The sequence below is a fragment of the Gymnoscopelus braueri genome (genome assembly GCF_963280865.1).
Source record: "Gymnoscopelus braueri genome assembly, chromosome: 23".
In the NCBI taxonomy this organism is placed as follows: domain Eukaryota; kingdom Metazoa; phylum Chordata; class Actinopteri; order Myctophiformes; family Myctophidae; genus Gymnoscopelus; species Gymnoscopelus braueri.
Genome location: NC_137625.1, coordinates 41891505 through 41963593, shown reverse-complemented (window position 1 = coordinate 41963593; position 72089 = coordinate 41891505). Strand labels below are relative to the sequence as shown.

Below are 72089 nucleotides of genomic sequence, written 5' to 3'. Positions count from 1 at the left end.
AATAACAATACATTACAATATTCAGCATTGTGTTTATAACTTCCACGCCCGGAAAACATTTGATCAAAGTGGGGCAGTGCACTACATATTTGAAAACGGTGGATGTTGCAAAATCTTTCGAGAGACTGCGATTACAGCTGCCACACGCTTTATGACATTATTCTGTCATTAAAAGCTGGAAAGCATCTGTGTCATTTCAGATTTTAGCTACATGAGTGTGTGTAACACGATTTAAAAAAAAATAGCAGATCTACAAGCTCATAGCGCGGCACGAAGTGACGCGCTATGAGCTTGTAGATCTGCTATTTTTTGAAAAATTGGGAAACTTTTTGCAAATCTTTGAATATATAAATATTTTTAAAGCGAACATTTGTAACTCAAATCTTTGCTTCTGGGGGGTCCCTGGAACAACATATTTTGAGATGCGTCAAATACATATAATTATGGGGGTCCTTGACATGAAAGAGTTTGAGCACCGCTGATACAGTAGCAACATACGCTTTTCAGAAAACCGTTAGGACTTTTAAGACATTTTTAGAATCGGCCTCAGGTCTTAATGTGTTGAAAGGGATATATGTGACTACGTGTGACTTTGTTTTAGAACTTGTTTTAATGTTTCTTTCTGGCTGTGGGTACATGAAGGGTCAGTCCCCATCACTGGCTGTCCCGGCGTCCTCTATGGTTATCTCAAATGCTTAATTATGGACAATGTCTCTCACCCTCTCCATGATGAACTGGTCAACAGAAGGAAGCAAGTTCAGTGAGTCATTTATGCCAACATGTACCACTGTGAGCCACATTGGGTCATTCCTACCTGTGGCCATTAAACTTTACAACACTTAGGGGCAGTGGTGGAAAGTAACTAGTACATTTACTTAAGTGCTGTACTTAAGTGCAATTTTCAGGTATTTGTACTTTACTTGAGTATTTCCAATCTCCAATACTTTTACTTCTACTCCACTACATCTCAGAGGCAAATGTTGTACTTTTACTCCACTACAATAATTTGAATACTTTAGTTACTTTGTAGATTTGCATTATTATTACAAAACATACATTAACCACTTCAGCCCTATATACATTTCGGCCATTTGAAAATAGCCGATATACAAGCTCACAATGTGTCGCATCGTGAGCTTGTAGATCTGCTATTTTCAAAAGATTTTTATACATTTGAAAACTTGAAATGGGACATTCTGCATAATGAGTACTTTCTACTTTGGGTACTTTAAGTACATTTTGATAACAATACCTTTGCACTTTTCTTTTTTTGTAAATTTTTAATTCCGGACTTACTTGTAGTATTGAGCATTTCTACGTTGCAGTATACTTTTACTTAAGTAAAACATTTGAGTACTTTTTCCACCACTGCTTAGGGGGCATTTCATCGATTGGATTGACCTAGAACTTTGACAGGTTGTTTTAATTGTTGATTTTACCTTATGTTTTATTACAGTATTTATTGCCGTGGATGTGATTTGCTGATGAGAGCGGCTGTGGTTCTGAATTTATTTAATTTAACTATTTCCTATTGCTGTGTTTCTACCACTGACATATCCACAGATAGCACATCATGAGGCAGGGAGGACAATAATCACATGAACCTATATCGTCCCTATTCTGGCCATGTAGTAATAGGCAACGATAGCAGATCTGCACGGTCACACAGCGTGTTGCAAGCTTGTAGAGTGGGGGGGGGGGGGGGGAGGGGTTTCGGCAAAGATATTTGGCGTAGAGGTTAACAAGTAGGGGGCCAAGTATAGACCCCTGTGGGACACCAGGAACAAAATACAGTATATAGGGTTTAAGCGGTTAACTGAATTTTAAGGATGAAGGTACAAGAAGAATTTTGTGTGGTCCACAAAATAACTTGTGTAGCACTTTCTGTGTGTTTATACTGTTGTGTATTTGTATAGTTTTGTTTACCCTGAGCACACACCAAATCACATTCCAATCAAAATCTCATTGAAATGGTAATACTTAAATGACCTTGAATGATGAATCTATTATGTACAAAGACATATTCAACCGTGTGTGTGTGTGTGTGTGTGTGTGTGTGTGTGTGTGTGTGTGTGTGTGTGTGTGTGTGTGTGTGTGTGTGTGTGTGCGTGCAAATGTGAATGTGAGGGTCCGTGATGGTGAGTATTCATTACTAGGAAAGTGAAAATGTTGGGGTGTTTTATGGAGCCGTGTTGAAAAATGTCACCCATTTCTACGCAATAATTGCCAAAAAAGAAAATCACATTATCTGTGCGTAGGTGAGACATCACCTGATGTTTACATATTGAGGAATTTTATATTCCAAATTGACCCCAACTACACACACACACACACACACACACACACACACACACACACACACACACACACAGTGTACAAAGTAGGTAGATGATATATTGCACTTTTTACCTTAGCGCTAGCCTAGGTATACTCTTAGTTGCTTGTTTTGAGAAGAGAATGCACTTAAGACTTCTGGTGATTAGTAGTTTTCTTGCCTACCTATGTTGAATGCACTTATTGTAAGTCTCTTTGGATAAAAGCATCTGCTAAATGACTGTAATGTAATGTACAAATTCATCAGAATGGTAAATGGTAAATATATATTTTAATATAAAGACGAGAGGAGAGGAGACGAAAGGAGAGGTGTGAAGGGGAGAGAGGAGGGAGCGTCACTTTGGCACTGCTAATTTGCAATCAGACACTCTCTTTGAGGCCTCTCTCTCTCTCTCTCTCTCTCTCTCTCTCTCTCTCTCTCTCTCTCTCTCTCTCTCTCTCTCTCTCTCTCTCTCTCTCTCTCTCTCTCTCTCTCTCTCTCTCTCTCTCTCTCTCTCTCTCTCTCTCTCTCTCTCTCACACTCTCTCACAATCTCTCTCTCTCTCTCCATGCATCCAGACAGCGTGGATGGCAGCTGAGACAAAGCCAGCATTCTCCGCCGGCCCAAGGCCCCTCTTAGTTTGATTTCAGGCGACTGCTCTCAGACACAGGGCATTCTGCACCGAGGGAGCGCCCAGAGATGGCAGCCTACGGAGGAAGAAGGAGCACGGGGGGGTGTGGGGGGGAGCGGGGAAAGGAGAGGAGAAGGGGAGGTGTGGAAAAACAGGGAGGGGAATTGTTGAGGGGTAAAATCCCCCCCCCCCCTTCTGTCCTCATCCTCCGTGCCCCCCCCAACCCATCTTTTCCTTGGTTTGGAAGCCCCCCCCCCCTCTTCCTGTTCAGCCCAAACTTGCTGCACTGCAGTGCCACGCCCCACACCGTGCAGCTACCAGTGGACAAAGTACTCAACTCCAGTATTTGAGTCCTTGAGTCAAAGTATTGATTACTCATGGTAAAATATGACTCAACTATAAGTGAAAGTTGATCAGTCAAAATTGTACTGGAGTTAAAGTACAGAGTACTTGCTTTAAAAAAATGAAATAAACTCCATTATTCAAAAGTACATGCATTTTAAAAAGCTTAGGTTTCTATCTAAGTTTAAAATGTTCGTTGAAATGCAGTGGAGTCAAAAGTACAATATTTGTCTCTGAAATAGTGGAGTGAAAGTATCCAGAAATACAAATACTCAAGTAAAGTACAGCTAAAAAAAAGTGTGTGTGTGCGTGCGTGCATAATTCCTTGAGTCCGCCGCTCTGACAGAACTCAGTTGGAGAATAAAGTACTCTTTATCATTCTGATAGATTAAGTCCTCTGATATATACTTTTTGTTCTTTTTTCTTTTTTTTACAGTACCTGTAAACAATCTTGCCACAGTTGCACATGCACATGTGTGTGCATATGAACATGGTTCCATTATTCTTGGTGTGTGTGCTTGTGTGCATTGAACGTGAAAATCGTGAAAATGTGTGCATCTTTGAATACATATTTTTTTAACTCAAATCTTTGCTTCTGGGGATTCTACAAATGTCTTAATAGTAAAAAAAAAAAAAAAAAACTTATGTCGCTATAATATCAGTGGTTCTCAAGCTTTTTCATGTCAAGAACCCCCAATCTAAAAATATTTTGTTCCAGGGACACCTAGAAGCAGAGATTTGAGTTAAAAATGTATGTATTCAAAGTTATGCACATATTTTCACGATTGTTTTTACAAAAATTGCAGATCTACAAGCTCATAGCGCATCACTCTGTGCCGCGCTATGAGCTTGTAGATCTGCTATTTTTGAATAGCCAAAGAAATCGTAAAATGACACAAGATGCGTTACCGGATTGAATGGGTTAAAGATTAGGTCAGAACCACGTCCCCGTGACAGAGTAGAGAGGACACTGGACTGCAGATTGTCATCTGCAACTATAGGCCTGTGTACTACAGACAGTGGTAAAGTAACTAAGTACATTTACTCTGTACTTGGGTCCAATTTCAAGGTACTTTTACGTTACTTGAGTATTTCCATTTCTTGACACTAGTTTATGTTGCATATCGTCTGTGTCAGGTGGAAGCCTCATATGTCCAAAACAGTTACTTTTCAGGATTCAAATTCAAAAGTAGCAAAAAGTAGCAGATCTACAAGCTCAAAACGCTAAAGTATGTTAGTATGATGAGGTTTCTGCCCGACAACAGCAACGATAAATCATGTCATATTTAGACTATTAATGTCAAGGCTTTTTTTTTGTTATGCATAACTATTCAATGACACCAAAGTAAAGTTGGCCAAATGTTCATTTATGGGAGGGAAAAAGTATAAATATGGAGATACAAGGTTTCTGCCAGACAGGTTTCTATTCAGATGAGGTCTAATATTTCTTTTTCTTTTTTCAAATAATGTTTAAATCATTGTGGAATGAAAGTCAAATTCACTGTTGCCGTGTAATATTGTAAAAGTATTAAAACGGGCAGTTTAAATCTCTGAGAACTTCACAGTTACTTTAAGTCCCTGAGCTCTCACTGTTAATTGTGTAAAGCTAATTTTGTTAAAAAGTTAAAGCTCTATATTCCGTCAGTAATCACTGCTATAGAGTATTTGTTCAGTAACAGGGGTCTCCCCGAGAAGCACACAAAGATCCTTTATCAGCTTCAATTATAGTATTATAATTATATTTTTCCAGTTCCACTTTTGTTTCAACTCTATTCTGGAGAGACGGAGAGACACCTGTTACTGTACAAATACTCTATCTATAGCATTGATTATACTGCTATTATTTTGAATATTGAGTTCTTTAGCACAAAAAATACATATTTTAAATTAACGCTCAATATTTTACGAGGTGGAAATGTAGAGGCAGAAGAAGTCATTCCATCCTTCGTTGGTTTGGACCGATTCCCACAGGTTGCCTCACTTAGTAACTGCCTTCCTGCACTGGCCGAAAACGCACAATCCCCCTCAGTCTCATTCCCAACACAACAATGCCAGGAATGGCTGTGTTTGTGCACTGCCCCCATTAGGCAACATCCGACTGCCTAATTCATTACATTTCTCCCCTCTGCCATGCCAGCACAACTGGCCTGAAAGGGCCCGGCCCAAAATCAAGGGCGAGAGAGAGAGAGTGTGAGAGAGAGAACACTGGGGAAACTCAAACGATGAAACGCAAGCAAGAGAAAGTTTGTCTGTGTCTAAAATTATTTGGGGATGCTAAAAGCAGTGGTTCTCACCCCCGGGGGTCCTCCTAGAGGGGGCTCCGGGTGGTTCGAAGCCAAAATGAGTTAAAATAGCATCAAAATCAGTTGAACTACTTTCACCCTATATGCATCAGCTATTGAAAATAGCTGATCTACACATGCATCGGCTGTAAATGTGCTATTTTCCAAACAATCTTGAAATAAATGTGGTACAAATTTGTATGTTTTTGGCAACATTTTAACAAAACAAATCTTATATGGGGGTCCCTGGGACAAAACATTTTCAAATGGGGGCCCGTGGGCAAATGCATGTTAATTTCGGGTCCTTGTCATGAAAATGTTTGAGAACCACTGGCTAAAAGTACAGGTCAGGACATGGGGGCTAATCGAGGGGCTTTCGGGAGGAACTGCCTCGTCATTGAGGTGACCCCTATCTATCGGTGTGGCCCGGAGCGCTCTGCATGCCCTCGCCCTGACCCCTTGACCTTGAACATGGCCCCGACTCTTATAGTTTGCTCAAAGCAACAGGACCCGGGGGGCTAATCGAGGGTCTTTCGGGAGAACCGCGTCCTTGGGGTGACCCCGTCGGCGCGGTCACCCCCGGAGGGCCTCGAACACGGCACTGACTCTATGTTTAGCAGTGCACACAGTGCAATTACTGTGAAGCATGGCTCTACTTTCCCCCGCTCGATCCGTCCTCCCTCTCGGTACTTTGCTTTCTCTCCGGACGACCACAAACACTCATTGTCACCAGCGGACCGTGAGAACAATCGGGTTCTTATGCTGTATAGCTCGGTCAGGGAGCCGGGGAGGGTAAACTTCAGCAATGACTGACGCTAAGCAAATTATAGCTCCGATGGCCTGTGTGGTTTGGAGAGCCTGCGCTTTGTAAGAGGCACTGCATCGAGAAAAAAAAAAAAACACTACTTCAGCACATTTGTTGCTGCTGCGCACGCTACGGCGTCCAAAGGCGCGGCACCACAGTCCACTTCCTCCAGCCATGTGTCCCTGGCAATAATCTGTGGTTCATGAGCAGATGATGATAAAAGGAAAAAAAGAAAAAAAGACAAAACCGGGAGCTGTGTTTTAAAGCTGCACGTTAACCCCTTTTTTTTAAAGTCTTGCAGCATTTTAGAAACACAGACGCGCTGCTTTGTAAAAAAAATAAAAGAACAGTCACTGGAACTGCAGGGCAATGAAACGATAGGTGGGGGCAGGGGGGGGGGGCTGTCCTCTATCCTTCCCTCCTTCTCTCTCTCTCTCTCTCTCTCTCTCTCTCTCTGTGTGATCAGAGCTCCGCCTGTCCTCTGTCCTCCCGCCTGAAGCTCAGCTCCACCCATCCTGCCCTATCCCCTTTCTGCATGACATCATCTGCACATCTGTCGTCCCAACAGGGTGCTGGGGACACAGGCAGGCCACAACATTACTAGATCACTACTTCCCTCTACAGCCTCTCCCTATCTCTCTCTCTCTCTCTCTCTCTCTCTCTCTCTCTCGACGCATTGTGAGCTTGTAGATCTGCTATTTTCAAAAGATTTTTTATACATTTGAAAACTTGTGAAATGTGACATTCTAATCTACACAATGAGTACTTTCTACTTTGGTACTCTAAGTTCATTTTTGATTTGGTACTTTTACTCAAGTAAATTCTGAATTTATGACTTTTACTTGTAACACAGTATTTCTTCATTGCAGTATTGATACTTTCACTTAAGTAAAAAACGTGAGTACTTTTTCCATCACTGCCCCCGAGGCCTGTAAATCACGTGAATGTATATTACATTAGTACACTTGAAAGACGTAACTCTACGTAAACACGCCTGATTACCATCCAGCATCAAAGTGCACCACACCACATTACCACACTGCTTCATTACTCACTAAGTACCACGTACGTTACACACACGCACGCACACACACACACACACACACACACACACACACACACACGCACACACACACACGCCCACGCACCAAAGTTAAACGAATACACAGGGTTTCACTGTATAGCCTACACAGTATAATGACTGTACAAATTAAACCAAATGGACCCTGGCGGGTCTAGTTGGTACCATAAACCATTTGGGCCGCGTTAGGGTCCATTCTTTACACTCTCTGAGTTAAAGGAATACTCTGGGTTTCACTGTGTACTTTTGTGGCCTACACAGTAAAATGGGGTCCATTTGGTTCCATTTGTACTCTCAGGTTTCCTTAAGGGGGATTCCAAATGGGGGGTTCCAATCCGTAAGGGTCCATTTGTACGCTCTCAGAGTTACGGAGGGTCCTTGAGATTTAAAAAAGTCTGAGAACCACTGCTCTCAGAGTGAAAGTAACACTGTGGGTAGCTCCAGTGTACCACCCTGTACATTAGCGTCTGGTCCGTTCCCAGGCATGTGGCAGCGTGTACATCTGAGACGGCAGGAAACGGCCATTAAAGCAAATGATCCGTGCACTCGACCCCCAGAGCTGACCCGTGTGATTGTGAGCAAACTCAATCAGTCAGGTCAGCACTAACCTGATGCGACCGGTCCCCACTGCACACACTAACTCTCTCTCGCTCGCTCTCTCTCTCTCTCTCGCTCGCTCAGGTCGACAGAAAGTAAGCACATTTACTTGAAAGAATTTGTGACAAAATTTATGACGTGAAAAAGTTTGAGAACCACTGCTGTATAGTATGTACTTTTGAATACTTAAGTAAAGTATTTGGTAAAGCAAGTACTCCAGTACTTTAACACAAGTACAAATTTGACAAAGCAACTTTCACTTGTAGTGGAGTCACATTTGACCAGGAGTAATAATACTTTGACTGAAGTACTTCGGTTGAGTTCTTTGTCCTACAGCGAAGTGTCTCTCTCTCTCCCTCTCCCTCTCCCTCTCCCTCTCTCTCTCTCTCTCTCTCTCTCTCTCGGCGCTATTAGAGCTTGCTAAAACCGGTTAAGCAGTTGTGATTGCTCCTTTGTGTGGTGTTTGTGCAACTGTATACAGTATACATTGCTGTGTGTGTGTGTGTGTGTGTGTGTGTGTGTGTGTGTGTGTGTGTGTGTGTGTGTGTGTGTGTGTGTGTGTGTGTGTGTGTGTGGTTAAACAGGGAGAGAGACACACAGATTCAGTGTTTTCAAGAAAACATCTTCAATTAAAAACAGACAACACAAAGTCATACATGATTGAACAAACTGCTGTCAGATTATCCTTGGTGTAGCAAAGAATGGTAAACAGAAAATTATCTTCATTAAGAGAGAAAATGCTGTGGTTAGCATGCAATGCTGGGGTCTAGTTGTAGGATTAAAGCAGCAAGCCCAGAGAGTAGGGCTGTGCAATATATGGACAAAATTGAATATCCCAGTATTTCTGACAAAAAAAAAACGTGATACTATTGTGGGGATCACTATTAGGGCTTTCACATAATATTTACCAGTGGTGGAAAAAGTCCTCAAATGTTTTACTTAAAGTATAACTACTGCAATGTAGAAATACTCTGTTACAAGTAAAAGAGCGGAATTCAAAATTTACTTGAGTAAAAGTACAAAAGTATTGGTATCAAAATGTACTTAAAGTACCAAAAGTAAAAGTTCTCATTATGCAGAATGTCCCATTTCACATGTTTTCAAATGTATAAATATCTTTTGAAAATATCAGATGTACAAACTCACAATGCGTCGCGATGCGACACATTGTGAGTTTGTAGGTCAGCTATTTTCAAATGGCCTAAATGTATTTAGGGCTGAAGTGGTTAATGTATGCTTTGTAATAATAATCAAAATCTACAAAGTAACTAAGTAACTTAAGTTTTCAAATAATCGTCGTGGAGTAAAAGTATAATATTTGCCTCTGAGATGTACTGAAAACTGAAAATACTCCAGTTAAGTAAAAGTACCTCAAAATTTTACTTAAGTACAGTAATTGAGTAAATGTACTCAGTTACTTTACACCACTGCTATTTACACAATGAGATTTGTGATGATTTTTATGAAATAATCATCAGTAATGCCTACATAATAAGAGGATAAAGGCAAATAATAGAGGAGCTACAACAGTCTGGTGAGATCAGCAAATGTAAGGCAGCCTTAAAAAACAGGAAAAGACAACACTGGTCATATCATCATATTTATGCAAAATCACAGATGATATCTAGTCTCCATATAACAATTGATGTAATTAATTATTATTATTGCTCAGCCCCAGTGTGTGTGTGTGTGTGTGTGTGTGTGTGTGTGTGTGTGTGTGTGTGTGTGTGTGTGTATTTGAAAGTACTTTTGTGTGAAACTCTTGTCTGATGAAGTAAGGCATTAATTTACGGGGGAAAAAAACATAAAAATGTGAAACTTGGACATACGAGGTTTCTGCCCGACAGAAGCAATATAATGTAAACATAATGTAGGTACAGAATTTCATAATATGAAATATATTATATTTCATATATTACATATTTCACATTTGTTTCTTGTCAGTCCTTTTCCTCATTAGTTTTTTTTTATCATTGTAAGAATTATGACACTCTGTTATATATTTTAAAAAACTACTGTATATTTTTCTTGAAATCATTTTCCAATAAAAAAAAGAGTAAAAAATAAATACTGCATATATATATATATATATATATATATATATATATATATATATATATATATATATATATATATATATATATATATTGCAAGTTGGAGTATACATGTACACTATGTTCATAGTGTAGAAGTAATGTCTTCTATTTTATGTGCACTAAGCACAATTCCTAAAAACATTTGAGGATTATGTGGAAACAGTACAGAATCTTATTTTTTGTTCAAACAAAAGATTTGGATAATGGTTTAGGAATCACAAAAAGGGCAATGAACATTGTTCCAATTCCCTACGCCAGACGAGCATCAATTCAGAGATGAAAATATATCATTATTAACATGTTAGGCATGTTGTCTGTTGTACATCAGCGTCTATGACGATAACAAATATTTAGAAGGTATAGGAACCAAGATGGCGGAACCAGGAAAGGGTGCGGAGGGCGAGGGGGATCCTTAGTGTGGGTGTCTGACAGCATGTCATACAATAGAGTAGAGGGACCTCCGGCACTTTGAAACCATTGAAACATGGAGCTGAGGAGCCCTCTTGAGGATGCCAAATGGAACTGACTTTACACAAAGAAAACACAGAGACTATGATTTGACACACTTTTGAACTCAATTGAGAGTTAATGGCGGTGGTGGAAAAAGTACTATATATATTTTACTTAAGTAAAAGTATCAACACTGCAATAATGTAGAAATACTCTGTTACAAGTAAAAGTCAGATATTCAGAATTTACTAGTGTTGGTATCAAAATGTGTAGAATGTCCCATTTCAAAGTTTTCAAATGTATAGCGTGTAAATTGAAAATAGCAGATCTGTAGCCTATATAGGGCTGAAGTGGTTAATGTATGTTTTGTAATAATAATCAAAATCTACAAAGTAATTAGTAAATAAAGTTTTCAAATAATTGTAGTTGAGTAAAAGTATAATATTTGCCTCTGAGAGTGGAGTAGAAGTAAAAGTGCTGCAAATTGTAAATACTCCAGTAAAGTAAGAAATACCTCAAAATTATACTTAAGTACAGTACTTGAGTAAATGTACTTAGTTACTTTACTATGCTTTAAATGCTGAATGTTCCCTCCAGAATAGGGATGCTGAGGTTCAAATGGTTAAATGTCAAGTATGAAGTTATTTTTAATTTGTTCTTATGGAAACTGATTCTCTCAAGTTGTAATCGTGTTATTATGTATCTTAGGGGGAAAGATTTGCATATTTACATCCGTAATATGACATAAATGTAAGGTGCAATAAAGTATCAATGTAATTCCGGGGTGCCATCTGAGAACCACTTATGTATTTGATCCTAACAGTCAATGAAGGGTGATTTCCAGTGGTGTAAAGTAACTGAGTACATTTACTTAAGTACTGTACTTAAGTAATATTGAGGTATTTGTACTTTACTTGAGTATTTCCAATTTCCAATACTTTTACTTCTACTCCACTACATCTCAGAGGCAAATATTGTACGTTTTGCTCCACAACAATTATTTGAAAACTTTAGTTACTAGTTACTTTTCAGATATAAATATATTATATTATAAAACATACATCAACCACTTTAGCCCCATTTTGTACATAGGCGATGCGATGCGTTGTGAGCTTGTAGATCGTCTATTTTCAAACATTTTATTACTTTTACTTTTGGTACTTTAAGTACGTTTTGATGCCAATCCTTAAATTTAAGTTAATCTTTAATTCTAGACTTTTACTTGTAACAGTCAGTACAGGCAGTATTGATACACTTTTTCTTAAGTAAAGAATTTGAGTACTTTTCCCACCACTGGTGAATTCTTAATTCCTCTCAGGTTAAATGTACTGTACGTGTGTGAGAGGAAAAAATAAAAACCTCCAAGTTGAACTGTGTTACGACAGAGACTGCTGAATGTAAATGCTGCACCCTTGTCTGTTCTGGTCAAATACAGCTGCTTTACCATATGAGGTACAATGTTGTATTAGAGAGCTGAAAATTAAAAAAGGTATATGGGTTCAAGTCAGTGCAACTGAAAAGGCCTCTTCTATCAAACACTGACCTCTGGTACTCTGGCGCCCTCTTCAGGAAAAAACAGGTGTTTTGTTCAATTGTGTTAAAAAAAAAAAGAGTGAGAGAGAGAACTCCTGAAAAAAATATCTGACACTTGCTGTTACAAGACAATATATAACAAAGGAATCAGGTTGGTTTCTCAAAAAATGGTGACTCAAGTCCCTGTTTAATGTAATGGTTTTACAAACCATAAACTCCATATAGAGGTCTATGGAATGAAAAATGTGTGTCTTTCCCAAAATGGACAAAATGAAGGCTCTTTGGGACAGACATCTGCAAACGAAACAGGAAATTTCAAAAATACCAAATGATAGGAGAAAAATAAAACCCAAGGAAAAATGTAATAAATAATATAAAATAAAATAAAATAAAGAACAACAACTAAAGCAACCTGTGGTGTGAGTTAAAATAAAAAAGAAACGTTGATGTAAGTCAGATTCGGGAACAAAAGAAACAACATCATCATCATCCTTTATAATCTAAGACACTCGAGCAATTGATTGATTGCTTTTGGCAAACCAGAACCCACTCCGGTTCAAAGGCATTTTCAGCAGTTCAGCCTGGAAGACATGTCGGGCCTCGGCTACATGCGCTAACCATTCTGTAACTTAAAACAACCGACAGACTTCGCACGCAAATGAAAACAGCAATTCTTGCTTTGTCAAACTTCTTTCTTTTACAGCTGTCTTGTCTGGGGGGGGGGGGGGACACCATGCATCTGTTCAGTTGTCCCGGACATCTGCAACGTGTTTACTGACTCCAAAACAGTATCTCAACACCAAAAACATAAATCCTGTTTACATGAAAGGGATAATTCTCGGTGACGTTTATGTGCACTACATTGTTGAAAATATGCTGTTTTTTCCCTTTTTTTCCCCTCTTGTTTCTTTACTCTCTCTGCTTCATCTGCTCTCAAAAAGGTTCAAGATGCTGCGAGGACAATAATTGCTCAAAAGTGGATTTTGCGTTGCCCCCTCTCCACACAACCCCCCCTCACAACCCCCACCAAACATGGAAACAATTTCCTGCTGTCAGCTCGCAGTGTTTCAGGGAAGCTCTGAACGGTGTAAATTAGATTTGATTACAAAGTAGTCGCGCTCGGCTGCGTCATAAACACTCTGTCGCATGTCCAACAACCCCCCCGGGGGGGCGCGAGCTTTGCTTTTCATCTTCAAACTCCATAATCCCATCGGAGGGAGGGAGGGACACACACAGAGGGGCAATATTCATGTCCCCCAACCACACTGAAGATCCCTCATCCAACCTCTATAGCCCATTTTGGTTCTCAAAGTGGGGTCCGAGGACCCCCAGGGGACCTTGGGGGGGGGGGGGCGGGGGTTCCAGGGAGTCCCCCAGCAAAATGTGTTAAAATAGCATCACAATAATTTTAACCATTTTATAACCTTTTATACTTTGGGATCTACAAGCTCATAGCGCAGCACCGAGTGCCGCGCAATGAGCTTGTAGATCTGCTATTTTTGAAAAAGTTTGCAAAACTTTTAATATATTTTCTAAAGACAATATTTGTAACTCAAATCTTTGCTTCTGGGGGTCCCTGCAACAAAATATTTTGAGGTGGGGGTCCGCGGGCCAAATACATATCATTTTGGGGGTCCTTGACATAAAGTTTGAGAACCACTGCTCTACCCTATTTTACACACATATACATGCACCATATGTTTGCCTTGCCATATTATGTGGCCGAACGACATCTGACAGTGTGGTGGAGCATGGAAGCCAACATCCCTGAGAGGCCTCGACTTGCCTGACCTACTGGAATTGAAAGCCATTACACAAGTGGTTCTCAACCAGTGGTCCCGGGGACCACCAGTGGTCCTTGAGGGGGTTCCAGGGGGTCCCCAGCTAAATGATGGAGAGTTGGTAACCAAATGGACCCTTATACTGTAGATCTTTAACTCTTGAGAGCGTAAAATTAAACCAAATGGACCCGTAAGAGTCCATTTGGTTTCATTTTACGCTCTCAAGAGTTATATTATTGTTAAACATCTGCATTACTTAATTAAAGAATTGTTATTTTGATCAACGTTCGCCTGTTATCTCTCCTATGGTACCACATCAATACAGCATGGATGGAATTGTGGACAAAATCGTTTCCAACGATAACAAAATATTCAAAGTTTTGGGTCTGAGGGTCTAAATCTCATCAAATGGTGTTCCGCGGCTCAAATGCTGAATAAATAATGGGCCTTGATATGAAAAGGGTTGAAAACCACTATATTACAGCCAGGAACAGCACAAGGCCGGGAGAAATGGACAAAAGCCAAATATCACCGTATGTTTGACCAAATATCTCGATGTAGATATTGTGACAATAATATATATATTTTCTTCATATATATTAAAATTGCGTGGGCGCAAGTGGGCGTCATAAATGTAACATCCGGATTTGATTGAACAAGCTTCATAAAAATTGCATAATTCATACCAAATGGGGGGTCTGTGGCCTACTGCATATTAAACTGGGGGTCCTTGAAATAAAAAAAAAGAATAAATGAGAATTACTGGTCCAGATCTTACCCTTTGAACCCTCCACTGTCTGGACGAGGGGCCTGAGGTCGCCGCTGACGTCCAGCGTGCATGCTTCTCCTCCGCTGTGTGCCCTCGAAATAAAACAGAAATTGTGTTAAACTAACAAACCAAACCAAAATATACTACACACACGGAACGTTAATGAGGTTAAGTGTGCTGGAATGATCTTATACCATGCATTCTGGGGTGGATTACCCAACGTGCCAACTGGGCCCAAGAGCTCAGAGGCCCCCTAACCCTGACCCTAACCCTAAGCCAGTGCCTTTGCGTGAGTTGCAGAGGTTATCAAATTTACATTTCTTGTAAAAGGGCTTTAGTCTTCCATGTTCATTCGACAGAGCCACAAAGGTCCGACTGAAAACTGAAGCCTAAACATTCACTTTTAACATGACGCAAGAAACAAAGCATCAACAAAGCATACCATTTCATTGAGTGTTTAGTGCAGTAGTTCTCAAACTTTTTAATTTCAAGGACCAAAACAAAAACTATTGAGGAGGCAGACCACTGTACAATGCCAAATAATAGTTTTAATGCCTTCAAACTGCTATTTTGTACAACTTTTGTTATAAGCAAATGAACAAACAGTTGGCTAAAAATCTTAGAGACTTCTCTGTGGTTCTCAGGCAGCAATGATGGTAAGTTTATGAAATCAAGTCAAATAGGGAAGGGGGAGGAGTCACGTCATAATCACTTGATTACAGGCAGGTGTGGTAAGGGTGTGGTCTGTGATAAATACATCAATCAAGATGGAATCCAAAAACTAAATCCAAGACAACTACTGGTCAACAGCCTATACACATGCACACACATATACACATATATATATGCATGTATACATACACATACCTGCAAACATGCACAGCATACACATATACAAGTATATAACATACAAAGAAGACACAAAATTATTTAATTACATAGCACAGTCGAAGCATCAATACAAGGATATGCTGATCAATAACAAAAGATAAGCTAATCGATAAAAACATTGGAAGTCCAAGGACTCGTTTAGAGTAGACCACATGGGGACACTGTATTTAGGTGATAATATTATATCCACCGTACTTCTGCTTGCAGAGTTTTTCGGTCAGAATCTCCTCCACGGGGTTCCACTTTAAAGGGATAGTTCACCCCCCAAATGACTTTTTTTGTATTTTTTGGTTTTTGTCTCATTCCTAAGACAATAATTTGATGACCGGCAGCAGTTCCGGTAGGAGAGTCTCCTTTGAGTCTCCTACCGGCTGGTCATCAAATTATTGGCTTAGGAATGCAACAAAAACAAAAAAAATGTCCATGAATTCAAGTCTCCATGGGGTGACTAATCCATAGAAAAACATTTTTTTAGGTGAACTATCCCTTTTATGATCCAAGGACCGCCGTAACTCTGAGAGTGTACAAATGGAACCAAATGGGCCCATTCCATTTGTTCACTCTCAGAGTTAAAGACCTGTAAGGGTCCATTTGGAACCCCCTCAAGTAACCCCAAGGGTTCCCCAGACCCCACTTTGAAAACCCCTGGTTTGGGGTGTCTTAACCTCACAACCTGTCGCATGCACAGCGCGTTGTAAGCCTGTAGATCAGCTATTTTCGGCGTGTGACGCCGTCGTATGACAGAGTCTACATTAGGCATTAGTTGATATGCTTTTGCAGTTAATTGTGTGCAGTGGTGGAAAGTAACTAAGTACATGTACTCAAGTACTGTACTTAAGTACAATTTGAGGTATGTCTTACTTTACTGGAGTAGTTCCTATTTTCAATACTTTTACTTTTACTTCTACTCCACTACATCTCAGAGGAAAATATTGTACTTTTACTCCACTATAATTATTTAGAAAACTCTAGTTACAAGTTACTTTGCAGATATAAATTATTATATTATGAAACATGAATTAACCACTTTTGCCCCATTTTATACCTAGGCTGTTTGAAAATAGCAGATCTACAAGCTCACAACGTGTAGCACCGCGACGCATTGTGTATTTTCAAACATGTTGTACTTTTACTTTTGGTACTTTAAAGGTAGGGTAAGTGATTTGCATTGGTTAAAATAAGTGTTAAATAGTTCTATATTCTGATAGTACTCATTGCTATAGAGTGTTTGTTCAGTATTAGGAGTCTCCTTGTCTCTCCACCTCTTAATTAAACAGAAAATGCATTTTTGTTTCAGTTTCAGTTTCATTTCCAATTTATCCAACCAGGACAGAGAATAAAATCAGAATATAGATTAAACAAGTGAAATTGGAAGTGATGACACTAAGAAATGAGCAGACAAAATTGGAACTGGAACACTATACAAATTAAGCTTAAAAATGGGTACTTTCTCCTGATTGGCTGAGATTTTGACACCTACCGAAAAATGTATTTTACTGTTTATTAAAGAGCTGGAGAGACAGGGAGACATCTGTTACTGAAAAAACACTCTATAGCAATGATTACTATCAGAATATAGTATTTTAACCTTTTAACAAAATACTTTTTGTTTTAACCAAAAAATATCACTTACCCTACCTTTAAGCACATTTTGATGCGATTGCTTTTGTACTTTTACTCCACCACTGGACAGAGCATATCAGGCATTAGTTAATATGCTTTTGCAGTTAATTGTGTGTGCGATGTTGATTGACTTGGCGCACAGGTAAGTGTAGTTATTGTGCCGTCAGCATACCATAGAGTGTGGGGAGGCCTTTTACATGTCAGTGTACCATAGAGTGTGGGGAGGCCTTTTACAAGTCAGTGTACCATACAGTGTGGGGAGGCCTTTTACATGTCAGCGTACCATAGAGTGTGGGGAGGCCTTTTACATGTCAGCGTACCATTCAGTGTGGGGAGGCCTTTTACAAGTCAGCGTACCATTCAGTGTGGGGAGGCCTTTTACAAGCCCAGGCCCAGGGGCCCATTGTCTCACTGTTCTTCCTATGTCTTGCCGGGTTAGCCTACTTATGATGAATTCATCTATTTTCATTGTTTTGTTGGGTGTGCAGCGTCCTCTAGGCAACCACCCGGGGTCCTTGCTAGGGATTCTGGGCCCAGAGGAAAGAATGTCACGCGATCCACAAGGACCATACTTGGAAAGGATCATTAATGTAGACTTTTATAGGGTTCCTATCCAGCTTGGCAACCCCCACCCCTAATAATTTCCTTGTTTCACCACCATTCTCTCCGCCCCTGCCTCTCTGTGTGATTCCGTCATGTCATATAGCTGTAGCCTCACCCACACATATGACAGTATCTTCTTATCCTATCATATTTTCAGTGAGCCGCCTCAGCGGCAAAAGGCAAACAGGAGTCATGATGCACAATTAATAATCCGTCGTGGTACGACCGTGGCGCGCTCCGAAAGCTGATCTATAAGATCCCGTCGTGTCACAGCAATGCGGTGTGAGCTTGTAGATCAGCTATTTTCGGATTACGACACTGGCGTATTATACAATTTTTTTGGGGGGGTTGTAGTCGTTGCCATCACCGGCCTGACGTATCATTGAAGTGTACAAGAGGAATTCCAGTGGGATAGCGAACTTAAGATGCCTCTCTCGCCCCCGGCCCTCTCTCTGTCTCTCTCTCTCCAGCCTCATCTTCTAGCTGCACGCACAAATATGAGGAGAAACAGATCCGGCGGTGTTACATGCCCAGACTACTGAGTACACACACGGCCTTAAGTGCTATCTTGGCTTTGGAACCGGTGGTCAGGGGTAGGATTATTTGACAGAGAGAGAGGGGTGGGGGGGGGGGGGTGAGGACAGAGACAGATGGATAGAAAAGTAAAGAGAGAGACAAGCAGAGACCGAATGCATAGATACATAGATTGGGGGTGCAGAGACAGACAGACAGACAGACAGACAGACAGACAGACAGACAGACAGACAGACAGACTTTTTTTCCCTGGCCTTTGAACATAGTTAATCCGATACATCACGACCATTGTCTCTACCTAAAATTTGAGTTGAGTTGAGTTGAGTTGAGTTAGACAGACAGACAGACAGACAGACAGACAGACAGACAGACAGACAAAGAGAGACAGGCAGGCAGAGATAATGGAATAGACACACACCATGATCCCTAATTCTCTGTCTGGAGTGTCTCGGCCCATATAGTGTGGATCTTGCGCTGCCAGTCCTCTTCTTCAGTTCTACTGACAGGAGGGGGGGGGGGGATCCATCCACCGTCATCCTGGACCCGGACGGTCCAGCTCGTTGGCAGAGCCGCTCCACACACACGCAGATCCGACCACCAAGGGTAGGGTTACACACTCCATCTGAGTGGGCGTTTAGGGACCCATCCAAATCTGATAGAAAAGAACTGATCAGTGGTGGAAGAAGTAGCCTACTCAGATATTTTCCTTAAAGGACTACTTAATAATACCACAGTATAAACAATCTGTTACAAGTAAAAGGCCTGTGTTCAAAATGTTACTTGAGTAAAAGTACAAAAGTATTGGCATCAAAATATACTTAAAGTACCAAAAGTAAAAGTACATTAAGATGTTTGAAAATAGCAGATCTACAAGCTCACAATTTTCAAATAGCCTATGTATGAAATAGGGCTAAAGTGGTTAATGTATGTTTTATAATATAATAATGTATATCTGCAAAGTAACAAGTAACTCAATCAAGTTTTCAAATAATTGTACTGGAGCAAAAAGTACAATATTTGCCTATGAGATGTAGTGGAGTAGAAGTAAAAGTACTGAACATTGGAAATACTCCAGTAAAGTAAAAAAGTACCTACAAATTTTCCTCAAGTACAGTTCTTGAGTAAATGTACGCAGTTACTTTACACCACTTGGCGTGTAAGGACCGATCCAATCTGATATACAGTAGAAGTGAGAGAGAACTGCAGTATATTTGTCTTCCCCGGTCCAGAACAATGCAAGCCTGTCAAAACTATACTGGTGAGCATCAACAGAACCTGGGGTTGGTCATTTGGTGAACAGTTCAAGCAAAATAAGTCAAAGTGGTGTTTTTTAGTGAACACAATCCAGCGTTCCATAAGGATGTCAGAGGACACGTGACTTCAGTTGATCAAACCCTTTATGGAATAGCCTCTCTAACCACTGACTACACAGTCAAATCCTCAGTGTTCATTTTAACGCCCGCTCCATTCGTAGACGCTCAAGAGTCACAAAAGTATAAATTAACAAGTTTTTACTGTGTAGACAGACAGTGCTCCCCCTCCACGATCTCAATATTCTCTAAAAATGTCAACAACAAGCCAAAGAGACATTGGACTTTGCCCCTCACGTCCCCTGGTCACAGCAGACCTATAAAAGTCCTCATCCTTTGAAGACTCTATGAAATCACAACGGGCCTGTCCCCACCCCTTGTAGCGCTCGACTAGCAGTGAAATTCCACAGCAAAGAGACCGCTGTTTGCAGGGACCGTGTTTAAAAGGGGGGGAGGGGGTTTGGGGGACAGTAAATAGTCCTGTCGTGGTCTCTCCTTAACAAGTGTTCACAGCCTTTTGCAACTCGCTTGGATGTTTGTATTCCCACGTGGTTACGACAACGGGCGACTTCAAAAGACAGTCTTACGAGATGCAACATGTGCTTACAACTATGCTGTCAGGGTTATGTCACGAGACAGAACAGAACTTGATCAAGTGTCTGCTTTGCAGCCAACAACATGCTGCACACACACAGCAGAGATATTATGAAGTGTCACAGTTGTGATGTGATGGGAGATATTCCTCTCTGCGACCACATGAGGGCGTACTGCTGAAGGTGTGTCTGTGCATCTACTTAATGTGCATTCCCCCAGAGTACACACATTTTATAATAGGCTCTATGCACAGCAGCCATAGTGTGAAGAATTTCACAGGTGTTGCCAATGATACTAATGAAGGCTCTGTTCCATTCCGGTCAAACAGTCAGCGTGCTGATATTGTGCATGTTGGCTCACTGGAAACACTCTGCTACACCAGTGGGTTTAAAATTGGGGTCTAGGGACCAGGGGCGTAGCCACGGGTGGGCATAGGTAGGCCTGGGCCCACCCATTTGGTTTTTCTGCCCACCCAAAAAAAACTTTTTTTTCACCCGCAACTCTCTAGGCCCAGCCTCAGCTAGCGTTCTGGCTACGCCACTGCTAGGGACCCTCATGGTTCCTTGAGGGGGTTCCAAATGGCCCCTTGACGGGTGTGTAACTCTGAGATTGTACAAATGGAACCTAAGGGTCCATTTTGTTCCATTTGTACACTCAAAGTTACTCAGAGTTATGGTGGTCGTGGAAATTAAAGTCTGAGAAGCACTGTGCTACACTAAATGGAACAGAACCTTCATTAGTATCATTGGTAACACCTGTGAAGGAAGTGATAATATCGCTGTTGTGCCTATTCACCTGTTTCCTAGGCTTAACACTTCCTGTGTGTTTTCCACTTCCTGTCGATTTGATCCAATGAAATCCAATGAAACTGGTCAGATGACTAATGATATCCAATGAAATCCGACAGGAAGTGGAAAACACACAGCCTGGGAAACAGGTGAATAGACGAATCCACAGACGCGCTGCCTGTAGGCGGCCATTGCTGCGGTGTCGCGGTGCGGAACGTTGACACCGCAGCTATGGCTGCCGACAGGCAGCGCGTCTGTGGATTCGTCTATAGAGCCTATTGGGGAGATGAAGTGTTTAAAGTTGCTATCTGTAAGTTTCGTCTCCACAACTCGGGATTCGAACCTTGGGTCTCCTCTCCCGCACGGGAGACCAAGGCCGAAACAGAATACATGTTGTGACATGGGGGAGATACTGGTGCTTATCAGATTCAGGCAGTACTACATGTCAACCAGTAGGTGTCTATACCCAACATCAGGGTGTACATTTCTCAATGGAAGAGTAGGGAGACCACTCTCTAACCACTGTATATGTACTAGTTACAGTATACTGTATTAACATACTCTACCTGAGTCTACCATATTGGTTCTCAAAGTGGGGTCCTTGGGGGGTCCAGGGGGTCCCCAGCAAAATGTGTCAATATAGCATGACAATAATTTTAACCACTTTAACCGTGTATACTTTGGCTATTCAAAATTAGCAGATATACAAGCTCATAGTGCCGCACTCGCACCTTGTAGATCTGCTATTTTTGAAAAATCGTGAAAATGTCTGCAAATCTTTGAATATATATATTTTTAAAGCGAACATTTGTAATTTTATCCAATCAGGAGAGAGAACTCACACAGGATACAGTACAAACAAGTGAAATTGTAAGTGATGACACAAAGAAATGAGCATACAAAATTGGAACCGGAGCACTTTCCTGATTGGCTGAAATTGGCAAAACGTATTTTCTGTTTACCAAAGAGATGGAGAGAGGGGGAGGACACCGGTAAACCACGATTAGAAATACTCCTGTAAAGTAAAAGTAGCTTTGTGCTTTGTTTTGATCACTTACAGTTCACTTACAAAGTATATGAAATCACCTCAACTTGTAAACTTTTTTGCCAATAGCATTACATTATTAATTCCTATTTTAATTAGCATAACATTCATATATATAAAATGGTGGTGGCCGTGCCGTCCAATGAAATCACAGGAGGCTAAATATATCTCACTCAATCTCAATAACCTGGAAACCCATTGTACATTTTGCAAACCTGTAGAGTTTCAACTGTGTCAGATAAATAATTATATATATATATATATATATATATATATATATATATATATATATATATATATATACGTGTGTGTGTGTGTACATGTACAGCTGGCAAAGAAAAACATATACCTGTGATTTATGATGAGCAATATAGTTGAAAACATTAATCACCCAAAGTAGACCGTGCTCAACGCTTCTCCATAGAAAATCCTTCTACACTTCATCATAAAACAATAAACTGCTGTTTTGTGATCAATTATGTAATGTATGTATTACCGTACTATATAATACAGTTAAATGTAGCCTAAAGTAATGCCTTTATTTACATCAACGCAGAGGGGACAGCGTTTGGTGGACTTGGGGTCACCCAGGTCACTGTGTGTGTGTGTGTGTGTGTGTGTGTGTGTGTGTGTGTGTGTGTGTGTGTGTGTGTGTGTGTGTGTGTGTGTGTGAGAGAGAGAGTAAGTGAGTAAGTGAGTGAGTGAGTGAGAGAGAGAATGAGAGAGAGAGAGAGAGAGAGAGAGAGAGAGAGAGAGAGAGAGAGAGAGAGAGAGATGCAATGCAACTGGTGGAGTTAGTTGTTAGTTGGAGGTTTGGGGTGGGGATGGAGTTTGAGGATGTGTGTGTGTGTGCGTGCGTGCGTGCGTGCGTGTGTGGAGGGGGGGGGGGGGTGCAGACTCATCCATCCATACACACCAGTCCCATCCCGGGGTGGGCTGGCCAGACTGTGATCCCACACTTGTCTCCCACCACCAGCCCCAGCCAATCACAGAACAGCTCTCTCTTTTTTGGGTGAGATGAGAGCCACCAGCACATCATCCCTGACTGACATCCGGAACCAGTCCCCCCCCCCCCCCCACCTCATCAGCCCAGGTGGCGGCGGCGGCGGCGCACGTTGGCCCCCCCCCCCCCACACACACACACACAGGGCCAGTGCAGTGACCGCCTGGCCGGTCAGATCAGTCCTCGGCACATGGACATCAGGGGCGCTCGGAGCTGCTGCTGCCGTTACGCACCGACGCTCCATCAGCAGGGCAGGAGGACAACTTAAGAGCTTCTCCAGGGAACAAGAGGATCGGGAAGAAACAGCGATCATCACGCCGCGTGATATACTCACTCACGGACTTTAAAAAAAACAAATACACAAAAGAAGAAAAGGATATATTTTCTTCACATTTCGTCTGTTTTCCGCTGTGTGTTCAATGTGCCACCATGCTGATCGTGTCGTCTCGCAGTGCGCTGCTGTCCGTCTACTACCCGCAGATCTTCCTCATCCTCACCAGCGGTAGCTACCTGTAGGTTGATCCACGCCTATCATCATCATTATTACATCCTACTGTATCTACTATAGTCTATAGGCCAGGGGGGTCCCGAACCTTTTGAGCTCCAGACCCAAAAGAGAAATTAGATGTTTGCCCCGGGACCCAAACTATATAGTGAAAATAGCAGATCTACAAGGTCGCAATGCCTTGCAATGCCACAAGTTGTGAGCTTGTAGATCAGCTATTTTCCCACTACTTCTTAAAAGTTATTTCTCCAAATGTATGGACTTTTAGATTTTGTGGAATTTTCTTTTGAAATTTCTTAGATTTATTTTTTCTTTTGAAATAATTAAAAAACTAATGTCACTCGCGACCCATAAAAATGTGTCTGCGACCCACAAATAGCCCCCGACCCACTGTTTGAGAAACACTGTACTAGGCTATACTGTATATATAGAATTCAAGTGCTAAAGCAAAATAAAAGTCGAGGTGACCCGACCATTGCACCTGTAAATTGGTGCGTAATCGGGCGGTTGATTTAGTTGGTATAGGCTATACTCTTGCAGAAAGGTGCACACACAGCACAATCCTGTTATTAAATAGTAGCCTATATGCTATCATTTAACTCAAGCAGTGTACTAGTAACTAAATGTAACCACATGGACCCATAACACACATTAAGAGTGTTTTATTTTTTAATTAATAGTCTATTCGGGGTGATTGATTGATTGAATAGTTTATTAACAGTTTGCAGAAAAAAAGCACTGAAAGTACAGTTCAATACAAAAGGATGCTAAAAGGATTAAACCCAAGAAAGCACTATATGGCTCGTTTCCATTGGGGTCCATGTGTATTCAATTCATCGAAATATTTAATGACAAACAATATACAAAAACATCATATAAACGAGTGTTACTCAAGAAGGAAAATATGTACAGTAAACAGTAGTTACTATAGCTGGGGCATAGAATGCTTCCCCAATGTCATTATTAAAAGCGTTGGGAATTAATGTTGTCCTGATGGATTAATTGGGCTTTTTTTCCCTTCTAACCTATTGGTCAGGGTGTTCATAACTTATAGTTTGTATATTATCATTAACCATTTAAACCCCAGCATCTGCATTGTGGTGGAAAGCTTCCGCTGAAAATAACCGATCGACAAGCTTGCAACGCAGCGCGAACTTGTCGATTGACTATTTTCAGCGAAGGCTTTCCCCACAATAACAGAAAATACAGTAGTATTGAGCCCTGAGGGACTCCGGTTACCCATATGGGAGTTAAGTGGTTAAACAGCTTGGTTATGATAATTAAGCAATATAATATTGACCTACTTGCTTGAAATTCGGTTTCAGCTCAACCCAGCTGATTGAGTAGATGGCCATTCATGATCATGATTTCCCCCTATACTATACTATACTATACTATACTATACATGCTACATGCATTGTGGGTGCATTTGATGAGATAACCCGATCTTAGGGATTTGCGCATTACAACATAACCGCTTTGTCACAGGCGCACCTCGTCAGAAAAGAGTTATAATTGGAGCTGCATATGGAAACGAGTAAAAACGAGTCCCCCATTGCATTGGCCTCCTTTCGTGCTATGTCTTATATGAGAACAGGCCTATGTAATGAGCTCTTTTCTTATGACATTAAAAGACCCAGACCCTCTCTGGAGAGAGGGGATGATTGCTGCACCATACATGCATTTCATTCATAATAACAAGGGCAAGGCCCAGGGCCCTAAAATAGCTGTGGTTGGTCATGTTTTCTGTAACAGAGAGAGAGAGAGAGAGAGAGAGAGAGAGAGAGAGAGAGGCACAAGGAGATGGTTTGGAGTGAGTTGGACCCACATCCTATAACTATTGTTTTCTTTCATGTTTTTATTAAAGTCAATTAGATTAGTCCACCCATTGTGTGGTCTGGGGGTGGTTTTAAAGTCCCTCCCCCTGCTCCTCCTATGTTTATTTGATCACATAATGTCTTTACATTTTCAGATCCACAGACTGGCTCTTGTCATGAAGAACAGACAGTGTCCTCTGTAGGTCATGATGACATAACTGTTCTTTACAGAAAAGTATACAGCTTTGAATTCTGACTGAAGAAATCCTTTTTGTCCAGCGGTTGAATTCAACACCACTCACCAAAGCCTGGTAAATTAAATTACACAGTAAAGTCCTCAGTGCTAAATAGGGTACAAATGCAACCAGATGGACCTTTAACGGCCCATGTGGTTACAAGTAGCTGTCACCACATGCACCACAGATAAGCCCATTAGCCAATCGTGATCAGGTTTTTGTCCTAACCTGAGAAAACTGAGATCATGGTAAATGATTGAAAGCGGCTGGCGAATGTCCAGACGCACCGGTCACTGCGGCCGGTGGACAAAATCCTTAGTTTCCCGCTGGTTGGTAAGATTTGTGTTTGGTGACCATGAGTCAAGAGTTCAATCCATGCCGATTACCGTGTCTTTATGTCAAAACTGTCTCTCTATTTCACTCTAAAGGAACCTTTGTGAGACGGTATCAGGTTGTACGCATTCCAAGTTTAATTGCCGTTCTCTCCGTCTCCTCATGTCTCTCCTCCTGGTTTCCAGATAGTATTGTATAGACTCTTATCAAAATTCAAGACAACGGTCTCTTTCTGTGTCTCGCTTTGCGGGGCGGTCACTTATACTACGTCTGATGCCCCAACCGACTCCCTCTATACATCTGAACGCTTTTCAGTCTCTCGTCGTGTGACAGTCAATGAAACTCGTCTTTTGATGTGGCTTTGTTTCTCCTGTTCTCTCTCTCTCTCTCTCTCTCTCCCCCCGCCTGTAGGGCGCTGTCCTCTGTAGTAGCTTTGGGGGCTAACATCATTTGCAACAAGATTCCGGGGCTGGCCCCCCGTCAGAGAGCCCTCTGCCAGACTCGCCCTGACGCCATCATCGTCATCGGCGAAGGGGCCCAGTTGGGCATCAACGAGTGCCAGTACCAGTTCCGCTACGGCCGGTGGAACTGCTCTGCCCTTGGAGAAAGGACCGTCTTTGGACAAGAGCTGAGAGTAGGTCAGTCAGTTTGACACTGGCTGTTGTCGGCAACAAAAAAAGAAAAAAAAGATTTTCCTTTTTATTTTCTTTAACAAAACCTCAAGAGAAGGGGTGTAATTTGACAAGTATGTCTAGAGGGATTGTAGCGAGGAGTTATCTGAACAGTTTTGATTCTCGATGTAACTGTCCAAGGGAAGATTTACACCCGAAAACACTTGATTGCTGTCATTAAAGTAAAACTCACAGGTGAAAATCATAGTCATTATACCACCTTACAAAGCTCTAAAAGGTCCCACTTTAGGACAAATGAGATATGAATGACTTACGAACATGCACCTTGCGTGGAAACGTTAGTCCTTAGTCCTAGTACTAAATAACAGAAGGATTTACCTGTCCTCACTTCTCTGAGAGACCGGCCCAGAGGCTGAAGATATAGGGCGGTAAAACCGCATTCACCATGCTCCTTCCAACGTCAGAATAAAAACCTGCTGTTTTTTTTACAACAATTTGTAGTTATATCACCTACCTTTCTGAAAACTTTGGAAGGAGCATGTATTGCACTTTAATGCACATCCCAGATGTCCTTGAGGGGGTTCCAGGGGGTCCCCAGCTAAATTTGTTGATATAGCATCAAAATCAGTTTAACCACAAGGAAAATAGCAGATCAACAAGCTCACAACGCGGTGCGACGTGACATGTTGTGAGCTTGTAGAGCTGCTATTTTCTAAATATGGAGTCTTTTTGAAACATTTTCACAATACAAATCTTGTAAGGGAGCCCCTGGCACTTTAAACTAAATATCTTTGGCGAAAAAAATAGCCGATCTATAAGCTCACAACGCTTGGTGTTGGGACACATTGTGAACTTTTTTCACCAAAATGTTCCCCCCAGAATAGGGATGCTAGGCATGTGGTTAAGCCCCATTTCAAAAACAGCAGATCTACAAGCTCACAACGTGTCACACCTGTGAGCTTGTAGAGCTGCCACTTATTTTTATTTTTGTTGATAAAAAAGTTGTGGTGTAAAGTTGATACGTCTGAAAAATTCCACTCATTCTGTTCTAGAACGTTTGGTTAAAGGTACAGCTCCACTTCCCTCTGCGTACAGTTCAACTTAGGTTTGACGAAATTGCCTTTCAGATGGGTGGTGAAAACTTTAATTGAAAGCACAGCAGTTCCCCTTCCCACTGGCGATAACCGCAACGAACTGCCTCCACGTGTTACTGACAGGAACGTGCTGAAACTCGAAGCCTTGCTGCCCGTGTCCTGAAGGCGTTTAAATCTATTATCTGCTCCATGTGGCTTCATTGTCACCTCTCATTTGTGACAACCCACTGTCACGGCGGTTCTGGCTTAAAATTCAACGTGAAAAAGCAAAAGCAAAATTGCCCCCAACACGAAAGATGGCAGAAGGCCTATCTGAGCATGCCATCGGCGGAGAGCCTGCCAATCAAAGCCGAGCGATTTGTAAACACCCCCAAACGTACGCGTATACTCTCAACATTCCTCCTCGCCAGATAAGTTTGTCTCACAGAAGCCTTCCGCTCGGCTCCTAACGTGGACCCTCTTATATAAAGTGTCTTTCTGTCAGGCTGACATGTTTTGTTGCGGTCCGCTGTGGGTTTGGAACTGCGTTTAATCCAGCTGCACTGGGAACAATCACTTCCCCCCTTTGACGGGAGTCAGAGACAGACGGCTGGATAACTTAATGCCTTTCTGTCGGAAGAAACGTATCTCGTTCTCCCGCGGTGTGTGTGGAAGGGCTAATAGAGACACTCATCCATGTAGTAGGCTTGACATTGGCATTAAGGGGAACATTCCAGACCAGTAAATCTCATTTCAATCTAGTCTAATAAGTGCTACACGAGCCACTAACAATGTGAAATCACAGTGGTGTTTAACCCATTAAGACCGGGAACGCATCTGTGTCACTTTAGATTTCTTTGGCTATTCAAAAAATAGCAGATCTACAAGCTCGAGCTTGTAGATCTGCTATTTTTGAAAAATCTTTGAATATATATATATATATATATATATATATTTAAAGCGAACATTTGTAACTCAAATCTTTGCTTCTGGGGGTCCCTGGAACAACATATTTTGAGATGGGGTCTACGGCCAAATACATCATTTTGGCGGTCTTTGACATGAAAACGTTTGAGAACCACTGATTAAAAAAATTATGTTTTCAAAAAATAATAATTAGGATTTAGAAGACATTTTGTAGAATCGGCCTCAGGTCTTAATGGCTTAACGTCTCAATCTGTGACCTCAATCTGTCTTGCTTGATGAATCGATGATCAATAATGAGCAACGTTGGCTCCTCTTCTCATTTGTGTCCCTTTCAACAAAACAAAAAAAAGGAAACTTCTGCCCCCCCTCACCCCCCTCACCCCCCTCTCCGTGTCTTTACCGCTTCACTTGATTGACCTGCCGGGCCTGTGAACTCATTAAGTATTGAGAAAGACCAGGGAGATTCATTCTAACCACTAATTGAAGTCAGCTACAGCAGCTGGATGGCAACAATGGAACCCTGCATGCAGCGCTGTACAATCAAAACAAATCATATTGCTGGGAGATGGCTGTCTGGCCATTGCAGAGGGCCCCGATGCCTTGAAAAACGCTCACTATACAATATTTCCGCAATATTTCCAAACGGGCCGCAGATTTAGTCTGTTGAGAGAAGACTTCAGAGTTTGTTAAGAGGAGCACTTCACCCCTGGAAGAAGTTCCAGGGGTGACCACAGGGGGGACCACAGGGGGACCACAGCGTATCACTGCCTATAACTTCAACTCCCAGAATGCTTTGGTGCCTTGTGGCAGGGGAGGTTCCATGTGGGTGTGATCTCCAACAATAACATACAAACAGCATGCCAGTGTCGCCATGTCTGCTTATTATAAGCGGCTTCTTTCTAAAATGTAGTTGATATTTGGGCTTGTTTCCAAATGTTTTGATTGCTGTTTAAACCAGTGGTTCTCAAACATGTTCATGTATTTTTCCACAGACCCCCATCTGAAATTATAATTTGTGTCAGGGAGCCCCTAACAAATATGTGTCAAAAATATTCCACATTTTGAAAAGCAAATAAAAATATTTTGCAAAAAAAAAAAAAAAATCCACATTTTGGACTTTTTCCCCCTCAAGATTTTTTTGTAAATAGCAGATCTACAAGCTCACAATGGGTTGCGAAGCGTTGTGAGCTTGTAGATCAGCAATTTTCAAATATATAATATCCCATGTCTAGGTAAAGTGCTCTTGGCATAGTTATTTTTCTTTTGGGCTTGTTTTCATAGACCTGGCTGCTTATTTCTCTCACAATATCTGGCAACACTGGCTGTCCTCGCAAACGTTCAGCTAGTTACATATATGTCCAAGGATTCGTTAGTGATGTCATATCACTGGGACATCCTCAGTATCTTCATGCAGTTTCACTTCCGTGTCGCATAGTATTGACATCACTGTCACATCCTTGGTATTATGATCCTAGCCTTTCGTGACGGTGTTTGTTTACCAGCGCTGCTACTCCACGCTGTATTTTTTTTTTCAAGCTTGCGCTTATGAAACACTACACAGGATTATTATTTCATGTCAACATTCAAGTACAACTATCAGAAGATAACTCAGGTAAAGTAATGCCTCACTCTGCAAGGGCCGCTGGCCGCAGCTAATGGGAGTGGCCGAGTGGCGAAAGAAGGTTGAACAAAGTGTTACGGACACCCCATTGGGGCTGTCTTTTGAGATGGTCTGACTGAGACACGCCGAGACATGTAGTGCGGAAAGGAATGAGACCAATCTCTCATGATGCAAATAACGTCACGAATATTGCGAACATTACTAGATATCTAAAAACACAGATTATTAAAAAAAAAAACCCAGGATCTTGTTTCTTCACTCCTAAACTTCATTAAAAGACCGAAAACTTCTTCCAGGGGTGAAGTGCTCCTTTAAGAGTAGTATGGATGGGGGGGGGGGGGGGGGGGGCGTGGGGGACTGCGGGTCCAACAGTTTCTCGGGGAGTGAGTTTGTCAGGTTGGAAGGCTGCCATCACAATCGCCTCTACCAGAGACGCCATGCATTAATACTCGGGGGGCCGTCGAGAAGATCGCAGGCCCGGCATTATCTTGATTGGGGACGGAGGATATCCGATTGCGCTGCCCAAAAGCAATGCCAATAATTGCATTTCCTCTCTATGCCATAAATAAGTATATAAATGTGTTTATTTTGAAACCCCAAATGGTGACTTGTGAACCTCACAATGGGGAACATCCCAGTCAAGCCCGGCCACAAATTATTTCAGCATTCAACATAGCAGTATCACTTGCAATAATGACGTTGGACTGTACCAGTCTTGAGCCCTATTTTATACTTCGCCTGTTCCAAAACAGCCGATCTACAAGCTCACAATGACTCGTATCGCAACTTGGTGTGAGCTTGTAGATCGGCTATTTAGAAAATCTTCAACGTGAGGACTTGTGCCAAATCTTTGCCTCAAATAGGGACGTCTGGGTTCAAATTGTTAAAACAGAGTCTGTCAGACACTTGGTCTGCATCAGAGGCTCAACTGTGATGCAGTAGTTCTACTGCTGTGGGAGCAGTATGCAGTAGTGGAAGAAGTACTCAAATGTGTCGCTTAAGTAAAAGTAGCAATAGCATTGATTGATTGAATTGATTGAATACTTTATTAGACAGAAATGCAAACAGCACGAGTGCAGTCATACACTTGGTCTAAAAGGATTTACACAAAAAAGTCCTAGTGGACTGGTTTCCAAATGATAAAAAATACTATATTATACAATAATATAGTACTATAGTCACACTATAAAAATACTTTTACAAGCATTAAAAATAATTGTAGTGGTGTAAAAAATATTTCCTCTCTGAAATGTAGTGGAGTAAAAACTATAAATTAGCAAAAAACATAAATACTCAAGTTAAGTAAAAGTGCCTCAAAATTGTACTTAAAAGTACAGTACTTGAGTAAATGCACTTAGTTACTTTCCACCGCTGGCAGTGTGGATTCACTCAAGACTTCTCTGGTCTACCAGTAGATGTCACTTGTGCTTCCCCACTTGGACTGAAGCTTCTGAGAAATGGAAAGACGTTTTAAATCCTTGCCATAGTCTCTCTTTGCCCGCAAACAGGGAATGCCTGCTGGGTTACATCAAGTATTACCAGCAAGGCACAATAGGCTAAACACATGGCTAAACACTTGTTGAATTGTTTAACTCCTAAAGTCAGCTTGATATTTTTGTATTTTACAAAGATTCCATTGTGGTTTTCCACAGGCTAACCCAGAGCAGTAGCTCTAAACTTTCCCCTTCATGTTGATTTAGAAAGCTTGATTACTTTTAAATTCTCCATTTCTTTCACAATGTTATATTTCTTCAGACAACACGGCAGATCTAATAAGAAGCAAAAAAGTGCCATTGTGGCTGTATAGCAACAATGGGATTTTAAAGCTGCAATCCGGAACTTATTTTAATGAATAAAATGTTGTTTTTACCATGTATGGTAGAGTATGTTAATACAATATAACTAGCACATCTGCAGTGGTTGGAAGTGCTGTCACTACATTGTCACCAGCAGGCTCACAAGCCCTGCCTGAGCTCATAAGCCTTACATATTCGCTGGCCATTCCCTCTTGACCGAGCGGTAGCCGTTTGGTTTCCGGGATATAGAATCCCAGGTGTTCAGGCCTTTGCAGACAGGGTGCGATCTTTCGCACAGAAAAAAACGGACAATATATTTTTTGTAAAAGAACACATGGTTCTCTATGACCTCATGCACACCGGCTGTGGCGGTGCGTCTTAAAAAAAATAATCGAACCCAGTTCGATTCGTGCGTCTTTTCGCATGCGGTTAAAATTGCTGGTTAAATCGTACCCTGTCTGCAAAGGCCTTAATACTTACAATTACCTCGCTTCGTCGGACAAAGGACATGAAACTTTAATAATCCACAACAACACACTAGTCCAAATTAAGTCAAACTTGCAGCTGGAATAATTACAGCAGTCAGTGCTTAGGAAACTACCCTGCATCTATCTTGCAAAAGTTCTGCAAGGTACATTCTAATCTCTATTAACCACTTCCAACCTGGCGTCCCTATTTTAAGCCATATAGGCAAAACATTTTCAAAACTTTTCACAAAAGTTCACAGGTTTCGAATCAAAACCTTTGATTTGCAACGTGTTGTGAGCTTGTAGATCGTCTATTTTCGCTATTTGTCGTACAACAAAGTATACAGGGCTGTCTGTGGTGAACCACCAAGTTCCAAAACCATTCCATGCAACGTTTGACAAAACATTGTCCCTTTGGGAATGTCTGGCAATGATTTCCCAAGAACGCAGTAAAAAAAAGAACTAAAAAGAAACTATGTAGCTGTTGGTAAGAAACCTTGTAATCGCAAAAAAATGCTGATCTAAAAGCTTACGTGAGCTTATAGATGTGTCATTTTCTGGATTTAAACTTTTTGAAAGTGAAAGTGGTTACTTGGGTTTTATAAACTTGAGCTTGTAGATATATATCTGCAATATAGAAATACTCTGTTACAAGTAAAAGTCTGGAATTCGCACTTTACTTGAGTAAAAGTACAAAAGTGTTGGCATCAAAATGTACTTAAAGTACCAAAAGTAGAAAGTACTCATTATGCAGAATGTCCCATTCAAGCTTTCCAAATGTACTTAGTTACTTTACACCACTGCCGACCATAGACATATAAAGGTAGACGCCTCCTCCGGCTCTGAGGCGTCTGTATCGCGGCCGGCATTTTGGAGAAGGCAAGCTTCCTGACTACTGGCCAATCACAGCGCGTCTTTCCCGGGACTTGTCAGAATCTAGTTGTATGAAAATATAACAGTATATTTTTATACAGCTAGATTCCCGGAAAAGACGCGCTGTGATTGGTTAGTAGTCAGGATCAGGAAGCTTGCCTTCTCCAAAATGCCGGCCGCGATACAGGTCGCTCCAATGAACTGCAGAGGCCAATTAGGTATCTAGGTTTCTATATCTATGCTGCCGACAACGACGATATGAATGATCCATGTTCTGTCGCCCCCCTACCCCTCCCCCTCCCCTCTCCTATAGGAAGCAAAGAGGCTGCGTTCACCTATGCCATTACGGCGGCCGGCGTGGCCCATGCGGTGACTGCGGCCTGCAGTCAGGGCAACCTGTCGCAGTGCGGCTGCGACCGCGAGAAGCAGGGCTACCACGACCAGGAGGAGGGCTGGAAGTGGGGCGGCTGCTCCGCCGACGTCAAGTACGGCGTGGACTTCTCCCGCCTCTTTGTGGACGCCCGCGAGATCAAGAAGAACGCCCGGCGCCTGATGAACCTGCACAACAACGAGGCGGGGCGGAAGGTAAAAAACCTTGACCCGTCACCCCATTCGGATGCCATCAATGCATTGAACACGTTTTATCAGACCATTGAATGGGCGAAGTAGGCGACATACTGACCTACCCGCGATTTATCAGACCATTCATCTGGGTGTTATCAAGACATACTGTCCTACCGACGGAGATGACTCAGTTTCGGTTTCGGACCATGACGGAGGCGCGCAGTCTCAAGCGAACGTCGCAACGTTCGGGACGGCAACTCGCTCGCTTTAGCTCGCTCGGTGGTCCCTCACGTGGCTCCAGTTTGCTTGAGCCTAGTACAGCCTAGTACAGCCTACTCAGCGCCGTTAGAGTTATGTACCAATAGGCACAGAATCGTAAATCATGTTGTGGGGACTACTTTGCCTCCGAGTAGGTCAGTAGCTCCTGATTACGCCCAATGAATGGTCTGATAAATCGTGGGTAGGTCAGTATGTCGCCTACTCGCCCATTCAATGGTCTGATAAAACGTGATAATCTCCCATTCAATGCATTGATTCCCTTCCTGGTCTTAATGGGTTAATCGAATAATGGAGAAAAGCTCTCTTTGATAACTCATTTAATTTTATATATATATATATATATATATATATATATATAGGTAAATCAACATGAAACTTCACTAATAACGTTTTTATGACGTGCGAAAATAGATCGGGCAATCGCTGCGTCAAGTGAGTATACTTTATCGTAAGGATTGGTTAAAATGACAGAGTAGTGCTGCCTGAAGTGCAATATCTCCCATGGACAAGTGGCAATTCTATCTTTAAACAGCGGTAGAAAGCAGGTTTGAATCCCGGGTAGGACATAAAACTTAAGGATTGCCGCTTTAAAAGGGATAGTTCACCCAAAAAAAATATATTTTTCGATGGATTAGTCACCCCATGGAGACTTGAATTCATGGATATTTATTTGTTTTTGTCACATTCCTAAGCCAATAATTTGATGACCAGCGGACCGGTAGGCAGCGGTTCCGGTAGGAGACACAAAGGAGACTGTGTCTCCTACCGGAACCGCTGCCGGTCATCAAATTATTGGCTTAGGAATGAGACAAAAAATAAAACATATCCATGAATTCAAGTCTCCATGGGGTGACTAATCCATAGAAAAGAAAGTCATTTTGGGGGTGAACTATCCCTTTAACAACTGTTTGCTATATAAATCAGACAGACTGTTCTGTTGAGTAGCTGTGATAAAACTACAGACCCTGCTGGTCAACACCGAAGGCATTTTTTACACAGCATATTGCTATTAAAGTCATAGAAATATTTTCTGGAATCAATACTATAATAGATGTTGCAACCCTGCGAAGATTGCAAGTGCCTGAATAGATTTTATTCAATTGCAAGACTTACCCGCGCCTGTGTAGGCTAATAGTTGATTTATAGTTGTGCATTGTGTAGTGTACACCGAAAATAACAGATTTGCAAGCTGATAACGCGTTGCAGCATTGTGAGCTTGTAGATCTGCTATTTTTGGTTGGATTGGTATATTTCAAAAACAAACAAGTAAATCTTCTTTACAACTAATTGTTGCATCAACTAGTAGGCTTAATAAATCCATTCTTCATATGTTTAGGCAAGGGAATAAACAGTAATCATGGGTACTTCATACGGACACATAATTTGTTAATAAAATTAAGCCGGTGCAAAGCGGAGGCTTTCAATGTGTGCTCGTGAGGAATGCAAGGTCGGCCAGTCACCGCTGCCAAGTGGGAGTTGTGCCACAGCCCTGCGCTCTATTCATTGAATTACCAAGCATTAAGTCAGGATACGAGATATTATTGCAAGTCTATCTCTCTTCCTCTCTCAGTGGCAGCACCAAAACCTTTGCTTCTGCACCACTGCACACGCTGAACCAACCAAAATCGCGAGCCAATTCCCCCAAACCCGATATCAACGCAGAGGAAGACAGCGCGGATATAGAGTTGCTGATTTGATAATGCCGGTCCCCGCTGTCAGCGCTAGGCTACATCATGTTCTGATTATATACTTGCCCACTCGGCAATCATATTGCCTTTCACATCCCAGATAATGGCAGCGATAATGCATCTACTGTCAAAACTTCTGGCGGTTTCTTATTTCAAGCTCAGTGTGTCACAACTTTAAAATGTGAGCTTGTGTGGCAGTGACCTGTAACTTTTGTCAGCTGGATTTATCTGTGAGGTATCAAAATATAAATCCTGCTCTAACCGCGGTGTAATTTTATACACGTATGGTTGCATTGAAAGCTCGGGTCAGTTTTCCTGTCCATTTCGTGGTCTTAAGAAAGGTAGAGTTAATTATAGGCTACAGTCTTTTGGTTATAAGTTATTTTTTCCCCAAGTTTTTGACACAAAGTTGGCATTGTGATCAACTTTAGGCATGTGAAATGTGTACTACTGATACATGTGGAACTTAGTCCACATGACAGTAGATATCTTGGTGTCCTTAACCACTTACACGCAATATACTTTGTTCTAGCCTATGCCAAATTAGTAGATCTACAAGTTCACAACGTGTCACAACCCACCTTTCTTTTGTCTTTTTTTGTTAAGAAATTGGGGAAAGAAATTGAAAAAGACTTAATCTTTTAGAAAATTGGCCCAAAATAGAGATGCCAGGATTAATGTTTTTTAAAATACCTTGGTGTCCTAGAGCTAAAACCAGAGCACCGAAAAACGAGGGTGCACCCGGCTTGCGTAGGGTTAAAACATTCGGCCGCCACCGCAAAGGTTTCCCTGCAACAGGCTCTCAAACGGGCTCGTGGGTGGGAAGCGAGCAGGGGACGGCGCCACAAGCGACTCCCAGAGGGTTAACTGGAAAGATAACGTCAGCCTCCGCACACAAACTCTCCTGGTGAAAACTCCTCACTGGCAGGTGAAAAGAAGCTGCTGTAGACTCCATGTGTATCAGAGGAGACATGAGATTGTCTACACCCTCCCTGGGCCAGTGGGGAGGGGGGTCGGACCATATGGACCATAGTTCACAATGCAATTGGCAATGAGTAAATTGGGAGAAAATGAGAAAAGCTAAAATGTCAGACGAAAAACAAAGAGAAATAGAAAACAACAATCGCAATGAATGTACTGTGGATGTGTGAGGCCACATTGGTCTATGCTTTGAATACAAAACAAGTAGAGTACGGTACATACGAATGAGGAACGGTTATTTAACCACTTTCAACCTGGCAGCCCCATTTGGTAATGGCATGACATTATGTATGCCCAAATTCCGTCACAGTTTGAGAATATTTAAACAAATAAATTAAAAGAAGCTCACTCCCGTTGCGATTGTGAGCTTGTAGATCTATTTCCGCTAATCGCCACACTGCAAAGTGTACTGTATATAGGGCTTAAGCGGTTAACCATGGTAACCGTGCCTTTACAGATTGTGAGGTTCACAGCCACTAGGTGCACCCACTCCAACCCTCTCTTGTCTCTGTGTGTTCAGATCCTGGAGGAACGCATGATGCTAGAGTGCAAATGCCACGGCGTGTCGGGCTCCTGCACCACCAAGACATGCTGGACCACTCTGCCCACGTTCAGGGAGATCGGCTACCTGCTGAAGGAGCGCTACAGCGACGCCGTGCAGGTGGAGCCGGTGCGGGCCTCGCGGCTCCGCCAGCCCAACTTCCTGCGCCTCAAGGAGGCCCGGGGCTACCAGAAGCCCACGGACACGGACCTGGTGTACCTGGAGCGCTCGCCCAACTACTGCGAGGAGGACGCGGTGACGGGCAGCACGGGGACGCAGGGCAGGCTCTGCAACGGCACCTCCCCGTTCACGGACGGCTGCAACCTGATGTGCTGCGGCCGGGGCCACAACACGCACCAGTACACACGCGTCTGGCAGTGCAACTGCAAGTTCCAGTGGTGCTGCTTCGTCAAGTGCAACACCTGCAGCGAGAAATCGGAGGTGTTCACCTGCAAGTAAAGGAGAGCGAGCGATGGCAGGGGCTCAAGGGGGAGACCAGGGAACAGGGGACTAGAGATAAGGGCAACACCGCAAGGAGGTGGGAGTTGAAGAGAGACAGTCGGAAAGATTGATTCGTCATTTTGCACATTTTGACATTCTATTTGGAGTTATTTTATGAGGAAAGAAAAAGAGAGACAGAAGTGAAATGTCATATGGAGGTCGGAAAGAACGTTTAAGAAAAAGGCAAAGAATGTTTTCTTGTGCGTTGACTGGACAAACTACGATGTGACACCAACATGTTGCAGGGTGCGTATGAAGTGCAAGGATCAGTCGTTGACTCTTTTTTTTTGTCTCCAACCACTTTGGAAGAAAATAACCGCCTAGGCAAAGTAGGCATTGTATTTAGGATGTAGGTTACAGTCTTCAAAAGACATCACTCGTAGAGTAAAAACAAGTTCTTATGCGGATGAGAAGAAGTGTTGAATTCAACACAGGTAACTGGAAACGGTACACAAGTGAAGTGCCTTTTGACTGCCATGAAGAAGGCCCCAACACAAGTGGCTTCCGCTGAGGACTGGAACATGACAGCGGGACAAATTTTACTGTACGCTCACACTGTATTATGTTTGAACACTGAAAATATGAAAATAAATGATTTATTTATGTTAGAATATCTTTCAGACTTAAGTCTTATGGTATGGACGGCAAGTTCAATTGCTGGTTAACATTTTTATCTTTCCTCACAACCTTCGATTGCTACTGATAAGTTTCAAGCTGGGAGTGTCCGATTTTTACAGTAGTGTGGCATCGCCTTTAGAGCCACTGAACTAAATGCTTATTTTTTTTGCAAATCTCTTTTGCTATTTTCATTTTAACATGTACGTTTATCACATTGTCAGTAGCATTTTAAGCTATAGAGTTGTTCTCTGTTGTTTTGCACTTGCATACCTTCCTATTTTCATAAGACATTATGGGTTGTATTGAGTGCTGCACTGACATGTCCCCCTATGGAAGATTAAGCCTGATTTATACTAGGTGTCACACGCCGAAAAATAGCTGATCTGCAAGCTCAGAACACATTGCATCGTGATATGTTGTGAGATTGTAGATCGGCAAATTTTGGTGCACGACACCAATGCGCAACCAAGTACAATGGGCCCACACCCTTTGTTAGGCTAAGAACCATAGAGGCAGAAACATACACACATGCTATTTTAGGCCTCAAACAGGTCAGTTTGAACAGCGCTGCACAGCGTTCACCGTGCTCATCGCTTTGTTTTTCGGAAGAGTGGGGATGGGAGGGGGGGGGGGGGGGCTTGCTCTCTCGACTTCTGAGAAACACATTGGAACTCCACACAGAGGTGGAATCAGGTTCAGATACATCGAACATTCCCACGAACGCCAGAGACACGGAATTCCACATTGCGGGCCCTTGCTTACACAAAGCCTTCCAGCGCGGTTTAGGTCTGCCTGGGTTGATGGCATGTGCCCTAACCACACAGACAAGCAGAAGCGGGGTGGGGGGGTGGGGGGGTGGGGTGGGGGGGTTGTATGAGAGGGTTAAAGGCCACGGACTATTTTTGGGCAGCACCCTTTTATGTATTCAGAGATGTTTATTTAGGCTTTATGTAACTTACAAAACAATTTGAAGAGTATATTTTTATATGCGGTAAATATGGCACTTTATGTCATTTATAGTCGGGAAAGGACGGTCGCTATTTACAATCGTTTATCTTTTTTCTGTCATTGTACTCAGTTTTTGAGAGCCACAAATTATTTTGAATTTCTGTCTCTGATCGAAGTTCCTAAATTGTACATAATCCATGTGTTCTATACAAGTAGCCCTCATTGTCCATCTCGATATGATCCTTAACGGTTCCAGAGTACCGTTGGTGAAACATCAAGTGCGGGAAAGAATTTTGTGACGGTTGTAAATCAAGTAAATAAATGGATGCTATACGGAGATGTCGCAACTGGTGTTTCCACAACTACTAATGTGCAACTTTAGATTGTAAGGGATTCAGTGTTTACAGTTGTCTTATTAGTGCTTGCAGTAACTACAAATAGTAGCTCATTGCTTTCTGAAAGCATAGTCCTAACATGGAAAATGAACTGCAACTCAAAGCTTATTTCATGAATGATTTTTCAAGCTGGATCAGTAGTGCTGAAGTGGTCATATCTTTAGTGACGCAACCAAACTCTGTGCATCGCTTACAACAATTGACAAGTTGTTTTTTTCTTCTTTTTTGTTGCCAATAAAATCTGAGCATCCTTTTTCCGTCTCTGTGGTTTTGTGTGCCATTTGCCATTAACTCTACTGGGTAGCAGTGTGGCTTACTGGTTATAGGGTTACAGAGATTCTGACTGGACAACCTATGTTTAGGGCCTCCAAAACAACATTAATAACCTGCCGTGTGTCTTTGAGTCAGACCACTGAAGCCAACCTGCTCACACATTATGCTTAAAAGCCCTTGAAAGATAAACCCTCATCCTTTATTTAACGAGACAAGAAAAAACACAACAAGACATCTCATATCTCACACAGGAACACTTTATTCAGTGGACTATAAACACCTTCTTACAAAGATGAGGCATGTGTACAGTACAGAAGGTTTACACCTGGTCAAGCTTTCGTTAAAGGGAGATGACAGCGGACTCATGAGGCAACACTCACTTATACAGCGTGGCTGGGGGCCTGTCTGACTGCATCTAGTGGCGGTGAAATGCTGATATGGTAGACAGAAGCACCTATGTTGGACTTGACGTGGGGGTATGATGATGTGCCGGGGGGGGGGGGGGGGGGAGTTGAATAGTCAGCCTCTGCCACCTCATTCAGCCTGGCTGACTCTCGACAGCTTTTTTTTTTTTTTTTTTTTTCCAGCATAGGGGAGGGGTGGGGAGGGGAGGGGGTGTTTGAAAAGCATTGCAGCCAGCTAGCCGAGCGCGAGTAACAGCCTGTTTTGTTAGCTGTCTGAAATCCTCGGGACCGGAACCGCGTAAGCTCAACTCACTATGCCGGCGGATTGAGCCCCCAGAGTCGAGGGCGATTGTTTCAATACATTTTGTCATTAAAAATCGGGTGGCAGTGCAAACAGGGTGGAGAGGGGTGTGGGCTAGGCCCCGCAAAGCACCGTATTGTTGAGGTGTCAGGACCGCTCAGGCTTATCCAGCCACGGGAGGAGGAGGCGGCGGCGGAGGGTGGAGGGTGGGGTTTTTGGGTGGATGTCATTCTGCAAACTAATGCTTCTGGTCTGGTTCACGCTCTCACTCAGCCGCTCATTCACTCATCAGACAGCGGTTAGTCGGTGTGTACGCGTTCCGAACCGTCTGCTGGTACGGGACTCGCCACCGGTGAGCGGCGGATGGAGCACCTGCGCGTGCACGCACCAAAGCGCACGCACACAGGCACCAACACATACACTCAGGAGCTGCCATGCTTTAAGATGCATAGTTTGTTTTGGTTTTTTAAAGATAAGAATGAGCAATCTGCCACTCTCTCCCTAAGTGTTTTTTTGAGGTTTGGTTAGTTTATTGAGACAGACAGTCTCATAATAATAATAATAATAATAATAATAATAATAATAATAACTTATACAGCGCTTTTCTAAGTTACAAAACAGAAGCAAAATGAAAACAACTTTATTAGGAAAAAACAGTAGGAAAATGTATGCCTATTTATCCATTGTACGATGGATTTTTTTCGTACGACTATACGACAATAAACCAGGCCTATACATGGGTCCATAGAACCTAAAACTAGTGAATTTAAACTTCTAATAAGGTCTACTCTTCATTTGATAGTTATACTTTAAATACAGTTTACTTATCTGTAACTACCCTTAAATAACTACCCAAATACACAGGGGGTGCTGGATGATAGAGAAAAAGCGCATACTCATAAACTAAATTTACAGTAATGCGTCTTTCACATCTTCTCAGGTCTGCGCAACGAAGCAACATTTCTCTATTCTTTTATTTCACATTTGTCAGAATGGACTTAGTGACTTCTTGGTAACTGAGGTGGGGGGATACATTACATCTCAGTCTTTTTTAGTATAAAGAGGCATAATCCTCTTAAAAGTAAATAAAGCAAAAGCAAGTGGTGCTATGGTGAAAGGCTCATGTTGCGAACCATGTTTCCGAGTGGAAACACATAGCATAAGTATTCATTACTGCATGGCATCAGTATTGCTTTTAGTCAAAAGTTAAGACCCTGTATATTTCAGAGAGTGATTACTAGAATCACTCGCTACATAGTTTGTTAGCATTGGGTTAGAACTGTGTTTACCTCAACTCATCACAACGCTGACAATAATGGCAACAACATGCAATTATAACTAACTTACAATACGTCACATTTGGTTTGGTCAGTGACTTTTTCACCTCATGTGAGACTAAAGAGGAAGTTTGTGTTGTCCAGCATTGTTTACAAATGAACAATTGCATCAGTGACAGTATCATGTTTAGCGAATGGTTAGGACCCCTTCTATATCAGTAATCACTTACAAAGTAGTTTGAAGCGGACAGTACAGTGGAACCGGACAGTATCGGGTATTCCGCAAGCCGTCATACTCCTGACAATGGCATTCCATTGTGTTCTGGTTTATGTTTAGCAATTGGGGTTGAATGATTACATCATGTTTGGGTCATTCACTGTCGTGTTGGTGACTGCACAGTGCACTAGCTCCCAACATGGAGTCCGGGGACCTCCAGAGTTCCTTGAGGAGGATCCAGGGGGTCCTCAGCTAAATGACTGATAACTCTGTAACTCTGATAGTGCTAAATTAATACTAAGGATTGTACAGTGTAGAATTGGGTGCCAGAGATAACATACAGTGTGTGTGTGTGTGTGTGTGTGTGTGTGTGTGTGTGTGTGTGTGTGTGTGTGTGTGTGTGTGTGTGTCTGAAGATCTAGGATTAAAGGACCTCATCAGTATTCCTGAAGGGTCAAAAGGCAGGAGACTGCGGTGCTCGTTGTTTTGGGATTAGACCACACTTTATCAGCCGTATCAAAAGGTAACAGCGTGGGGCTGGCTTTGTTTTCCATGCTCTTCATTTCCCAGGCTTAGGTCGAGACAAAACCTCAGCTCCTTGTCTCTTGACCCCCTTTTCAAAAGGCAGCTTTTGTATTTGTACCGAGGGGATGACCCTATGTGGGTTTTTACATACCAAACAAACCCCTAGCCCCGTCGTATAAGCGTAGGAGAGCAAGAGAGGTCACTAATGCTCTTGCCTCTGGTCAAGACTTAAGCCCTATTTCAAAAACAGCCATTTCTGAAAATGTCTGAAAATGTTCATGCTCAAAATAGGGACGACAGGTTAGAAGTGGTTAACTGCAAGAGTGATTTTTAACTAGCTTCACAGGCTGCATGACTATCAGTAATTTGTTAGTAAGATTTTTTTTTATAGCTACAGTACATGTGCACATGCACGCACATGCGCTAGCTCTCTCTCACAAACACACACACACACACACACACACACACTAAGAATGTCTAAATAATTTGATGTCGATGCATTATTGTCGTTGCCTTTCCTATCTCCCTGGTTTAAGGTCCTTACACATGAGGGTGTTTTTCTTTTCTTTTGCTAATAATTCTTCCGAAAATATATCTTTTCGAAGGGTTGTTTGTTATTTACATTCACACGGAACACAAATCTTACATGGTGAAAAAGCGAGATTATTATTAACACATTTTATCTAATGTAACTACAGTATGCATATTTTGATGCAAAATATTCGACGACGCATTTTCTGATCGTTTTTTCATCACGCTCCCAGTGTGTAAATAGACTTTACTGACAATGAAGTCACTAACCTAATGCTATCTATAAAGCATTGGTTCTCAAAGTGGGGTCCAAGGACCCCTGGTGGGGGTACCAGGGGGTCCCCAGCAAAATTAGTTAATATAGCGTGACAATAATTTTAACCTTTTATACTTTGTCTATTGAAAAATAGCAGATCTACAAGCTCATAGTGCGGCACCGAGTGCTGCGCTATGAGCTTGCAGATCTGCTAGTTTTGAAAAATCGTGAAAATGTGTGCAAACCATTGAATATATGTTTTTTTTAAGCAGACATTTGTAACTCAAATCTTTGCTTCTGGGGGTCCCTGCAACGAAATATTTGAGAAGGGGGTCCGTGGCCACATACATATCATTTTGGGGGTCCTTGACATGTTTGAGAACCACTGCTATAAAGGAGGGCTCGCAACTCTTCTTGCTTGCTCTGAAGGTTTATTCAACGCACTAAATTGACCTTCTGTATTTGACGGTTGGGCACGGCACCAAAGAAAGGGGGACTATGTGCATAAGGCTAAGCTAACGCTAACCAAGAGAACCTGCTCGGTGTAGCGGCCTGGTCTCTCCTGTTCGCTCCGCCGGACACGGCTTCCTCAGGAGTCTTTTGTCACGGGTTTGAGCAGCAGGGCGCCGTCCCGCTCCTCCACCCGGAAGCCCAGGTCCAGCAGGGCGGAGTAGTCGGCCGTGCCCCGCCGTTCCAGCCCCGACACCAGCTGCTGGTTCTCGGGGTTCTGTTCCAGGAGGTTCCGGATGGCGAATATGGCCCACTGGCTGATGACTGGGGAGGAGGCGTGTGTTAAGAAATAAGGTTTCAAATGTGTTGGCTTTCAAATGATATATATATATATATATATATATATATATATATATTTATTTATTTCAAGATTAATTTTTGGGCTTTTTTATGCCTTTATTGATAGGATAGTAAGTTGACAGGAACTGGAGAGAGAGATGGGGAGTGACATGACATCACGAGATCGGGACTCGAACCCACGACGCGCTGTCAGGGCCTAGGTGCCCGGAACGCTACGCCAGCGGTCCGAGCCCAATGATATTATCTTGAACTGGGTTTTGTGTGTGTGTGGTGGGGGGGGGGGGACTTTTTATTCATTCTATACTTACTCTTCTTCACAAAACAAACAATTTAAGACATTCAAATGTATGTCAAATGCTTGACTCAGCAGCAGTCAAGACGTCTATAAGAGGGTCGGGTCAGTGCGTCTGGAGCTAATTTCACAAAATGCCCGAACGATCAAGCGCCAAATTTCTTGGGAGCTCATAGCTCACAGCGTGGAACTCATATAGGTCGCTTCATTTCGGCACGGAAAACCATCATAGTACTAAGTACAATTCAGAATAACATTCCGATTTTTTATTTGAGCTAAAAAGCATTTTTTTATACTTTGGTTATTCAAAAATAGCAGATCTATAAGCTCGTAGCGCAGCACTCGGTGCATTTTTGAGAAATCGTGAAAATGTGTGCAAATCTTTGAATATATATTGTTTTAAAGCGAACATTTGTAACTCAAATCTTTGCTTCTGGGGGGTCCCTGGAACAAAATATTTTGAGATCCATAGGTCCGTAGGCCAAATACATATCATTTTGCTGTCCTTGACATGAAAAAGTTTGAGAACCACTGACATAGAAACTTAGGATTTAGAAGACATTTGTAGAATGCCTATTTTCTTTTCTATCCTCATTCCCACCTTTTCTCCCAAACAGGAACGGATGCTGACAACTTCCTGAGAGAGACAGAGAGAGAGTGTGTGTGTGTGTGTGTGTGTGTGTGTGTGTGTGTGTGTGTGTGTGTGTGTGTGGTGGGGGGGTCATGGGGACACAGGCAGGCTCAGATTAATGGCTCATCCTCCCTGTGAAAAGACAGGCTGGCACGGTGCCCTCGTCTCAGCTAGCTAATACAGACCGGCAGTTGGATCCCCGGTTAGGGGGCTGGGGTGGAGGGGGGGGGGAGGTTGTGTGTGTGTGTGTGTGTGTGTGTGTGTGTGTGTGTGTGTGTGTGTGTGTGTGTGTGTGTGTGTGTGTGTGTGTGTGTGTGTGTGTGTGTGTTTGGGTGGGTGGGTAGGTTGGGTGGATGGGCCTGAGAGGCACAGCGGAGGGGAGGGGGCTAATCTAGAATGGTCGTTGTGCCAATACAGTATGCGAGCGATCCTTTAACCACTTAAAGGGATAGTTCACCCAAAATAAATATTTTTTTCTATCGATTAGTCACCCCATGGAGACTTGAATTCATGGATATTTTTTTTGTTTTTGTCGCATTCCTAAGCCAATAAACTTGATGACCAGCGGACAGGTAGGCAGCGGTTCCGGTAGGAGACACAAAGGAGACTCTTTGTGTCTCCTACCGGAACCGCTGCCGGTCATCAAATTATTGGCTTAGGAATGCGACAAAAACTAAAAAATATCCATGAATTCAAGTCTCCATGGGGTGACTAATCGATTGGAAAAAGTCATTTTGGGGTTGAACTATCCCTTTAAGCCCTATTTTATTATTTTTTCCCCTATCCACAAGTTTCCTAGGGTGTGTGGGCATCACTTCCTGTCGATTCCATTGGATATCATTGGATTTCAATGGATTTCATTGGATCAAATCGACAGGAAGTGATGCCCACACACCCTAGGAAACTTGTGGATAATGACATGGCCAAAATAGGGACACCAGGATGAATGTGGTTAAAGGACTATACCGATGTCAAAACATGCTACTGTATAACAGCGTCAGTCATATATTGTACATAAACATACAAACAACAAATAAACAACTTAGTTTCATAGATTTCATGCATGTTTACAGTTGTCTGGAACCATCTATAAATCTCCATATATGTCCGCCTGTCTGTATGTCTCTTGTATGCCCATATATGGAAATCTCTATGTCTGTCTGTCTGTCTAGTGTCACTTGTATGCCCATATATGGAGATCCCTGTTGTCATCAACATGAGGTCATAGTACTGACGTCATAGACTGGCCTCCAAGTACTATAATAATGGGTACTGCACAAAGTACTCACAACAAGTACATGTTGCTATTTCAGTCGTTCTTGACAACTTGTCAAGGACCCCCATAATAATGATATGCATTTGGCAGCGGACCCCCATCTCAAAATATTTAGTTCCAGCCCAGGGACCCCCAGAAGCAAAGATTTTAGTTACAAATGTTCGGTTTAAAAAAATATATATATATATATATATATATATATATATATATATATATATATTCAAAGATTTTCGCGATTTTTCCAAAAATAGCAGATCTACAAGAGCTTGTAGATCTGCTATTTTTCAATAGCCAAAGAAATCTACAAGTGACACAGATGCGTTCCCGGTCTTAATGGGTTAAACAAGTTTCAAGTCTCTGCAAGTTGATCTTTGCACCAAGATGAAAGGAATCCAAAGGCTTCCTTGTAAAATCCTTTGGGAAATATCTGTTTGTCAAATGAAAAGTTCTTCACATGAGCAGACTCTCGTGTTAGAGCGCCACCCCCAGGCTCAGTGAACAAAAAAGGATACAGGGATTATTGCTGTCTATGCTGCAGTTGTCCAGGATGAGTGCTATCCCTTCCAGCTCTCTCACCTGAGGACAAAAAAAAACACACAAAGAAAACACATCATGAGTTTTGACATCTCTACATAGACTGCCTAATAAGCCATAATCTACCCTGAAGCTGGGTATTGTTTTAATGCACTTTGGATAGTAAGACCATCCTCCCGTCAAAGTGTGCCTTACCTTGTACACATGGATTAAAGCTAAATAAAATCTCACCACTGAAAAATAAAGTTGTTGATGCGCTCAAGTCGACCATACCCAAAAAAAGGATAGTTATATTGTATTTTAAAACAAATGCCAGACACCAGAGGGTTAACCTTTGCTTTTATGAAATATCTGAGGATTTTCTTGAAGATTGAACATGTATTCTATTGCTAGTTTGACCACTTCAAATACTCTTTAATCTTAAAATAACGAATAACCGAAAATAGGCAGATCTACAAGCTTAGATAATCTACAAGCTTGTAGATCTGCCTATTTTCGGTGCATGTCACGGTGCAATGTTCCATAGAACATTGGTTCTCAAAGTGGGGTCCGGGGACCCCCAGGGGTCCATGGAAGGGTTCCAGGGGGTCCCCAGCAAAATGTGTTACCCTGGTTATTTAAAAATAGCAGATCTACAAGCTCACAGTGCGTCACTTCGTGCCCTCGCTGCGAGCTTGTACATCTGCTATTTCTGAAAATGTTTGAAAATGTTTTGTGTCACAATTTTAAACACAAATCTTCTCTTCTGGGGGTCCTTGGCACAAAACGTTTTCAGACGGGGGTCCGCGGCCAAATATGTATCAATTTGGGGGTCCTTGGCACGGAAAGGTTTGAGAACTACTGCCATAGAAGACATGCTGACTTGGAATCCAAATGACTGAAACCAGTGGTGGTGGCTGAGAACTTTAATCCATGTGTACACTCCCAGTTAACCCCATTAAGGCCTGAGTCCAATTCTTAAAACTAGATGATGCGGCCCTCACATCTAGGCCCGATCCGAGGTTGGTCCAGACAGAGTCCAAAACTCATCCTCTTCCCAAAACATTTCGTGTCATCCCTTCTAAATAGTCAATTTCCTCCTCATCCTTCAATGGTGTGGTTTGAAGATTAATAGTTTTCTTTTCCGTGACATGGCTCTGTAAGAGATATTTATGAACCAGGGTGGCGACCTTTGCTGGCCTAGTCACTCTGCACACACGTCATGCAAAGTCCGGCCCCTCTGGCCTCTCCTCTCTGCTTTGCGGCCCTAACCTCTAGTCCCAACCTCCCAACCTCCCAACCTCGGTCATGTGATAAAGAGGTCAGACTTCCTGTATCTGGTTGCTATGGCAACCTGCCAGATCAGGCTGAGGGTCTGATAGGCAAATCAGAGAATCAATCAAGCCGAGAGTCCGATCACTGATCGAGGTGGGGTAAGATGCCTAAATAATAGCCATAGCTCTGATCAACAGTTTGTGGCGGGTCTTGGAGACATGTGGAGTGATCCTGGGCTTGCGAATCCCGGACGAACTTTCTGAGCTTTTGTCAATTATAGTAGTAAGATGTTTTCTAAATCTTAACAGTTTTCTTTAAAAAAAAATTTTTTAATCACGATTTAAAAAAAATAGCAGATCTACAAGCTCATAGCGTGGCACTCGGTGCCGCGCTATGAGCTTGTAGAGCTGCTATTTTTGAATAGCCAAAGAAATCTAAAGTGACACAAATGCGTTTGAGGTCTTAATGCTTAAACGTTTAATTTCAATACCACTGCACTAGACCATTGGTTCTCAAGGTGGGGTCCAGGGACCCCCAGGGGTCTTTGGGGGGGGTACCAGGGGGTCCCCGGCAAAATTAGTTAATATAGCGTCACAATAATTTTAACCTTTAATACTTTGGCTATTCAAAAATAGTAGATCTACAAGCTCAGAGCTTGTAGATCTGCCATTTTTGAAAAATCTTGAACATTTGTGCAAAACTTTTAATATATATTGTCTAAAGCCAATATTTGTAACTCAAATCTTTGCTTCTGGGGGGGGGTCCCTGGAACAAAATATTTGAGAAGGGGGTCAAAAACATATCATTTTGGGGGTCCTTGACATGAAAGTTTGAGGATCACCGCCCTGGACAACCCTCTCACCCCACATGCCCCCAAATCCTTCAGCAACATTTTCAACTCCTACCTGCTCACTCATGGGTGAATCACGCTGAATAATGCCGTCCACTAAATGCTTCAATGTAAATACAGTTTAACAGCCTTATGTAACCTAAATCCATAAGGAACGGGGTGGTCATTACGCTGCTTGCGGACACTCTTAGCATTCACTCTCTCAGCTGGCCAAAACCACCAGAACTGCCCACTCACGGCACCCTAAGACCACAAGGCCTGAATATGATCCAGTGGTGAAATGGGGGGGTACTTTAAACTATACGACATGCCTTTACAACCAGGGACCGTGCAACGCTATGTCAACCACATCACACGTACGTTGTGAGACTGAGAACATGAAATTATGCTGGAGGAGGTAGGTGGGTTTGTAGATCCAGGGGAACTCAGTGGGGGAATATATACTCAACCACTTAAAAGAGCCTAAATTATACTTTGAAAACATTTCAAAAGGTAGCAAATCTTCAAGCTCACAACACATAGACTCGTTGTGAGCTTGCAGATTTGCTATTTTTGCTATATGATGGTTTTATTTTGACATTTTTGAACATTTGTGAGCATTTTCAGGCATTCGCCAAATTAACAGTGGTGTGAAGTAACTAAGTACATTAACTCAAGTACTGTACAGTACAATTTTGAGGTATTTTTACTTTACTGGAATATTTCCAATTTTCAGTACTTTTACTTCTACTCCACTACATCTCAGAGGAAAATATTGTACTTTTACTCCACTACAATTATTTGAAAACTTTAGTTACTAGTTACTTTGTAGATTTGTATTATTATTACAAAACATACATTAACCACTTCAGCCGTATATACATTTCGGCCATTTGAAAATAGCAGATCTACAAGCTCACAATGCGTTGCGATGAGCTTGTAGATCTGCTATTTTCTGGTGCAGATTTTTATACATTTGAAAACATTTTGATACCAATACTTTTTTAATTTTACTCAAGAAAATGTTTACATTGCAGTGATTGACTTTTACTTAAGTAAAACATTTGAGTACTTTTTCCACCACTGCAAATTAGGGATGCCCGGTTAGAAAGTGATTAAGCGCCAACGACAACATGGACAACAATTAAAGATGTGTGTGTGTGTGTGTGTGTGTGTGTGTGTGTGTACACGTATGGGGGGGAGGCACGGGCACACTGAATTCAAATCGTATATACACACACATGCGCAGCGCACACATGCGCAGCGCACACACATGCGCAGCGCACACACGTGCGCGTCTTAAATTTCAAACGTGTCCCGAAGGTGAACAGCAAAAACGACATCGGTTTACGGGAAGAGATCCTCATGGTTGAAAACGGATCCGGGGGTGATTGCTGACCACCGGCAGACCGCAGATCAGCGTCCGTAAATATTATGAGAGGGCCAGCCCGGGGTGGCCGTCCCACAAGCATTCCTCAGATCTGTTTTTATTAAGTGGGATTGGGGTCTACGCTGAAAGGCAGTGATGCGCGCTGTCTCCTGCTGTCTCACTCTCATCCCTGCTTATTATCTAATGGGTTGCTTTATGTTACAGTGAGAGGCGATGATAGATGGTGAAAGAGAAGGAACTCCTGATAATATGGCCCGGTGATTGGAGGGAATTTAACCCGTTCAAGCCGGGAACGCATCAGTGTAACTTTACACATCGGTGTTTACTTTAAGTACACTTTATCCATTATTTTATACTTTGGGCTATTCAAAAATAGCAGTTCTACAAGCTCAATATTTGAATATAAATTATATATATATTTTTAAAGGGAACATTTGTAACTCAAATCTTTGCTTCTGGGGGGGGGGGGGGGTCCTTGGAAAAACATATTATGAGATGGGGGTCCGTGGCCAAATAGATATAATTTTGCGGGTCCTTGACATGAGAAAGTTTGAGAACCAATGATTATAGCAACATACGTTTTTTCCAAAAATGTGAAGACCTTTGTAGAATCCCCCAGAAGCAAAGATTTGAGTTAAAAATGTTTTAAAACATATATATTAAAAATGCTTAAAAATATATATATATTCAAAAATGTGCAAAAGTTTTCATGATTTTTCAAAAAATAGCAGATCTACAAGCTTGTATATCTGCTATTTTTTTAATAGCCCAAAGAAATCTTAAAATGACACAGATTTCTTTCCCGGTCTAAAAGGGTTAAAATGGCTGACAAAGTGAGCTGGGAAATAACCAAACCCCCCCCCCCCCCCCGTGCGCCTGTCGATTGGAGAAGCCACAAGTTCTGTGTTGCAAGCAGGGGGAGGCAAACATAGCATGCAACGCACGCAAAGCACAGAACCTACACCAACGAAAATACACACACACACACACACACACACACACACAGCACACTACACTATGTCTAATTATAAGGAGCGATCCCAACGGATGAAGGAGAGGGAAGGTTTGAAGCGGCCTGCTGGAGGTGAGACCGACTGGAATTTGTGGGGGGTCGCGGATGGGGGAAAAAAAACATGCAAGTCACCCAGGTTCTGTAGTCTTCCTAGGCGTCCCTCGGGGTTTCACATAAAACTAGAGCCAGACCCATACTAATATTATGGTCATTGGTTTATTGCAGAGGGTACTGGCGACGGGAGTTACGCGTTAGTAATAATAAAAGATAAAAACAGGCATAGTTTTCTAGTTTAACACATTCAAGCCGGGAACGCATCTGTGTCATTTTAAGATTTCTTTGGCTATTCAAAAAAAAAATGGGAAAAATCGTTGTGCAAATCTTTGAATATATGTATTTTTAAAGCGAACATTTGTAACTCAAATCTTTGCTTCTGGGGATTCTACAAATGTCTACGTAATCCTTGAAAAAACTATGTTGCTATATATCAGTGGTTCAAAAACGTTTTCATGTCAAGGACCACCCAAAATGATATGTATTTGACCCCCATAGCAAAACATTTTGTCCCAGGGACCCCCAGAAGTTGTAACATGAGTTCAAAATGTTCGCTTAAAAATATATATATATACATATTCAAATATTTGCAAATATATTGCAAAATAGCAGATCTACAAGCGCTATGAGCTTGTATATCTGCTATTTTTGAATAGCCAAATAAATCTTAAAATGACACCGATGCCTTCCCGGTCTTAAAGGGTTAAGGGCTAGGGTTATGTGCACAACAATTGTGCTGTTTTTCAGCAGCACAATTGACCGGGTTCGCAAGTTCGACACAGCCGCGGTAATGGTAACGCCGCCGCACTAAAACGTTGTAGGCCTAATGAAAAGGGACTGTCCAGCACAAAAACACTGGTTTTGATCGTATGCTCTCATTTCATACACCAACGGTGTCCCGTGGGTGAAAATGGCAGATATATATACATGCTCATGTGTTGTGATATAGAGCACCTAAGTCTGACGTAATTTACACATCCTACCTGGGTCGCGGTTCCCCCCCCCCCCCGTTCTGAATTACCAATGACGTGTTTAATATCGCGTCAAATAAGAACTGTGTTCCAAAAATAAACAAATGACCCCGGCGGTTTGACTCTTATGGATATGAACCATCAACTGACGGTGAGAAAACGCTAATGTTACTTCCGCCCAATTAGTTACATTTTCGCCAGAAACAGACTGTATCAAATATGAGTGACTGACTATCATAAACGATACAGAGCCACCTCCCTGACAATATCGCCGAGACAGTTTGTTTATTTTTGGACCACAATTCTTATATGAGACGATTCTAAGATGACCCAATGTTATTCTCCTTAGAGAAATTACTTTACAAACCAGGGGATGAACGAGTGACGTCAGGACTTCTGCACTCTATTGCGGATTATCTATTTCAGATTTTTTTCCCAATGCGATATTGCCATCATTAATCAAAACCTTGCCAGCAGAATACTGCTGACATGTCCACATCAGGAAACGCCACACCCACGGCTTCAATTTCACAATGTTTGGGAGGTAGAAAAGAAGAAGAAACACTGTCATTATATAGTTTGTCAAGCAAAGTACGCATCTGCATCCACTGTTTACAATCCTCCCCGCAAAACCTTAACCCATGAAAAGCGGGAAAGCATCGTTCAGTTTAGATTTTGACCACTTCAACCATTATCTATCTATTCAAAAATAGCAGATATACAAGCTCATAGCGCGGCACCGAGTGCCGCGCTATGAGCTTGTAGATCTGCATTTTTTTTTTACAATCGTGAACATTTGTGAAAATCTATGAATATATATATTAACGTTTTTTTTTTAAACGTATGTTGCTATAATCAGTTCTCAAACTTTTTCATGTCAAGGACCCCCAAAATGTATATGTATTTGGCCGCAGACCCCCATCTCAAAATATGTTGTTTCAGGGACCCCCCCAGAAGCAAAGATTTGAGTAAAAAAAAATTGCTTCAAAAATGTATATATTCAAAGAATCGCAAAAAATCTACAAGCTCATAGCGCGGCGAGCTTGTAGATATACCATTTTTGAATAGCCAAAGTATAAAATAATGGTTAAAGTGGATGCACGGTTGCGTTCCCGGTCTTAATGGGTTAACAGAGTAGCACATCACAGCTGAACAAACAGCGGTGCAGTGTTGACTTCATGCTAAGCTGCCAAATAGTTTGTGAAACACATTGCTGGAAAGCCAACAAACAAACAATGGCCACATCATTTTCTGTTTTCAATAGAACCCTGACAATCACGCTCATCACACGTAGCTACATATCTTTCTGAACATGTGTGTGAATATTGGCCAATGTATCAGCATACTGGATTTTTTTCATTATTCCCAAACATCCGTGATAAGAGTTAATCTTGTTGATTATAATTTGTCTGGTGTCATAAACTACTTTAAATGTCAATTTAATATAAATGGTGTCATATTGGCCTAAATCAGTCATGTACTCTAGTCTCCTATTCTACTTCTCTTCGTGCAAGGCCACTGCGGCTTCATCTCTGCCACTAACGTTGTTTTGAAATGTCGGCTCCTGGAATTGAATAAAAATAAGTAGATACGTGAGTTAATATCGGAATGTTTTGAGAACACTACATCTCGGTGTTCTTCTCCAATGCATAACACTTCTTTCAGTGCCACCGAAGTGACCACTGACCAGTGACCGCATGGATTAAAGCTAGTTTAAATCTCACGACTGAAAATGTCCTAATGTGCGATTTGTGAAACCGTGTGAACGGATCCCCCACACACACACTAGCGCCGATTCCTAAACAATGAATACAATATGTACAATTAGGATGCTTTAGTAATATTGTTCCTGCTGTTCTACATACTGCTAACCATGTGCAGAAATCACAGATTCAGGCTTTAACCTTTGCTTTTATATGAAATATCCGAGACGATTAAGATATTATGGAAGATGCTACATATTGCTAGTTTGACCACTTCAAATGCTCTAATCTTAAAATAACCGAAAATAGCCTTTCTACAAGCTCTCAATGCGTCTGCTGCGCAACATGCTTCCATAGAAGACATGCTGGCTTCCATGGAATCCAAATGACTGAAATCAGTCTTGATGTCCAAAGATAAACTGTCACACCATCATCATCATCTTCATCTGACGACAACTAGCATCATCACTCTCCACCAATGGCAGGATTACCCCTCCGATGGCTGGACGCTCGATGCATCTCCCATGATGTCATATGTTTATGTTAACGCGTGCTGTTAAAACGCAGTGCTTTCTCTGTTCTCATTGGTGAGAGACGACGACCGATGAAGCGTGTAATACCTGTGATACTGTAACCTTCCCATGTCTCTCTGTCTGACTAAAATATGATATAATCGTTATACCCAATGGCTGCCTGTCTCCGGCTGAATTTTCTTGTCGCCTTTATGAAAGTGTCTGGTACTTTATGTGGGTGATAGGGAAAAACTACTCTATTAATCCCAAATATGCCAAATCCCAAATATCAGTATTTGCATCAGTCCCAAAAAGCTCTACCCACCCCGGTTGAAACATTTTCAGATTTCTTTGGCTATTGAAAAAATAGCAGATCTACAAACTCATAGCGCGGCACCGAGTGCCACGCTACGAGCTTGTAGATCTGCTATTTTTGGAAAAAAAAAAATCATTGAATCTTTGAATAATATTCAAAGATTATTTTATTTTATTTAAAAAAAAAATATTATATGTATATTATATAATATATATTTTTAAAGCGAACATTTTCAACTCAAATCTTTGCTTCAGGGGGAAAAACTTATGTTGCTATAATCAGTTGTTCTCAAACTTTTTCATGTCAAGGGCCCCCAAAATGATATGTATTTGGGTGCGGACCCCAATCTCAAAATATGTTGTTCCAGGGACCCCCCAGAAGCAAAGATTTAGGTTAAACATTTTTGCTTAAAAAAAACTATATATATTCAGATTCAAGATTTGCACACATTTTCACGATTAAAAAAAATATATAGCAGATCGAGTGCCGTGCTACGAGCTTCTAGATCTGCTATTTTTGAATAGCCAAAGAAATCTTAAAATGATGGGTCTTAATCGGTTAAAGATTTTAGCCAATACTTTTATCTTGAGTGGCTTATGATGTGCTCTTGCCCAAGGACCCTCCAAAGTCCAAAACATTGATGGACACATTAATTTAAATGGCAATCAAGGCTGTGATTTTCCTATTAGTGGATGGACATTCTAAACAGCGGAGCAGTCTAAACAGCAGACCACCCTTCCTCAAACAACAGCATTTTGGAATCCATTTTGGCATATAAAGTGGAAAGACTTCGAGATACAGCCTTTTTCAGTAATTACGTTAAACAAGGAGTGAATGGAGCAGCAAATCTTCAGATAATGATATCTTGGGTTCTGAACATCTTTTTCAAAAACAAAAACAAAAAAACGTTGCGCCATTGCGGTAAAACACGTGAAACACGTCAATGGCACTCAATGAGTTAAATAGGGCTTGCGTGATTAATCAGACTTAAAAAATCGATTAGAATTGTTTGTGTCCATTCATTGATATATAAGAAATGTATCTAATTATTTAAATAAATGCGCTTCTCAATGAATCGATTAATCAATTAAGTAATTGATAGAATAATCGCTAATAAAATAATTTATAGCTGCAGCCCCATTTATTTGCTAGAATGGACACATGTCCATTGTCCACATGTAAATGAGCTGCTGTTCTCATCTCACTTATGTGGTTTACATAAAGATGCTGCTGCACTCGAAATCAATACATCAACACAGGGGTCTTCAAAGGGGGTCCATGACCCCTAGGTCGTTCTCAGAGTTTACAACAGGGGGTCCACCAAATGTTTGTCATAATAACGTTTCGTTTTTTTGTGTAATGTCTAATATATACCGTAGGAGACTATATAAATCAATCATGAAGAAATATTCATGAACAATAAAATTGATGCTGCTGATCAATCATTTGGCCGGGGGTAAAAATGACCTGTACTCCCCTCCTCTCTCTTTCTCTTTCACCCACCTCTTTGGCTATTCAAAAATAGCAGATCTACAAGCTCATAGCGCGGCACCGAGTGCCGCGCTATGAGCTTGTAGATCTGCCTTCTTTTTTTTTAATCGTGATTTTTTTTTGCAAATCTTTGAATAAACATATTTTTAAAGCGAACATTTGTAACTCAAATCTTTGCTCCCTGGAACAAAACATTTTGAGATGGGGGTCCGTGCCGCCCAAATACATGTTTATATGCAATAAATGTTTTCTAAATCCTAGCAGTATGTTGCTATATCAGTGGTGCTCCAACTTCTCAACCCAGAAGCACAGATCGGAGTAAAAAAATGTTTGCTTTAAAACATATATACAGTATATAATATTCAAAGATTTGCTAAACTTTTCACAAATTTAGAAAAAATAGCAGATCTGCTATTTTTGAATAGCCAAAGAAATCTTAAAATGACACAGATGCGTTCCCCTGGTCTAAATGGATGAACTGCTCCATACGGAGTTGGTGCTGCTCGTATTAATCCATTAAGACCTGAGGCCGATTCTTACTAATGTCTTCTAAATCCAGCAGTTTTCTGAAAAACGTATGTTTCTATTTCAGTGGTTCTCAAACTTTTTCATGTCGAGGACCCCCAAAATGATATGTATTTGGCCACCGACCCCCCATCTCAAAATATTTAGTTCCAGGGAACCCCCAGAAGCAAAGATTTGAGTTAAAAAAGTTTGCTTTAAAAAGAATATAAATATATTAATTTGCACACATTTTCGAGATTTTTCAAAAATAGCAGATCTACAAGCTCGTAGCGCGGCACTCGGTGCCGCGCTATGAGCTTGTAGATCTGCTATTTTTGAATAGCCAAAGTGTAAAATAATGCTTTTTTAGCAAAAAAAAAAAGACACAGATGCGTTCCAGGTCTTAAAGGTATCATGACATTCATTTTCACTTTTTTTATTTTCAATGTTTTATTTGGGGTTTTATGACCTCAATTACACCCAAAAAACCTGAACTTAGAACATTCAGTGGATTTTCTGTGGTCTGGGGTTTTCTGAATAATTAGGCTGAAAAGTAATCTGAGCTTGGCCCTTCGACAGTGAGGTCACAGTCGATTAATCCCGCCCACTCTCCTCCTCGCCCCTCCCCTCCCCTATCCTTTCCTTTGAGGGGGGCGGAGCAGAGGCGATGATTGACAGGCAAAATCCCTCACCAGCGACACCCGCAGGCAAAGATTTATTTTTTCATTGCAGTTGAAAAGGCTTTAGAAATGTGAGAGAAAAACACCTGCCATGGATCACTGGAATGGAATTTTCACTTAAAACTTTTTGTACACTTTTGAAGGACCAGGACAAAGACTTTGAATGTGGTGTAAAAGTGAATGTCATTAAACCTTTAATAGGTTTCAATTCAACAGACCTTGTCCTGGTTGCCGGTGTTGCCGTGACAGAGGTTTCCGATCAGTCTGATGAGATGAGCCTTGAAGCTGACGATGGGGGAGGACTCGCCGTCTCCTCCGCCCAGGCTGCTGAAGGAGGAGAAGTTCTGGGCGGCGCTGAAGACATTCTTGCTGGCCTTTCCCAAGGCGTGGACCTGCTGCAGGAGCTCTGGAAGGAGAGGAACCGCATGATGGAAGAGACAAAATGAAAGAGACGCTCAAACAACGCTGAACGGAGAAACCTCTTATCTCCGTATTTTAACTTTGCGTTTAACAAAAGCATCAAAAGTAGCAGATCGACAAGCTCAAAACGCGGTGTGAAGCGACGCGTTTTGAGCTTGTAGATCTGCTGCTTTCGCAATTTTTTTAATTAGAATCCTGAAAAGTAACAGTTTTGGACATCTGAGGTTTCCACCCGACAGAGACGATTTGCTTTTGATGTGTGTGTGTGTGTGTGTGTGTGTGTGATGTTTCGATACACAGTGGAGCTTGCATTACAATCTTCCCACGTTTTTTTTTTACTTTTGGTTCTTGCACTTCACACAAGTCTCCACAGGCATTCCAATTGTTTATAGCGGTTGAAAACTATGGATTGGATAAAAAACTATTCAGTGACAAGTCTAATGCTGGTGGCTTTATACTGTACAGGGCATCATCCACACATGGTGTTCTCAGGCAGGAGCGTTCACTCCTCATACGCATCTCTGTCGAAAGCATTACAAACCCCCGTTCAATAACCAACAATATCATTTGGAGCAGTACGTAGGCCTGTCACTATTATTACATAATCGTCTAATCGCAATTATTTTATATAGTCGCAATTATTTTTGCATAATCGTCATAATCAATTCCATGTAAAAAAATGTCATATTTTCAAAAAATGTCAAAAATAGTGGAAATAGCCGATTTGAACTTATAGATCGGCTATTTCCACTATTAATGTTTATTTTTAAGTATGAAGTAATTAAATATGTGCTATTTGTCATATCTGCCCCGTGCAACTTTTGTTTACGAAAGCTAAAAGCCAAACAGAAATGTAATTTGTATTCATAATGTTCCATTGATTTTCAACGACATAAATCGTTAATCGCAATTATTTGAGTGATAATTAATCGTCAACTTAAATTTGTAAACGTTATTGTCAGTGTATGTAAAACAGAAGTGCATGTCAAATAGAAAACGCTGTGTGTGTGTGTGTGTGTGTGTGCGTGGCTGCGTGCGCATGTGTGCGTGTCATACCGACAGTGGACTGCAACAGGTCAGGATGCTCCTGCAGGAACATGAACTGTCTGCGGTCAGAGGTCATCTCACACAGCACGTCCAACAGGCTGATCACCGTCAGCGCCTCCTGCAGGACACATGGGGGCATTACGACTCAAGTCACAGGTGTTGCACACATTTTCATAATTTTTCAAAAATAGCAGATATACAAGCTCACACGTGAGGGGAGGTGGTCAAAACTATGGAGGGTGAAGCTGACCTGAACCCCAGGCCAATGATTAAAAATCTGTTTCAACATCCCTTTCTTTACCAGCAGCTGGCTATTATGGAGGAATTTGGGAAACAGACTCCAAATTAGCTCCCAGGGGCAGTGGTGGAAAGTAACTAATTACATTTACTCAAGTACTGTACTTAAGTACAATTTTGAGGGACTTTTACTTTACTGGAGTATTTCCAATTTTCAGTACTTTTACTTCTATCTCATAGGCAAATATTTTACTTTTACTCCACTACAATTATTTGAAAACGTACTAGTTTTCAAATAAAAGAAAAGTTACTTTGCAGATATAAATGATAATATTTTAAAACATACATCAACCACTTCAGCCCTATTTTATACATACCAGTAGGCTATTTGAAAATAGCCTATCTACAAGCTCACAACGCATCGCGGCGCGTTGTGAGCTTGTAGATCTGCTATTTTCAAACATTTGACTACTTCTACTTTTGATATTTTAAGTACATTTTGATGCCAATACTTTTGTACTTTTACTCAAGTACATTTTTTATTCCAGACTTTTACTTGTAACAGAGTATTTCTACAATGCAGTATGGATACTTTTACTTAAGTAAGAAATGTGACTACTTTTTCCACCACTGCCCATAGGTAACTTAGCTCAGTGAGGAAAGAGCCCGAGGAAGATAAACCAAGAGGCTAAACATTCTTGTTCTTGTCCGAACAAAGTTAAATTTTATAGTTTGCTTTTAAAAAGAGTTGTGGACAGGAGGTAGGTGTGCTTGTAGATCATTTTTAGCTTGAAACTGTGTTTTGTAATTTATTTGTATAATTTATGGTGTTAATTGTAATGATGTGTTGCTGTTTTGTAATGTATTGTAATTGTTCACTGTTCTGTGTCATTAATATGCCCCATCCCGTCGATACAAACAAATAAAGTAAAGTATACTTTGACACACACGCAGGCTTATATTTTGTCATGTGACAATCCATTTCATTTTTTATTTTATTTCAAAGACAGCGAAATGTGTTGCTGTATTAAACTGTGCCTAACTGAGGTACAAAAACTTTTAAAAAAGTGTTCTGGTACATTTTCTATTGCAGAGCACGATGGAAGTACAATGGAAACATTTAGCCTATTTGTGCACGAAACCCTGCCTCTGACCAATGCCATGCCATTAGTCCGACAATTCATTGTTCCAAAGTACCGCTGGTCCGACGGCCCCCCATTATAACTAAGCCTAACCGTGACCTAACATTTGTGGGTCATCAAATTATTGGCTTAGGAATGCCAGTGGTTCTCAAACTTTTTCATGTCAAGGACCACCTAAATGATATGTATTTGGTCGCGGACCCCCGATCTCAAATATTTTGTTCCAGGGACCCCCAGAAGCAAAGTTTTGAGTTACAAATGTTCGCTTAAAAATATATATATTCAAAGGTTTGAACACATTTTCTAATTTTTTCAAAAAGAGCAGATCTACAAGCTCAAAATTATTGTGATGCTATACTAAAACGCATTTTGCTGGGGACCCCTGGAACCCCCCCCCAAGGACCCCTGGGGGTCCCCGGACCCCAGTTTGAGAACCAATGGTATAATTGATAGAAAATAAATAAGTAATCTTTTGGGTGAACTAGCCCTTTAAGCGTACCTCATCACTGGTGGCAGAGTCGCAGGCGAGTGTGAGCACGGCTCCACAGCCTTTCTGGAAGCAACAGGCCAGGAATCGAGCCACGTCAGGGGGGATACCGCACTCCTCTGAGTCCTCCTCTCCTAGCTGGGCTGACAGCAGTTCCAGCAGAGTAACCCTGATATAGAAAAATATGAAATAAAAAAAAAGGTACAGCTGTCATAAATTGCTCATCTAGAACGAAACTTACAAGCTTGTGAAAACACAACAAGCAACACAAACAAGTATTATCTAAAAAAAAAAATCACACCCAGTGTGAAGTGAGCGGTGTTATTTAGCAACAACAATGGTCATCACAGTGATGGTGGAAGCTCACTTAAAAAAAAGTGCGTGGTGCTATTTATAGGTTATTAATTTCACCATGCGTCTCGCTAGCCAATCACAGTACTGAGCAAAGGGTGTGAATAGAGTCAGCCAATCACAGTACAGCGAAAGACAAATTTTCACGACGGTCTTTTCACGACGGTCCCAAACCCACTTATAGGAGCGGCTACACCGCTCAAAAAACAGTGGTGTAAAGTAACTAAGTACATTTACTTAAGTACTGTACTTAAGTACAATTTTGAGGTATTTGTACTTTACTTCTACTCCACTACATCTAAGAGGCAAATATTGTACTTTTACTCCACTACAATTCTTTGAAAACTTTAGTTACTAGTTACTTTGTAGATTTTGATTATTATTACAAAACATACATTAACCACTTCAGCCCTATTTAAACTTCGGCTATTTTCAAATAGCCGAAGTTTAAATCACATTGTGAGCAAGTAGATCTGCTATTTTCAAAAGATTTGTATATTTGAAAACTTGTGAAATGGGACCTTCTGCATAATGAGTAGCCTACTTTCTCCTTTTGGTACTTTAAGTACATTTTGATACCAATACTTTTGTACTTTTACTCAAGTACATTTTGAATTCCGGACTTTTACTTGTAACAGAGTATTTCTACGTTGCAGTATTGATACTTTTACTTCAGTTTGTTTTCCACCACTGCTAAAAACACATAAGAGGCATACAAATTGAAGAAAATAAGAAAAAAACTTAAAATCAAATGGAATGAGCAGAACATTGTTAACATTATTATAACATGATGCATTAATGCATTTATATGAACGTGTCTTGCGTCTACTAGCTCGTGCCATTATCTGGAACAGAATTTACGACGCAGGTAGAATGAGGCTAAACTCATAATTTAACATTAAAAGCACTGGCACGGTGCGCTTGACAAGATGATGGAAAACACACGAGAGGAGATAACATCCAAAGGAAAGAACGAGACATAAAATCCAAGGTTAAAAATAATAATCAAAAATTCTTGGTTGTGATTTGGTGTGTGTGTGTGTGTGTGGGGGGGGGGGGGACATGATTAGGACATACCTCTCCAGAGGAGACATCCCTGTGTACATGCTCTCCACCAGAGCGGAGGACTTCAGGAAGTGCTGCGTAGCGATGAGAACCCTGGCACAACACAATGTTCAATCAATCAGTGACATTCTCCCACTTAACTCTTTGACTGCGGACGACGCGATAACGCGTCAAGTGCTACTTTGTCCAGTTGGCCGTCGACGCGTTCGACGCGCTGGACGCGCGTTCATTGTTTAATCTCTGATTGCGCTATGCTGCTTAATATTCAATGTTATTCTCGAGTTCCACTTACTTCACGGACATCTGCATCCGGTTTCATGACCTGGATTCCGTTTCCGGTTTTTGATTCTTTTCCCCAGTCATTTTCGTCCAAAATAGGTAAATAAACGGTCTTTCACACGGTATAACGGACAAACGGACAGTTTCTCTTCTATAATCTATGGTCTGGGTGACGATCAGTCATCGCCGTCGTGTATCACATCGTAATTTTGGCGATCAAAACAATCTGGGACGACGTCACTTCCGTTTTCATGTTTTTCCCTGTCTAATCTATCAAGAAGGGTGAGAGAGTCCCAACGACCTGATCAAGCAGTCATGTGCTGCTCTCTAGTGGCGTATTTGTGCTGGGTCTTTACATTATGTCCCCTTAAATTATTTTCATGAGAAAAATTCAAAATATAAAAATAAAAAAACACGAAAATTGCTGGCACTGGGGGAGTACTTTATGAAAATACTCTGGCAGTCAAAGAGTTCAGCCCTATTTTACTTTGTGAGCTTGTAGATCTGCTATTTATTATATTTACTCAATTACTACAATTTTGAGGTACTTCTACTTTACTGGAGTATTTCCAATGTTTCCAATACTTTTTACTTCTACTCCACTACATCTCAGAGGCAAATATTGTACTTTTACTCCACTACAATTATTTGAAAACTTTAGTAATTAGTTACTTTGCAAATAAAAAAATATTATATTATAAAACATACATTAACCACTTTAGCCCCATTTTATACCTAGGCTATTTGAAAATATAATAACGGGTCGCGATGCGACGCGTTTAGTATATTTTACTTTTGTACTTTTACTCAAGTAACATTTTGAACACAGGCCTTTTACTTGTAGAGTATTTCCACATTGCAGTATTGATACTTTTACTTAAGTAGAAAATGTGAGTACTTTTTCCACCACTGGAAACAAAGACATACGCGCGCAGTCACGCACACACACTCTACTAGGGCTTTCACGACTAGAGATTTTTACAGGTCGACTAATTTGACCCAGTGGTAGTCGACTAGTCTTTAGGGGGGGCATTGTTTTAATGCCATCCTACTACTATATTACTATTATTATTATCCTCCTGCCCTTATTTTTATGGCGTTTTAAGGGAAGCGCTTCTGGCACAGCAGCACCACAGCACCACAGCAGCGTCTCCAAGGATCCCCATTGCCCAATAATAGGCTTTTATTGGGCATACTTTTGACCCCTTTTTGATAAAAAATAAAGTCAGGAGGATAATAATAATAGTAAGATGGGCCATTTCTATGGCTTTTTTTTCAACTATTCGACTAGTACCAACAAGGTCGACTAGTGGTTATACTAGTCGACTAGTCGACTAGTTGGTGAAAGCCCTACACTCTACAGTATATTTCCATACTCTCCTTACTAGGCCTGACCTCTAATAGTCGAATAGTCGACTGATTAGTCGAGGGGTGTCTGAGTCGACTGCCAATCTCTTAGTGGAATTATAAAAAAATAATAAAAATCTTTTTTTTCTTTTTCGACTGAGAGATTGGCCAGTTTTTTATATTAATTAACTAATAGTTTGCCAAAAATAGGATATACACAAGTAAGACGCGCGAACGCTGGAAGCGAACGCAGCTTGACTGTACTGTAGCTGCTATATTTCAGGCACACTGTAGTAGTGCACTCTGGCGCACTCTGGCGGCTGCACACAGGCAGTGCAGCTGCTATATTTCAGCACGGAGTTTCGAGTCACATGGGGGCGCGAGCCAATGAGAGCGTGAGTCGCATGGGGGCGCGGCTGCACACAGGCAGTGCACCACAGAGACACACACGGACAGAGACACAAGCCGAGCAGGGTTTGATAGTAAGCTGCACTTGGGTGTTCGCGTTCGCAATCATGATTTATTGGGAGAAACCAATAGTATTATGTTAAATCAGACACTAAGCACCCCTACAGCCAAATGGAATGTTCCTCTATTGCATAACATATTTTTTGCATGATTTGACTGAGAGATTGGAAGTCCAATCAGACTGATTCGACTGCCAATCTCAGTCGAATCATGCGAATCATCCTTAGTCGACTGCCAGTCGACTATTGGCAATTAGTCGCCAATCAGATTCGACTATACAAATCCTTAGTCGGGGACAGGCCTACTCCTTACATGTATTCACACACGTGGGGCAAACGCAAACACACACACACACACAATTATTATACTTGTGGGGACATCTGGCCCTCGGAAGTAGAGTTACGCAAGTACACACACACACACACACACACACACGCGCACACACGCACACACTTACGGCCAGTCCAGGTCGGGTTGGGTCCGGCACAGCTCCATCACTCTGAGGGCCAGTGGGAGGTTGTGGGTCTCGGTGAGCTCCTCCACCTTGGCTTCATCCAGACAGGTGTGGATGACCATGGAGGCAAAGCCCACCGCCTTCTCATCAGCAACGCCCAGCAGCTGTCTGCACATAGTATGTATGCATGCACCACAGGTTCAGCTGTCTGCACATAGTATGTATGCATGCACCACAGGTTCAGCTGTCTGCACATAGTACGTATGCATGCACCACAGGTTCAGCTGTCTGCACATAGTATGCATGCATGCACCACAGGTTCAGCTTCGGACCAGGGTTCATGTTTATGTGTCCCAACTGTTGCCTAAACAGTACCTCATTATGATTCATTAGTATGTTTAATCCATTAAGACCGGGAACGCATCTGTGTCATTTTAAGATTTCTTTGGGCTATTTTTTGAAAAATCTTGAATATTTGTGAAAATCTTTGAATATACCGGTATATGTTTTTTAAAGCAAACATTTGTAGTTTTATTGTGTTCCAGGGATCCCCCCAGAAGCAAAAAATTAGTTACAAATGTTCGCCAAAGAAATCAAAAAATGACACAGATGAGTTCCCGGTCTTAACGAGTTTGTCTTATTGTCATGTCTTGTTGATGTATCTGTCTGTCATGTCTTATAAAAAACGAATACAAACTAATATATACATATGTATTTTTAAAGACCAGGGTTATTATAATTAACGAAAACCAACAAAATAACCACACAAAAAAAAAAAATTTGAAAATAATTTATAAAATGGGGCTACATTAAATTTTGCTTGCATTCAACAAAACATTTCCATTTACATGCATAAATCACATCATGTGGATCTCAAGATCGACATGAGAACGGCGTGGCTCCAATGTGGATCTCAGACTAAAATAAAACGAAATAAAAGTGGAATTGTAGTCTGGTGGTTTGTGAGATTAGTTACGGACACAACGACACACAAACACATTTCTAGATGGCAAGACTCCTGCAGAACTACGCTGTAAAAACAATGAAGGCAAACCACTGGTTGCCTTCATTACGATTATTACGATTATGCATGCTCCCCATAATAGGGACTCCAGGGTGAAAGTGGTTAACCCATTAAGTTAGGGAAGGGAACGCATCTGTGTCATCTTAAGATGTCTTTGGCTATTCAAAAATAGCAGATATACAAGCTCATAGCGGTAGCCGAAGTATAAAATAATGGTTTAAGTGGTTACACAGATGCGTTCCCGGTCTGAATGGGTTAATCAGGGCAAGATTTGAATGAACTTTTTTTAATGTACAAGTCATAAATTCAGGTTTCTGATCTGAACGTGGCACAAAAACACTGGAGCACTTACTGGAGGACCGCTGGGAAGGTCTGCAGCCAGATGTGGTCTTTGGATGCCTGGTTCCCCACCGACAGGTTTCCCAGCAACTGGATTCCACAACCAATAGCTAAACGGGAACGAGTAGAATTCAACCCAAAACATTAAAATAGGCCGTCTATGCAGGTCGGCTATTTTTATTAGGGCTAGACACAGGCTAATTAAAGGACTCACTTTCAAACAGGCTGTCGTTGCTCTCCTGGGTCAGAAGCAGGTTCAGGATTTTAAGGGTCGCCTCGATGAAACCAAGCTCCCTGTACCAAAGACAAATGTTTCCTCATGTTAGTTTGTTTACATCCGAGACATTTTGCTAGAACTACATTTTGCCATTCTGAAAACACTGATGAATAAAGTCGAATGCAAGAAATTAGGGATGCACCGATATGGAAATTCTTGGCCGATACCGATACTGATGTTTAAAATAACAATTTAGCCGATACTGATACCGATACTTGTTTATTTCGTTTTTGGTGTCATTATTTCCCCCTTTTGTACCAGGGAAACAAATAAAAAGAAATAACTGTTCAGAATCTGCAGAAACACAACATAATTGCCTCCTAACTCCTGTAACTTTAACCAGCAAAAAAAAAGGATATATATAAAATGTATGTTTTTGCCGATACCAATGTTGACCGATAGTGGCAAATATCGTGGCCGATATATCAGTGCATCCCTACAAGAAATGGCTTCAGTGAATCATTCATAATTAATTTTACACATTTATTGTAGGATCTGGTTGAGTTGGGAATGTCATTCAGATTCAGATATTTTTGGAAGGGCCGTTGCCGTTTCTTTCACCTTTCGTGGTTTGTCCCCTGGCTTAAAGGGATATGTCACTTTTTTTTTAAATGGGTTATTTTATCATCTACTCAGGCTTTTGGGAGCATATTTGATATTAATTCTATCAGACACGCCCCCTTCCTATACAAACCCATTGTAACTTCAAACTCCATTTTAACCATGTTAGATTCATCAAAAACACCCGTCCTTGGTTCTGGTGACTGATATTGTCCTTCTAATACGTGAGGAGACCGTGTTTTTTCAATTACTTTTTTTATTTATTTTTTATATTTTTTGGGGAAAATGAAAAAAATGTAATACAATAAAATAAATAAATGAAAAAAGTAATCGAAAAAAAAAGCTCCCTCACCAAAAGTAAAAGTACTCATTAAGCAGAATGTCCCATTTAAAGTTCTCAAATGTATACAAATCTTTTGAAAATAGCATATATACAAGCTCACAATGCGTCGGTCAAAATCTGCAAAGTAACTAGTAACTGAAGTCTTCAAATAATTGTAGTGGAGTACAATATTGGATATTGGAAATTGGAAATACTCAAGTAAAGTACAAATACCTCAAAATTGCACTTAAGTACAGTACTTAAGTAAATGTACTTAGTTACTTTCGACCACTGCTGTAACTATACCTTTCAATCCAGGAACCCCTTTTATTTTTTTTCGTTTTGAAACTTATGTCAGGATTTAGAAGGCGTCTTTAGAATGGGCCTCAGGTCTAAATGGGTTATTTAACACTCTGGGTTTCATCTACTGTGTAGTAGCCTGTGTGTACAGTGTGTTACCGGAGCAGGTCTTGGTTCCGCTGGCTTTGGACACAGGCGTTCCTCAGGGCTCTGAAACACTCTGCAGTGAGCTGAATGACGAACAGAACGGACTGATCATCTTGGCCCTGGAGCTCCTCATCCAACCTGGACAAGATCTTCAACAGAGTGCCAAACACCTCCTCGTCCACCTTATCCCTGAGAATATGCACACACGTATTACATTATTCATCTTAAAGTCTTAGTGTAACATGACATCCATTTTTGGAGTCTTTTCACAACAGAATTCAGTTAAAAATTTAAAAGGATCAAATAAACGAAGTACCGCTGCAAAGCGAATGCTGTAGTCTAGTCTCCTATAGCAGTGGTTCTCAAACGTTTTCATGTCAAGGACCCCCAAAATGAGGTATTTAGCCGCGGACCCTCATCTTAAAATATTTTGTTCCAGGGACCCCCAGAAGCAAAGATTTGAGTTACAAATGTTCGCTTTAAAAAATATATATATATATATATATATATATATATATATATATACACTGTATATATATATATATATATATATATATATATGTTCAAAGATTTGCACAACTTTTCATGATTTTTCAAAAATAGCAGATCTACAAGCTCATCTCTACAAGCTCATAGCAAGGCACCGAGTGCCGCGCTATGAGCTTGTAGAGATGAGCTTGTAGATCTGCTATTTTTGAATAGCCAAAGTATAAAATATGGATAAAGTGGTTAAAATGATTGTGACACTATATTAACTCATTTTGCTAGGGACCCCCTGGTAGGTAATGTCCTATAGTGTCTAGGATACTTTGGGAAGCAGCAACGTTTTCAGAAACGGTACAGTATGTATTAACTTTAAGGTATCACTACCTTCCTCATTTTTGGTGTGAGTGTCGGGCAGACACTTCACTTGTGACAATGAATTGCGTTTAGAGAAGTTGTCCAGTTGGTTGTTATGAACAATATATATAACGGCTTGGAAGAGGCATTGGTGTGTGTGTGTGTGTGTGTGTGTGTGTGTGTGTGTGTGTGTGTGTGTGTGTGTGTGTGTGTGTGTGTGTGTGTGTGTGTGTGTGTGTGTGTGTGTGTATACACAGCAAGCCACTTTCCAAATACAAACAAAATTCTTGAACTTGCCATTATAGATGTCTGACAATGAGAAACTATTAATGAACAAAAGACAAATTTATATTACAGTTATTATTGTATAGGCTATCATACAAGGAAATATGCACAGCAGCATTTATTACATACTTTGTAGCTACTGTGCTTGTGTTATATCACAATAAAGCTACAAAGATAATGTACTTTAAAGTACTGAAACTTCAGACGGTACTGTAAAACAAGCGCGCACTTTTCAATGGCATTATAAGAAGACATATTTGCCGTTTATAGTGTTTGGTGACATTAAGCCACCATGTAAATGATTTGATATGATACCAATGAATCTAAAGCTGTTGTCACGTGATTAGATAAGAAAAATAAAGCACCATGGCAATGAGCCCAGCCAACTGTCACCACCATACGTTAGTCTAGTGGTGTAAAGTAACTGAGTACATTTACTCAAGTACTGTACTTAAGTACAATGTTGAGGTATTTTGTACTTTACTGAAGTATTTCCAATTTTCAGTACTTTTACTTCTACTCCACTACATCTCAGAGGCAAATATTATACATTTACTCCACTACAATTATTTAAAAACTTTAGTTACTAGTTACTTTGTAGATTTTGATTATCATTACAAAACATACATTAACCACTTCCCTACATGTATATTTCGGCCATTTGAAAATAGCCGATCTACAAGCTCACAATGCGTCGCAATGCGACGCATTGTGAGCTTGTAGATCTGCTATTTTGAATACATTTTTATACATTCCATACATGTTATACATTTTTAAACTTGTGAAATGGGACATTCTGCATAATGACTACTTTCTACTTTTCAAGTACATTTTGATACCAATATTTTTGTACTTTTACTCAAGTAAAATGTTGAATTCCAGACTTTTAATTGTATCAGTGCTTCTACATTGCAGTATTGATACTTTTACTGGGAATACTTAGTGTATGGGAATACTTGATACTTGGTGGGAAAAGAATTGAGTACTTTTCCCACCACTGCATGACATTGAGTCACCATGTAAATTTTTTTTTTTTTTATTTAACCTTTATTTAACCAGTAAAAACATGACGATATTACACCAATGAATCCAAAGCTGTTGTCACGTGATTAGATAAATACCTTGCAAAACATGTTTAATAAGGTATGCTGCGAAAAAGTCGCACAACTGTTTACGATGGCTAAAAGAAAATATCGAATTCTTAAAATACTAAATATTACATTTTATAAAATATTAAATAAATATTTGATATTCCTATAAAATATTAAATACATTTTTCGTATTCCCTAATAAAAAATATTAATAGAAAAATACAATTTCAATATTAAATATTACATGTTGTAAAATATTAAATACATTGGTATTCCCTAATAAAAATATTAATTAAAAAGGGGGGGAAATGTATTAAATAAATAATTAAAATATTAAATGTTATAAAACAATAAATAAATATTTGGTATTGCCTAATAAAAATATTAAAATTCAAATATTAAATTATTAAAATGTTAAATATTTTAAAATATTAAATAAATTGTTGGTATTCCATAATAAAAATGTTAACAGAAAAAGAACATTTAAATATTAAATACATATTTGGTATTCCCTAATACGAATATTAATATAAAAAAAAGAAAAATAAAGAAGAAAAATGCAATGAGCCCCAGCCAACAGTCAGTCATCACCATAGTGTTAGTTGTTAGTCGGCCAAAGCTAGCTGAGCTAACGTGCTAACACCAGGCTCCAGGAGGATGATAAAGGACAGTAAACATGGTTCATAATAACATAATAACCTGCATTCCTGGTCCCTTAGAGAGGTTCTGAAGGACTTTAACACCTGAACATGACGAGGACACAACGCGTCTTCATTCATTAAGTCCAGGAGAGATGCTGCTGTAGAATCCATCTCTGTGTCACTGTGGGCCGCCATGTCTGACAGCGTTGCCAAGTTTTCCGAGAAAAACAAGCAGTGGTATAAAAGGTGTATTAATAATTTTTTTAACTTAGTAAAGAGTTACTAGAGTAAAGTATAAAAGTATTGGTATCAAAATGTACTTAAAGTAGGCCTACAAAAGTAGTACTTTTAGTTTTTCAGAATGTCCCATTTCACAAGTTTTCAATTCAAAGGTGTGAAAATGTATTAAAAATATTTTGAAAATAGCAGATCTACAAGCTCACAATGTATATAGGGCTGAAGTGGTTAATGTATGTTTTATGTATGTTATATAATAATCAAAATCTGAAAAGTAACTAGTAACTAAAGTTTTCAAATAATTGTAGTGGTTTAAAAACGACCAATATTTACAAGCAACTTTACAGAAAAACAAGCCCAAAGTCGCTTATAATAAGCGGACATGGCAACGATGGCCATGTCTGCAGCTGCTCCACTTCTTACACACTGGGCGGGGTTTTGCCCTGCCTCGTGTCATACCGAAATAGATAACCTATTGAATCCTGTGACTCCGGCGGTCGCTGTTCGGAGGGCAGGCAATGAGAAAATTAGTTTGTCTGACGTTTATTCACATCATTCGATAGACTACCAACTTCGGTGTGACATTGGGTTATTTCTGGCATGCGATTGGTTGAAATAAGTTTTAAGGCGGAGTCGTAACATGTGGCTCTATTTTCATTCATGAAGAAAGAAAGAAAGAAAGAAAGAAAAAAAGAAAGAAAGAAAGAAAGAAAGAAAGAAAAAAAGAAAGAAAGAAAGAGCTACTCTCTTTAAATGTATTATTAGGTTAAAAGGTGGAAGCAATATTATTCTGATAGTGTCTGTTCAGTCACAGAGGT

The 72089-nt window shown here is 41.0% G+C and overlaps 2 protein-coding genes across 2 annotated transcripts; one reads left to right on the top strand and one right to left on the bottom strand.

Moving 5' to 3' along the window:
* Nucleotides 1-23492: 23492 nt before the first annotated feature.
* On the top strand, nucleotides 23493-37864 carry LOC308079709 (protein Wnt-7b-like; the record flags this gene model as incomplete). Its single annotated transcript, XM_080421271.1, has 4 exons — nucleotides 23493-23584; nucleotides 26375-26601; nucleotides 33666-33937; nucleotides 37385-37864. The coding sequence occupies exons 1-4, from the start codon at nucleotides 23502-23504 to the stop codon at nucleotides 37862-37864; spliced, it is 1062 nt and encodes a 353-aa protein (XP_080277397.1). The 5' UTR covers nucleotides 23493-23501.
* A 3606-nt stretch (nucleotides 37865-41470) lies between these two features.
* atxn10 (ataxin 10) lies at nucleotides 41471-71212 on the bottom strand. The gene is made up of 11 exons (XM_080421729.1): nucleotides 71093-71212; nucleotides 68190-68366; nucleotides 66785-66864; nucleotides 66584-66680; nucleotides 65211-65375; nucleotides 62672-62752; nucleotides 61256-61412; nucleotides 59387-59495; nucleotides 58129-58316; nucleotides 47173-47236; nucleotides 41471-44425 (listed from the first exon to the last, which is right to left on the bottom strand). Exons 1-11 carry the CDS (start codon nucleotides 71203-71205, stop codon nucleotides 44241-44243), a joined length of 1416 nt encoding a protein of 471 aa, XP_080277855.1. The 5' UTR covers nucleotides 71206-71212; the 3' UTR covers nucleotides 41471-44240.
* Between the last annotated feature and the right edge of the window lie 877 nt (nucleotides 71213-72089).

What these genes read in the sequence shown, in the direction of transcription:
- atxn10 (XM_080421729.1), bottom strand. Translation starts at nt 71,205, where the DNA reads ATGGATTCTACAGCAGCATCTCTCCTGGACTTAATGAATGAAGACGCG. An exon ending in CTAAGGGACCAGGAATGCAG is followed by an intron (nt 68,367 to 71,092) that starts GTTATTATGTTA and finishes GCATATTCTCAG; the next exon opens with GGATAAGGTGGACGAGGAGG. An exon ending in GGGATGTCTCCTCTGGAGAG is followed by an intron (nt 61,413 to 62,671) that starts GTATGTCCTAAT and finishes TTTCTATATCAG; the next exon opens with GGTTACTCTGCTGGAACTGC.